At 29.7% G+C, this 72,089-nt stretch overlaps 1 protein-coding gene across 1 annotated transcript; it reads right to left on the bottom strand.

The window, feature by feature from the left end:
• Nucleotides 1-5,587: 5,587 nt before the first annotated feature.
• HGTX (HGTX homeodomain transcription factor) lies at nt 5,588-57,067 on the bottom strand. Its single transcript, XM_065505147.1, has 4 exons — nt 55,661-57,067; nt 47,381-47,566; nt 23,037-23,233; nt 5,588-5,791 (listed from the first exon to the last, which is right to left on the bottom strand). Exons 1-4 carry the CDS (start codon nt 56,607-56,609, stop codon nt 5,588-5,590), a joined length of 1,536 nt encoding a protein of 511 aa, XP_065361219.1. The 5' UTR covers nt 56,610-57,067.
• Nucleotides 57,068-72,089: the final 15,022 nt, after the last annotated feature.

The raw sequence follows: 72,089 nt of genomic DNA on the forward strand, positions 1-72,089 counted from the left end.
TTTAATCAGCAGGGAGGCTTTCATTCAACCAAATTGTGCAGAACACTTCCTAACCAACTCCAGCATTGAACAGCGCAGCCGTTAGACCGTCCGCAACTGCTGCCCTATTATTTGTAGTAGTCTAGACTTCGGTTATACTGGATAAGTTTTCTACACCGTCATCTCAGATTGGTAGTCTTATTTAATAGTGTATTCAGGCTGCAAAGGAGTTCTCGCCATATTCTTAGTACACTTGCCGTATTCTTTACAGTTTGATGTTTGACTTTTTGGTATACATTTTGGGCAGTATTTCTACTCCTGCACATCCTTTTTCTTTTGTCGGAATATTCTCTTTCCATGAACAATTTTATGGTGAATATGTAATAACCATTCAGATATAGATATATACCATCGAAAATAAGAATTATTTTCCCATAAGTACCCCTTTAATTAACTTCCTTCCCTGATGAAGCAAATATATTATTTGTTTTACAACCACCGATATCTTCTAATCCATCTTAAAATTACAAACACATCCGGGCAATAATATATACATTATAGTCACAATCAGTTGTATGGAAAAAAAATTGTTGTTCGAATTTCGAAGTGTGCCGGGTGGAATATTGTGACACTAGATGTAAATGTTAAGTGCTGAAAATTTGAGTCAAATCGGACAACGATTTCCGTGTCTCAGGCCACTTGAACAAGAAATTTAGGAAAAAAATTAACATATTTCGAGAAAAATTAAAATAAAAGCACATTTTTACTTAAAATAAATCCATATTTACTTGTATATGAGTTTTTGTCTTCGTAGAATACCGTTAAACTATTCGATGGTATGACCAACAAAATTTTTTTATTAAAATCGGCCAAAAAATATATAACATTTCGCTATCTTTCCATGAGAAATTCCAAATATTGGAAAATTTTACCTTGGGTCTTCACGATTTAAGCAAAACTTTCAGACTATATTTAAAATTACCTGGACTATAATATTCTGAGTAGATTTTACTTAAAATTCATAACAGTAAGGAAATTTGTATCATTCCACACTGGTCGATCCCATAGGCCAAAAATAAAAAAAACAAAGTGAAAAGTTTGTCACCAAATGTGTCATCACTATTTCTTATAAAAACAAGGTTTTAAAATTTATAGTTGTCTTTGTTTTATTCCAACTATACTCTTCAGGAATAGCTTCAAAAGTGAGAGCATGTTGACAGTTGGTTTTTGCAGAGTGAAAAAGTGGAAAATTAAGCGCAACTTTAAATTAATTAAAACCATATAAAAAAATGTTATTTTTTGAAATAAATCAAAATGAATATTGAATTGAAAGGTATTAACTTAATTTTAAGATAATTACAATGTGTTTAGCTTCTTGTGTATTTTTTATAAAATTAATATTTGCCCAGTGTCATTTTTAGTGTTCGTTCGACCATATATTTCAATTTCAACTAGAGTTTTAGTTATGTTTCCCCCTGATGTCTCCAATGGGATTTTTTCTGGTTTATTAGTTAATATTCCAAGATTCTAAAATTTGAAATTTCAGCTGCATCCTTTTGCATCTCTTTGATTTATGTCCCATACACCAAAGCGGCCTCGTTGTTTTCGATGTCCAACTTTGAATTTTTGTGAGGTGTTTTGTTAGTTTATGTTCGCGTTGCTTTGTTATTGTTATGCATGTAAAGAATTGTGTTTGTTTTTTTCTTTTCCACGGACTTTTAATATTTTTACTTTATAAATTTGGTCCTTATTATAAATTGTTTTTGCAGTAGTCACATCTTCTAATTGCAAACTTTCGCGCTCACATATTTTTGATATTTGGTGCTTAAAATGCTGAAAAAGCTCGAAAAGTGAAGGATGTCGTGAAAAACTATATTAAAAATGGGGGCTACACATTGGAAGAAAGTAATTTAGAAACACGCTCAAATTATAATTGCAAAAAAATTTCAAAATTTTGGCAAAAATGCAATCGTATAAAAACAAAAGTTCAAAATACATATTCTGATTGGCTTGCCTAAAAGGAGTCGATTTTATTAAACTCACATGAGCGGGCGGACCACACCCAGATTTAGTTGGCAATTTTTTTAGTAAGAATTCTTATTGATTTTTAATTTTTTATCAATTTTAAAAAGTTTATAGTTTCACTTATATGGGGAGTGGGTGTGGCAGTTGCACAATTACGCCCATTTTTGAAAAAAATGTGTGTAATATCCTTATTATTTATTGTACCAAAAATTATAAATGTACTATTATTTATTACCGAGATATGGAATTTTGATTAACTAGAATGTCATAACCTCACACTGATCGTTGTGGTGAATTTGGATGCTAAGGTATGGTAGGGGGTGGGTATGAGTCATCAAACACTCCCATTTTATCATTAAACAGTTCTGACATATTTATAAAGTCGTGACCAAAATTACAAGTTGATACCTACACTGGAAGTATTTTTGGCCGCCGACTCCATACAGCACCGACCACTGTGCATTCGTCAGAATATAGCCAAAAAATTAGTTGTTCCCGAAAATCGCAAAATTTAAATAGCAGGTAGGGAAAAACTGTAGAAAGTATTGTAATACTTTTTTCACATTTACATATATTCCCTATTATGTTCTCAATAAATCCCAATGTGATGATCAAAAAGGTTTGAAATTTGTTAAACAAAATTTTTAAAAATTTGAAATTGGAGTTTTGAAACTGCCATTAAAAAAATTTAATTTTGTTTATCATACCATCGAATAGGTTAGCGATCCGTAAATACGGATATATTTTATGTAAAAATTACCTTTTATTTTAATATTTCTCAAAATATGTTAATTTTTTTCCTAAATTTCTTGTTCAAGTGGCCTGAGACACGTCTGTTGAATTTTAAAATTTTTTAACCAATTTTTGTCATTTATATCTCATTACATTGCTTTCAATTAGAAAATTAATTATTTAGTAGCAAAATTTTTATAAAAACTGAAAAATGTACATTTTTTTCCCCAAATTTAGCGATAATACAGTTTGTGGGTCATTTTGACCCAATAAAGATTTTTCTACTGTAACTTTCATTAATATAAGTAAATCTGCATATTTCTGTAAAATAATGCAGAAAGTTAATGAGTTTCATAAATTTATTTCATATATATATTAAAATATTGCATATATCTGACCTTTGACCTCAATGCAAGTCCCGAAATCTTTGTCCGATTTTTTTTTAATTTAACGCCGCCATTAAAAGCATTTAAAGTAACATTAAAACCACAAATGACATTTCCCAATACAAGATCTGAAGTTTTCAAAACCATCGGAAATTTTACTTGAAACACACTACATTCACCAGGAAGTCTATGTCATCTAGCGGAACTCAATTTGTAAAAGCTGAGCTAATCAATAACTGTGACCGGCGGATCTGCCTTATATCTTTAAATATTTACTTGACGTTATCGTTCTAATCTAAGCTATTTTTATACCCTTCACCTTCGTGAGAATGGTATATATAAGTTTGTCATTCCGTTTGTAATTTCTACATTTTTCATTTCCGACCCTATAAAGTATATATATTCTGGATCCTTATAGATATCTGATATCTGAAGACCCCTGATATCTTCGGGATCCAAATCTTCAATAATTCTATCAGACATGCTTTCGAGAAGTTTGCTATTTAAAATCAGCAAAATCGGTCCATAAATAACGGAGATATGAGCAAAAAACCGGGACAACCTCGATTTTTTACCTATTTTTGATCTATATCTACAATGGGTCAAAATCGGGAAAAATATTTTTTAACCCGAATTTTTTTTTCTACAAAAAATGTTTTTTGTCATAAATTTAAAAAAAAAAAAAAAAAATAATTTAAAAAATTTTGAAAAAAAATTTTAAAAAAATTGGAAAAACAAAAAAAAGGTAAAACAATTAAAAAAAATTTAAATTTTGTTTACCTAAAAATATTTAAACAAATTTATTTTAAAGTATAATTTGGTGAAGGGTATATAAGATTCGGCACAGCCTAATATAGCTCTCTTAATTGTTTTATGTAATCTTTGATCATTTTCGAACATCATCTGGATTGCCTGTGATTTGCTAATCCCTTGTCCGATATTCCTGCATTCCTCATCTAAACTAAGAGCTCTTTTCAGGTTTCTAATAGTGATGAAGAGTATCAGCTTTGCATCTAAGTCGTTCAATATCTGAATTAGAATTATGAATATTCGAGTCTAACTGATTTGAACTTTTGTCTAGATCCTGTGATTTTCGTGCGAGCTAATAATGGCGGTATAAAATGATATTTGTCTTATTGCGCATAAATTACAAAGATTGGAGAAAGTGACATCGAGAGCAGGACTAAAACTAAACCCAGAAAAACATATACCGTATGAACACCGATAACAACCAAACCCATCAGATACCTTCAGTAGGATGCTCAAAGACGTTATCTAGGCATTATCATCAATCACAGAGAGGTATCAAGAGCAGATATTAAAAACCGATTGTATTGTCTACTTTTTGAAATGGTACTATATGTTCTGAATGAAAGAAAGTCAATCGAATTTTAATTCTTAAATTAAGATAATTTTATTTCTTTTTAATTTTCTTTTTTATTTTTTTATTTAAATAATTTCAAATTACATTATCATCGCTTTTATTATTTCAATGTCTTTTTAAAATTCAAGACAATTTGAGTACATTTTACTTTTCTTTTGAATTATTAAATTAATTTACTTTAAGTATGAAGTTTTTTTTATTTTACTTAGAATAATGAAAAATATAATTAAACAATAATATACTAAACTATTAAACTAATTTAGTTAAACTGAGACTTAATTATAATTTAAATGTAAAAGGAAAGTAAGAAATTAATGGATAAAAATTCGTTAAGTTGTAAAAATTTGTGTTTTTCTAGGCAAGAAATTAAAAGCTTTGTTTTTTAAATGGAATGTAATAAAATTTAAACTTAAAATTATTATTAATTTTTATAATTAAATTTAAGGTTACTTTACTATTATTATTAATAATATAATACAATAATTTATGGTTTAAATAAGCTAGAGGAATTGTTATTTCTTTTATTTTAAATTTATTATATTTAGGGGTCTTTTAATATGTTTTTGGGGTTTTAGTAGAATTTTATACAATTGCAAAATAGGTTTTCGATTAATATTTACAATTTTTGTGGGATATTTATAAAACAAGATCAGGGAAAATAATTTCAAATATTGAAATTTTTAAAGAAAAACAATATTGTCTTCAAAAGACTTTTTAAAGTAGAAGAAATTAAAATTATTTCAATTTTTTTAATATTACAAAATCTTTTGTTTTTTTAGGAGTAAGTAAACATTTAAAATGTTTGTTTTATTAAGAAAATTTGGAAAAAAAAAATAAAATTAACAAAATTTTAAATATAAATGCTGTTTTAAGAGTCAATTTTTTAAAAAACAAATTTTACTTTAGTTTTGTATTAGAAAAAACTGACTTTTAAAAACCATAGCTCTTTACAAAGTTTCTTAACATTTAATTAAACAATTTTATAGCTTTTTATAATATTTAATTTAAATTAAATTCGTGTGACTGTTTTGTATTGTAAATTTAATGTTGTGTTTTTAGTTTTCTTGTGTTTTTAACTTAATTAATGTCTATAATTATCATCCATGCGATTACGTTTTCTTTGCACCGGATTCTCACCAATATCTAAGCTTTCATTATCACTGTCCATGGGTTCGCTGCAGTCATCGCCATTGTCACCACCCATGTCATCCTGTTTACGTTTGGCGGTGGCCATTTCAGCAGCATGACGTTTGCGCCATTTGGTGCGACGATTTTGAAACCAAACCTGTAATTAAACCCAAAAAAGGAAAAAATTAATTATTAAAACGTATTAAATTTAATTGTTTGAGAAAGTAATTAAGAAATTTCAAAATAAAACCTTAAAAGTAAAAAGTCATTAGATTAGAGAAAATCTAAAATCACACATGTTTCTTTTAGCTGGGGGTATGGGGGAGAGTATGGTCAACCAAATGTGACACCATTCAAAACTATACAGCCTGTGAAAATTAGCTGAAACCTCATCAACGCCGGTTAACCCTCAATTAAGAGAATATAAACGATTTTCAGCTACTAAATTCTTGTAGTATATTGTTTTTCTTCTATAGTTTCCCCTTCAATTTCTTTTGGTCTGCTTTTGGCCATGACTAATATGGTTTGCTGCGCTTTAGTTATTCCTTTTTCTTTATTTTACTTGCTAGCCTTTTTTGCTTCTAGCTAAATTTTGTTAAAAAAGGAGGCTTTTTTTTGTGGTAACACATGTTGCCACCACTAACAAGCTGTTTTTCTGTGTTGAATACAAAAAGTTCAGCACGTTTTTTGTTGGGCTTCAATTCTTGTGTTTTTTTTGTTATTTTTTGCCTGTTGTTAGTATTAAATCACAACAACAAATGAAAGCTTATAGGCTTTATATATGAACCATTATTCCAAACCAAGCAACAAACCCATCCATAAGAATCTTTACAAAATCTTTCTTTCTACAGTCTCATGAGTCATGTGAAATGTACGTTGAATTCTTTCATCCATACTCAACATCATCAATTTGTTGGGGATTTATATGTGTTGTTGTTGTTGTTTTTGTTGATTTTGGTCATTAACACACTTTTCCTCACAAATGATGACTACAATGATGATGATTATTGTATTCAAGTTTATAGTATATCTTTTTTTTTTGAGGAAAGTAATTTTTAAATTAAAAATAAATTTAAAGAAATGTTCATAAAAGATTTAATTGAAATTAAAGGTTTATTAGAGGTTTCAGTAAACTAAGTTTAACTAAAGTCATAGATATTAATATCATCTGTTGAAATTCAGCTTACAAATTAAACTAAAATAACATTTTGAATATTGGAATAATGATAAAGTACTATTTAGGTTTCTTAATAATCCATTTGTGTTTTTACTTCCATTATTATAAACTTAGTCAAAAAGTACCGTTACAAGAAAAAAAGTACCAAGTCCCCCTTTGTGTGTTCCCACTTCATTCACTATTATCTAGGCTCATTATTACATAGATTTTAAAAGTAAAAGTACCATAAAATCGAACATTGTGGATTCACGATCACTCAGTAATCTTTAAACATAGATTCCATGTTAATTTTTATTAAAAAAGTTTATTATTAGAACAAAAATAAAGTACCATTAAATCTCCATTTGGGAATTGTCACTTGTTCAGGATCATTATTAGTTTAATGTTTCTAGATTTATTACTATAGAAAATTCAAAAAATCCATTAAGAGAAAACGTTTCATTAGATCTCCTTTTTTAGTACCATTACAGGAAATAGTATCATTAAGGCCCCTTTCCTTGTTAATTACTTCACTAAAAAGCCTGGTAACTTTTACGTGTTTAAGTTCTTTAATCTATATATGTATATAAAAATGAAATGGTCCATGTATGTAATTGCATCACGTGAGAACGGCTGGATCGATTTGGCTGATTTTTTTATTTAAATCGAAATTTTCAGAATTTTTTTTTTTTAGTCCAGTCAACTGTAATAAAATAGCTCCCTAAAGTATGCAGTACAAATTTAGATATTTTATTTGCAAATAAATAAGAACAGACAGGTGTATGTGAGTTGGAGAAACTTGAAGAACTAGTTTAAAATATAAGAAAAGTACCATTAGAAGACAAAAGTAGCAATTTCCCGTTTTCACCCCTTTCAAGCTTTAGTTTTTAAATATTTGTGTGATACAGATGAAAATCTGAGTTCATTTGCAGATAAAAATTTTGTTTTAAAAAAGTACCAAAATTTTTACCCAAATTTGACACTATCTACTCCTTTGCACTAGGGTTCCAAATAACACACTTTTAGACCATCTAATGTCATTTTAGTTCGACTGAAGAAACCAGTGTTTAACAGTTTATCAAAATTGGCTCAATAATTTGAGTTAATGTAAAAACATTTCATGGAAAAAGTACCTTAAACAGACAAATTTTTTATGCCTTATAAGAGGAATTTCCCAAAATTCAAGTACCAAAAAACGCTAAATTCACGCAATATTTGAATTTGCAGTCATTTGTGCATTAAAGTGTTGCCAAACAAAAAACTGTTTGACAGTTGACATGTAATTTAAAATGGAGCTTTATTTCTTTTACCAATATTTCAAAAATAATGAACGTTTGCAGAAAATCATCCTTAACAAAAAATCTAAATTGCCGCATTTGGGATTCGGAGAACCCACATGTGATTGTCGGGTGCCCTGATAGACTAGACGATATTGTACTGGACTATCAATGCAAGGGTTGCGGGTTCGATTCCTGCCAGAGACTCTGGGTGTTTCTGCAGACAAGCAAAACGCTTCGCAGTTTGTGTTTGTTTAAAAAAAAAAAAACAAATGCATTCACAACTTCTGTAATTGTTTACAGCGAATTTTTGGCTGTAGGCATTAATGGACCACACTGAGAATAGTCAAGCAGAGTTTTATATTCTGGATCGTTATAGGTAGCGAAGTCGATATAGTCATGTACGTCTGCCCGTCTGTATGTTGAAATCAACTTATCGTACATATGTACATGATTCATATTAGGAATTCTTCCGGCTCGCTTGCTATTTAACATCGAGACAATCGGCCCACAAATGGCTGAGATATAAGGATAACCTAAATTTTTTTATCTATTTTTGATATATATTTGGATTATATAGTCATTAAAATAGACAATATGGATATCCAATAATTTATATTTCAAAGATCTTTGCAACGGAGTATATAAGGCCAATGTAAGTCGGACCTACAATTTTTCAAAATCGGAAAAAATATTTTTCCCCCAAAAAAAAAAATTCACAAATAAATTAATTTTTTTTTTAAATTTTCCCACAACATTTTTTTTCGCTAATAAATTGAAAATAAAAAATTAAATTTTGTTTATCTAAATATTTTTATTTTAAAGTATTATTTGGTGAAGGGTATATAAGATTCCGCATAGCCGAATATAGCTTAGTTAATTATTTTTGCCTCAATTGGATGCTATTGAATTGGAGTCCATATTGTGGACTACATGTGGTTTTAACAAGAAGGTGCCATAAACCAAACAGTCCGTACAACAATTTAGACATAAAATATTTCTTGGTTATTTACTGTTTCTGCCCGGTAATCAGAATTGGTCGAAGAAACAAATATTCTTAACTAAATGAGAATTATATTAATTTTTTATACAAAAACCTAGGAAATAAATCATTATCAGAGAACTTCTATGTAATGCTGAGGATATGTAAGTAATTCCATGTCATTACAAGTATTATTGCTTGGATTTTTTTATGTCCAAAATATTTAAATAAAATTCGAATCAAGGTTAAAGTTGTAGAGCTTGTTTCTGTATTTTTTTTACTTTTCTAAATTAATATCAAGGTTGGCAACCAATTCAAACTGTTAAAAGGTAACGGTAATGTTAATTTGGATTATTTCGGTAACGGTATTTTGTTTATATTCGATATTCAAGCGATTACGGTATTTCCTGTTATTTCAGTAACGGTAACGGTATTTAAACGGTAAATTATTAATAAAACTTACAAAAATTAAACATAAATTGATCAACATGGTTTTTATTATAGTTCAAAAACTGTGGATGTCAATAAACTTTATTATGGAAAACGAAAATATTATCACCTTAATATAGATAGGCCCTAACTCGTGTAAGTCCAGATTTTCCTTTATTTCGATGGTCCGCTCGAATATCATATTCAACCAAAATATCGCGAGTTAGGACCTTTCTATATTAAGGTGACGATATTTTCGTTTTCCTTAATAAAGTTTATTGAAATCCACAGAATTTGAACTATAATAAAAACCAAGTTGATCAATTTATATTTTCATAATTTAAATGTGCTTTAGAATAACGGTAATTGTAGTTATTTCTGTAACGGTATTTTAGAGATAACGGTAGTCGAGCTGGAAGGATATATAAGGGCTAACGTTGGCTTAGCGGTAACGGTAGCTAACTTAGCTAAATATTTGTTTTATTCTGTAAAATAAAATCAAAATAATTTAAACATTTTGTGTGTATTAAATATTAAGAAAATTCTAGTAATCTTAAACCCTAAATGAAAATGCATTTGAAAATTTTTCATAATAAAATACTATCACACACATATAAACCAAATGAACTAAGTGGGTGTTAAGCTTTTTTTCCCCTACAACAATACACTCTCACTTATGAAACAAATTATACGAGAGTACATACGTTTTTTTTTTGTATAATATGCCTGCAACATTATTAGGTTTCATTGTTGGCCTTGTTTGGCACAAATGCTGTCTCATAATGTTGTTACTGTTTTGGTTTTTTTGTTTGCCTTTTTGATACACCCCAACCAAAACTGTAGACAAAAGTTAGACACAGCTGTTGCCTTAAAATAATGACCATGAAAAGCATCCTTAATGATGCCAAGTAATGGTCTTTATAATGAATCTCTTTTGCCACTTTATATATTTCTGCAAAAAGATAACGACGACGACGATGTTGTAGAAATTTTTGTATGAGTCTTTTGTTTTTGCATACAGTAAATGTGTTTGGTAAATATTTAAACAGACTCAAAATGTTGTAAATGATGTTTAGTGAAGAGGTAGAGCGTAAGATGGAAGAGGTTAACAATTTGTGGAACAGTTTATTGTAGAGTGCTGATTTTACTTGGGTGTTTTTGTTGTTTTCCCAACTAGAATTGGTCAAAAACTATATGAACATGAGTTTAACTGGGAAAACAATCTGTTTTACAAGTAAAGGCAACATTAAAACACGATTTAATTGTATTTTTATGAGACATTATGTTTGTATGTTGTGTGTTTTATAAACAAATACTGGGACACTCAGTCTCTTATAAAGATGGACACAGATACTTAGGACAAAGGAACGTGATAAAATAATGTATCTACCAAAAAGGGAGTCCCTTGAAATAACCTTTTCTCTTTAATACTTTGTTTTAAACATTTCTACGTAAATAATAAAAATATTAATTACAATTCATAACAAACGTTTGTTAAAATGATCAAAATTCTATTAGATGAAACTTCTTTAACAAAATTAATTTTATAAGACCTGTTAATTTTAAATATAGTTTACAAATAATGCAAATAATAATAATTGGAAATCCTCCTAAAAATATTTCTTTTACAGAACACCCTACTATGTAACTATTATTTATCACATAAAATAATTACACAAATGTGCAAATGAAGTTGTAAATTATGCTTAATTTTCATATCGTAATTAGGAACAAACAAATAACACTGTACAATACCAACAAAAATTACGAGGTCCGACCAATAAATTTTGATAGAAGAGACAAAAAAAAAGACACATGTATCGGCGTTTTGAAAGTTTACATCTGAATTTCATTTGAGGCGGGGTTAAAGTTTCCCTACTCTGGCACATTCTTATTGTTATTCGGTATAAGAAACCATGTGATCCTTACATTTTAGGTATAAAATGTGTTCAGCAAATTTATGTAAATTGTTAAGGAGAACATTTCTTTAGAATATGTTAACCCTCTAAATCCTCAAGGCATGGGTCTTTTATGTCCTTCTTTTAAGTATTAGCAAAAAACACTATTAAAACAGGGATTTAAGGGGTTAAAATGTTCCGCAAAAATATTATCCGTAAAATTTTACTATAAGTCTCTGAATACACCAATACGGAAAATTCAACCTGAAAGTCAGAAATAAGACATAACAAAAGAGAGCTTAGTGTTAATTTCGCATTTATTAAGAATTTTATTTTATCAGCAAATTTATGCAAAATGTTAAAGGGGGGTCAGACTGCATGTATTGCTTGTGTTTTGTGCCATGTATTGGGACATTTTTCCATATGTAAACATATACATGCAGTGTGATCCATATGAAACTTTGTGTATGTAAAATACATGTGTATTACTCGTGACATTTTTGGCAATTAGAGCATGTTCTATTTTCGTGTGTATAACAGAGTTGTATTTTGAAATACAACACTGTGTGAGTGCAAAATAAAAAAAAACAAAAAAGAGTAAAGAAAAATCATAACAAAATAAATTTCATTGCATTAAATATATATATTGTGATTTAAAAATGTTTTAAATAAATATATTGTTAAAAACAACAAACATATAAACTAATAGAGGTTATGTCACATGCAATTACATATGTACGTTTGAACGTGGAAATTATGAATCACATGTATAACGTGAATTTTGACATACACATGGAATTCCATATGTATCGAATACATGTCCCAATACACAAGCAATACATGCCGTCTGACCCCCCTATTACGGAGAACATTTTTGTAGAATATGTTAACCCTCTAAATCTCATGGCATGGGTCTTTTTTCTCCTTCTTTAAAAAAAAGAGCAACAAACTCCATTAAAACAGGGAATACAATTTTCTGCAAAAATATTATCCGAGAAATTTAGCTATAAGTCCCTGAATACACCAATACGGAAAATTCAACCAAAAAGTCAGAAATAAGACACAACAAACTTAGGGTTAATTTCAAATTTATTAAGGTGAAAAAATAAATTTAAAATACTCATTTAAGGGTAGAATACTTGCTTTGAATTTTAACAAAATCAAAGCACAGACAAATTAAAAACTATATTTTTGGCTGCATATATTTGGGAATACCCATAATATCATATAGTTTTAAAACATTGTTGAAATCCCTAATTCTAGGAACAATTACTTAAAAATATTTATAAACATTCTTAAGCAAGTATAACTAAAAAGTTATAGTTTAAAATTTCAAGCAAACAAACAATTATTTCAATATTTAATACCCACAAATAAGTTGATTTCAATACACCACAAAAATATTTGTTAGACAGACACATTTCAACATAAAAGACTCATAAATCATGTTCAAAATATAGTAAAAAAGAAATAAGCATGAAGAAAAAAAAGAACTTTTAACTGTTTAAATACCAAAAAAAAAAAAAAACGAGAATACAAACCGATAAGAAACCATCAAATAATGCTATAAATTTAATTTATGGTTTGAAATTTAACACACAAATACTCTCACAAACTCAAACAAAGCCACTAATACTTGCATATCAAATATTTAAAAAGTAAATCTAATACTTAGAAACAGCCTCATCTTCATTATTATTATTTGTAGTTATTAAACAGTGGGGCAATTTGTCTATTAAAACTGTTTAAATAGGGTGGTCTGCTGCGGGTATTGAGGTTTTATTTTTATGCCCAGTAGGAAATTTCAAGTTTATGCAGTCCATTCATTTGACATTTGGTGGAATAGTTATCATTAGGACAAAACACAAACGGATCCAGAGGGGGTGAAATAGGAATTTTCCCCACACAACCGAAAAGTTTTCATATAAAAAAGTAAAAAAAAGAAATATGTAGAACAAATTTTATTTTTTTGACCCCCAAAATGATTGACGTGGATCAGCGCCTGATAAGGAAGTTGTTCGTATTGAAACTTTCCTCACGACAGTCTAAAATTACTGGATTGGAGGTCCACCTAGTAGAATTGCATCCACAGAATGTCATAGTTTGGTATGAATTGTAGGACCACGATCCACGGTACTCAGTACTTCTTCGAAAACTATGATACTATCACTAACGGAGAGCGCTACCGATCAATACTAACAAATTTCTGGTGGCCAAAAATTCGATGATATGGATGTGAATTTCGGGACGTCTCTATTGTCAAACTGCTAACGTCACATAGATATGCTGCACGATCGATTTGAGATATGGTTATCTTAAGCATTGGCGACGCACAGTGGCGCCATTTAAGTTTTTTCGTTGCATAAATCATAACTTTTGAACCAAATGAGATAATCAAAAAATGTAATAGATAGATTTAATAGATAATTGATCAACCTATGAAATGAGTGTTTGAAAAGGGTTTTACTCCTTTCAGATGTCTACTTATGGTTGAAATTTGTGGAAAAATCAATTTTATGGAAAGTAAAATAATATATTTTTTAAAATTTTTGATTTTTTATGTTTCTTTTTAAAGGCTTTTATAATTTACAATTAATTATTCCCGAAAAGATTTTTTTTTAAAAAAAAATTTTTTGTTTGTTTTTCGCGGTTATAGTATGTCATTTTTGGAACCATATCATTTTTCAAAATTGTATCTGGAAATTTTTGCATTAGGTAAAGGAATAATCAAAGAACTTATTTTGAAAATATGGCAAATATAGAAAGTGATAGTTTTTTTTTATTTTCCTTCAAAGTTGAGAAATATTGAAAAAATGGATAGTTGGTAAATATCGATTTGCCTGGACAAATATAAAGCAAACAGTACAATCCGTTGCATAGTTTTCGATATATTGTATCTGAAAGCGGACCAAATTACCTAAATTTTTTTTTTTTTGATTTTTGCAACCTCACTTGTTCTACGGGCGCCACTGTGCAACGTGTCCGAGATTCGTTCTTTCTATCCTTTAAATCTCTGACATAATGACAACAGGCTAAATCAAGCCAAAATAATGATTCTGTAAGATCTTAGAAATAGTAACAGAAACTTTTTAGAATTTTTTTATATCATCGGTTAAGGCCATTGATTTCGTTCCGGAATTTTTCCGAAAAGTAGATAGACTGAAATATGGTGTCACTCTATCAACATAGTTTTTTGAGAGGATATATCAATCTTTTTTTCTCATTCGATGGCAGATGCAATCATGTTAAGATCATGTTTAAATTGTCTTGTAAAAATTGAATTAATTTGGTTTTCCTCCCAAATTGTTTAATTAACTTAAGGAACTTTTTACGAATTTTTAGAGCAAAGAATATTTTTTTCTGGTAACTCATGGAAGTCATTTAGATTCTATTCTTTTCGATTTATAGCTAAATAATCTTCCGTCCGTTGCAAAATATTTGAGAATATTAATTGTGGTTTATTCCTGAATGATATCAGTCTACTTTTTAACTTGAAGATGCGTAAGAAGATTAAACCTTTCATAAATTATAAAAAAATCGTTAGCGAAAAAGAATATTTTTGGAAAACTTTTTGTAAACTAATGTTGCCTTCTAAATTATTTTTAACTGATCACAAAAGGGTTTAAATATATCCTTCAACGGTTTCTAAATCCTTTCGACATTTTTAAATACTGTCACTGTTATAAACTAACAATGAATTTGTTGAAAATTTTAAATATCGTTAGCTTATTGAGCAAAAGTGGTAAAGTCTACTTTTTATCAAAATTTAGATTTTAATACAAACTTTAAAACATACTTAAAAAAAGTTTACAATTATTTCGTTGCTAGACTGTGTAAAAGTGCTATGTTCATTATTGTCAAAATTTAAAATTATTATCTCAGTTAAAAGTTTATTTACAGTTTTCATAAATTGTTTAAGAAAATATTGGATCATCTCGACTACTGATATCAAAAACCTTGATCCATTGCTTTTTAGGAGCAATTTTAGTGTCTTTAAATCAAACAACATAATTAAAACGATAAAAATAATGAAAATAGGGTATAAGGAAATGTGCTAAGTTCACTAAGAAATAAGAAATAAGTAAAATCAAATTAACTTAGTAACACATAAGTACTTATAAGCACACGCACTTCTTCTAAGTAATAAAAAAAATATGCAACAGATTAAAGAAAGTAAAATTTGTGAAAAGGGACTTATTACATTTGCACTCTAAGCTAACAACATTTTACATAACAAATTTTTAATAAACTATTCTTAGACAGTTTCAATTTCTTACATTATTCTATATTTAAACCAAAACCTACTGTATCTTCATCTACTCCCTCTTAGCCAAACACAAACCAATATAAATAATAAATGTTATATATTCTATAGAAAAACAAGTAAGAGAGATGTATTCGGCTGTGCCGAATCTTATATACCCTTCACCAATTTATACTTCAAAATACAAATTTTAAATATTTTTAGGTAAACAAAATAATTTTTTTTTTCCAAAGTTGTTTTTTAATTTTTTGGAAAAAAAAATTTTGGAATTGTTATTTTAAATTTTAAAAAAATTTGTTGGGTTTTTTAAATTTTTTTTGTGAAAAAAAAAATTCGGGTTAAAAAATATTGTTTCCGATTTTGACCCATTGTAGGTCCAACTTACTATGGTCTTATATACGTCGTTGCAAAGGTCTATCATTAGATATCCATATTGTCTACATTAATGACTTTGTAATCCAGATATAGGTCAAAAATTGTTCTAAAATCGAGGTTATCCTGTTTTTTTCCTCATATCTCAGCCATTTGTGGACCGATTTTGCCGATTTTAAATATGAAACTTCTCCAAATCATGTCTGACAGAATTATTGAAGATTACCGAAGATATCAGGGGTCTTCAGAAAATTAATTTCAACAGACAGATTTGAAATTGTTCCAAAATCGAGGTTATCCTGTTTTTTTCCTCATATCTCAGCCATTTGTGGATCGATTTTGCCGATTTTAAATATGAAACTTCTCCAAATCATGTCTGACTGAATTATTGAAGATTACCGAAGATATCAGGGGTCTTCAGAAAATTAATTTCAACCGACAGACAGATAGATAGACAGACGGACATGGCTTAATCGACTCCGCTATCTATAAGGGTCCAGAATATATATATACTTTATAGGGTCGGAAAATTATGTTGTGGAAATTACAAATAGAATGACAAACTTATATATACCTTTCTCACGAAGGTGAAGGGTATAATAATGAACTTTATAAGAAGAAAAAAAAAGTAAAATGATTTAAAAGTGGTAAAAATTCAGTTTTATAATCCTTTTTGAGTGTTGGGTACCTTTTGTTAACTGTGGAGAAAACAAATATAGCTAAATGTTCAATACTCTTCACAGCATCAACTCCTAAAAGTGGTGGTGGTGCTGGCACCAGAAAAGGCGCTGCTAACATGTAGTCCATTGGTGTGTTTGAATACACATAAATCTGCATAAAATTCTCAATAAAATAAAATTTACATGCGCATTTGACGTATACGACTGCTGCTGACTCGTTTCTTCTTCTTTTAATTCTTCTCTGGATTTATAAGGGAATTTCCCTTTAAAGTATCCTATATTTGGACCACATTCATGTAGTTGTTGGTTTTGTTTGTTTGTTTTTGTTGTTATTGTTATCTGTCTTGTAAAACCATATATATAAATATAAAAATGTTCATTTTAGTTTTTTGGTGTTGGGTCTCTGCCATACCACCTGACGTTTTTGTTGGCGTCCCAACAAAAAAAATACAAAAATAAAAAGGAAAGGGAACAAGAGATTCAAACATGGAATTCGTTACGGCCATGTTGTAATGACAGGACTGTATTGAAGTATTATTTATGTGTGTGTGGCTGTGTGAGAGTACATGTGGTGGCAATAAATGTGTGTAAAACTGTATGTTTGTGTTGCATGTAGTATGTAAATATAACACTTGATTGCAGATTTTAATTTAAACTTCTTTTCTCTATTTTTATTTCATTTTATTTCCCAAAAAATAAAAGGCCTCATGTAGTGAATTATATAGTTTTTCATTATACTCCTTTATACCGGCCATATATTTTGGCCAGCCATCATTTTGTTGTCGTTTCTCAGGTGACTGACTGTCAGTGAGTGTTATATTGGGGATTTTTCTTTTATTTTTTTTTTTTTGGTATCTGAAAAGTCTGCTGTTGTGTCATGTGTGTGGTTTTTCGTTTTCATGAGGGTCTCCTATCATAAATTTCAGTTTTCAAAGCGCTTCTTTTTTCGTTGCAGTGTAGAATTGATGGGAGGTTTCCAATCTTTGTTGGTTTGATTGACTTTGACATATTGATGTCATAAATTCATTGGAGTTTTCTTTGTATAATTTACTGTTTCAGTTAAGGTAGATTTGTGTTTTATAATTTCTTTTTTTTTTATCGTTAGCTTAGAGAGCACATGAGATAAGTCGCTTTTCACGAATTTTAAGGGATACACAAAATACTAGAACTAGAAATCATTTGTTTTAAATATCTTTGATAGATGTTAATAAAGGTTTATTTGAAATTTGGTATGATTTATAATGATTTATAATCACAGTTTAGAAAAGTGTCTTGGGGACTTATAGGTCCCCTTTTTTGGGATTTTTTAATGGACTTTGCTGTTTATTACTTATAATATTTGACTATTTCTAATCCTATATTCTTTTGCAGAGGACAACAACATTTGTCATTCATATTCATTCAGTTATATGGTCTAAACACATTTTTCAAGTGTCGAATGAAACGTTAAAGTGTCTCGGATTTCAGAAACTTCACTCCATCTAAACTCCTCACTATTTACACCACCTATATCCGACCTAAAATGAAATACAACTCTCATGTGTGGGCCGGTGCTTTAAAGTCTATTTTGGAGCTTCTCGACCTCGTACAGTAGAGGGCGAATGTGGTTATTGGTGACAGTAGGGTATCCAACTCTATTGATTCGCTGGATCACCGAAGTAATGTGGGCTGCGTTTCACTGTTCTATCGGTACTACAATGGAATGTGTTCTGATGAAATCAGGGAACAAAATAAATACAAAACTGAATGAAGAAAAATATATTTGAATTGAATTTGTATTAGATTTGAACTAACAAATATTTAAACATTCAAAGGATGAATGAATTAATTCCATTGAATTCTATTTAAATAAAAGCTTGAATGAATTAAAATTGGATTTTGGCTTTATGGAATCTGAAATTAATTTTCTGAATTAAGAAAGAAAAAATAAATTTTTTATTCAGAGTTAATTTCAAATTCAAATAATTAATTCGAAGCTCTGTCAGTAGTCGAGATATTAATAAATTTCAAAATGTTCCTATATTTCTCAATAAAATGTATGATTTACATTTTTTAAATAAAATAATTAAAACAAGTTTGGAGCTACTTATAAATACTAAGCTCCATTTGATTAAGATAAAAATTTTGCTAACAATTGACTTAGCATGTTTGCATACCTTAGTAAAATAACGAGAAAATCAAAATAGCTGTAAATGTTTTTTAATCAAGCAGTGTATTTTAATTTATTCTAACATTTGGTATTAAAATCCAAATTTTCATAAAAAGTGAACTTAGCTCACTAACCTAACAATATGTAGATCTTGTTTAATGAAAATATGGGAATATAAATTAAAATAATATAAAAGAGCTTGGAATATTTGAAACAGTTCAATACTAATTTAAGATATTGAAGGCTAAACTTTCCAATTTTTGATATTTTTTTAATTGGCTACTTTATACATCCCAGGTAATCTAGAGTGGAGTCAATTGTCTCTTTAGTATCTCTAAGTAATCTATGAAAAAGTCACTTAAAACCATTGTGGGGAGGGTATAATGCGTTTGTGCAGATGTTTGTAACGCCCAAAAATATTAAAGTATACCTATGGACTTAGAAACACTTTCTGAGTCGATTAAACTATGTCCGTCCGTCCGTCTGGCTGGTTGGCTGGCTGGCTGGCTGTCCATGTAAAGCTTGTGCGCAGAGTATAGGTCGCAATTTTGAAGATATTTCGATCAAATTTGGTACATATTATTTTTTCGGACCAAGGACCAAGCCTATTGAAACTGGCTGAAATCGGTCCATTATTTCACCTAGCCCCATACAAATGTCCTCTCGAAATTGGACTTTATCGGTCATAAATGTTTAATTTATATATGTATCTACACAAATTTCGCTCCAAATAAGTTGTATACATACAAAATTCATATCACCAAATTTTTTTACGATCGGTCCATAATTAGTCATAGCTCCCATATAGACCCGCTTCCGAAAATCACTTTAACGTGCTTAAATCACTTAAAAATGTTGGCATATACACAAAATTCAACATAAATAACTTTCATATAGATATAAATCACACGACATAATTTCATGGTGATCGGTCCATAATTTGTCATAGCTCCCATATAATGCCCACTTCCGAAAATCACTCACGAATATAAATTATTCATATTTTAAAAGAAAAATATTTTTACTCATTTACTTGGTGTAAGGTATGACCGACCATACTTTCTTACTTGTTTTTCTATAAATTATTAATATTTTGTTGATTTTTATTTATTATATTGAGTTTAGCTTTAGTTTGATTTAGAATTTCTTTAACTGAAACTTTTCGTACTCCATTTGATTCTTCTGAGTTATAATCTGAATTAGTATCAAGGTCTAAAATTAATTGGAACTGGAATGTAGACAATTGACAACAATATGCAATAAAGGGTTAATTGTTACTTAGTGTACCTTCGAATCTCAAGTATACTTGATTTACTCTCCCATGTGAGACCAATCTATGTATCTATTTCAAAAGTCTAATAATACTTATATTTAAGGACTAGATACTTTACTAACCGCAAATATTATCTGATAAAGTCAATTATTGGACCGTCACTTTGTAGCTGGTATCAGATTGTGTTGAGTACTTGGAGATGTCATTTAGACTGACTATTTTGGGGTTTTTTGCTTCCACTTAGAACTCTTACATGTTATATAGCTAATCAAATAGCCAGTTAGATAGTTTACAAGGTAACTGGTTCTATGTAGCCGGTATGTGAAGCCAATTCGTTGACTACTTGTGTCCAGCTATCAGACAGTCTCTTTGTAAACTAAGTCTCTTTGTAAACATGGTAAAATAACTAGTCCCGTAGCTAATTATGTAACCAGAGGTGATCCTAAATGATAGGTAAAATCGCCAGTTCGGTATAGTTCTTAAATCAATCACATAAAGCTATTTACTCTCATTTTAATGTAAATGTATGTGAAAAAGTAAAGGAATATATAAATAAAATTTACATATTGTCAGATATCTTCTATAAAATACTGGCCATTTGAATACGATTGTAATTTGTAATGTCATAAGTGACATACAAACTAAAACCAATCTAAAATTTACATACTATCACAGGCAACTCTTCTACACTAAAACAGACATATTCAAAATACTATATAGTTAGTATAAATTTAACATTTATCAGGAGTGAGAGCCCAAAAAATAAAAAATATTATGATGTAAAACCTAATGTGTCTACGACTAATTGAATATGTATGAAGATGAAAAAGATTTGGAAGAAAAAAAAAAAAACAAATGATAGAAAAATAAAGAAAAACCTAAAATGTATAAACTTAACAAACAAAAAAATACGGCAATACAAACATACACTAGACAGCTTTAGCAGCAAGTAATACACAGTATGTTACAATATTATTCAGCATTAGAAATTCCAATCCAAACTTGTTTAACTACTGCTCCTAAGTATTTGTCGACTATTCATCTTTTACTGTGATTTCATTTGGTTTTACACACAAAATACACATGTATAAGTAATTTACATACTTTACGCACACCAACTCAAATACACACACACATTGTGGTCTACATCCTGATTTTATAAACAACAACAACAATACAAATTTGTGTTGCTCATTCTTTGGTAATTAATCATTTTCCCCACGAGTCTATGTGTGTGTATAATTTATGTGAGTAAGAGAGAAAGAGAGAGAGATTGTGTCTTGCTCATCATAAACGTAAATTATATTGCATAAAAACAACATTAAATAAGTACATGCCAACATTATTTTACACACTGTAGTTTGTAAATGAATGAATTATATAGACAACAGACCTAATGGACAGACAAAAATGCACAGATTTTCGAAAAATAGACAAACACTTGTCGCTCACAACAGCAGGAGCAGCAACATTTACAGTTGTTGTTTTTGTTCATTCATCCATCCATCCATCTATCTATTCGTACACTCATTTAGTCATTCATTCATCTACTAAATTTGAACTTATGGAAATCAGTCTGGCCAAGTGTGAGTTCATGTTGTTTCTTTTTTTTTGTTGTTGTTGTTGGTTGAGTGTATCAGTGTATTTGTGTAATTTGTATTACATAAAGTGTAGCATAGCATTTAGGCGTCAATTTGTAATTTGTATTGTTTTGTCTGTGTCGTTTTTCATCATTTGCTTGCTGTGTTTATTAAATTCATCAAACTGATATGATTAAATATGCTTTTGTTAAATGAAACATTTTTAAAAATGGGGGAGAATGAAAAGTGTCATTAGCAATTTCTTTTTTCTTTCAAAAATGAGTTAGTAACATTTGGTTCAAGTACATATTTTTGGAAATTAAAGAACGGCTGTTATATACAAAATATATTTCTGAAATACACACTTCTTAGAATGTGCCCACTGAAGAATTAAGACTTATATATATGAGGAAGATATTTAGAAACTATATCCAATCTCCATCTCGAGTTCTACAAATTCGTTATAATTACTATTATCTATGTAGTTTATTTCTCATTTTTACGGTTTTGAATTGAAGGGATGACAAAATCAAAACATATTTATGAATACGTAACGCATTACCCTAGATGACAGTTTGCTGAGGCTTGTCGGTTCAATTCCCGCCAAAGAATCTGGGTGTTTCAGCAGACATAATAAAAGTCATTCCTAAGATTGTGTTTGTGTTAACAAAAATTAATTTATTTCCTTTATCTCTCTTCTATTTCTGGTCAATTTTCTGAGAAAAGCTAAATTCTCAAATCTAATTTATTCAAATTGTCCTTTAAAAGTATATTGTAGTACTAACATTCTACTTATAACAGCTAATGAAAGGATTACAACTAATTTAAATGAGGGTTTAGGCCACAAGCCCCATTCCCTTGAAGTATTACAAACGCAACCACACGCTAAGGTAAAAGATAAAAACAACTAAATCCTCCCCCACATGAGACACTGAGTTTTGGGTTTAATACAGCGTGGATTTTATTTAACACCGCAGTAGCACGTGCATGCGTGATGATTACAATGATGCTGCTGGATTTATAACAAATTTCAATGACTTTTGTATAGAGGGTGTTTCAAAATCAAAAAAAAAGGATCTATTACCCAGTACAAATTTGATGACAAAAGGATTTGTGTTTACAGGCTTACTTATTTGTTTTTGTTGTTTTGCTTAAACGATAACAATTTAAAATATTGAACAATTTTTTTTTTGGTTTAATTTTGAAATTTAAAATAGGTATTTTAGGTATTTTAAAAATGTAAACACTGGTAATCCCTGGCACACTTTTATTTACAGAACTCATAAAAATGTTAATTTTTTTTTCTAGATTTTTAAAAAAGAGATAAGTGTGCTAGGCTTACCTTAACTTGTGATTCAGTCATTCCTAAGGCATACGCTAGTTTAGCTCTTTCTGGTCCAGCCAGATATTTGGTTTGTTCGAACGTTTTTTCCAAGGCAAATATTTGTTGTCCACTAAATGTTGGGCGGGTGTGTTTCTTTTTGCCATCCTTATCGTTGGCTGAATGATGCTGGTGTGATTGTGATAAATTGGCGGTCACTGGAAAGAAATTGAAATAAAAAAAAATAAATAAAATTTTAAAATTTAAGATTGAAAATTAATTATGTTCAAAATTTTCATTTATTTTCCAAAAAGTTGAAAATTGTAATAGATTTTTGTTATAGATTTTGGTGAATAAGATCAAAGTCAAATTATGCTAATATATAATACAAAAATTTTCATGACTATATCTGATACTAGCTAGTAGCTACTCAACTAACATACGAAAGGATCCAGAATGTATATTCTCTAAATTACAGTAGAAATTACAAAAGGAATGGCAAATACTCATGGCGAAGAGTATAAAAAGATGATTTGAGGAGTTGTCGATTATCTCTCAAATTTGCATAATATTAGTAGACTCACATAAATGGTAAAAAATTTAATAATTTTCCAAAGATGAAACTGTTATACAGACAATTTTCTATAGAACAAAATTTGTTACAGAAAAACTGTTATATTAACATTTATGAGAGAAAAAACTGTGTTACGGGAAATTTTCCACAGAAGAAACTGTTATACATATAATTTTCTATACTGTTATACGTAAAATTTGTGATAAAAAAACTGTTATACACCAAACTTTTTGTAGAAAAGTCTGTTATATAGACAATTTTTCAGAGAGAAACTGTTATACAAGCAATTTTCCATAAAAAACTGTTATACAGACACTTTTGTAAATAAAGGTTTTCCTGAAATCCAATTATCCCTGTTCACCTAACAGTAAGAGCCGTTATTTTTATATAAGATAATTGTTCTATTACAGAACACAGAAAAAACTGTGTTACAGGAAATTTTCCACAGAAGAAACTGTTATACAGACAATTTTCTATAGAACAACCAAACATTTTATAGGAAAAACTGTGATATTAACAATTTTTGAGATAAAAAACTGTGTTACAGTAAATTTTTCATAGAAGAAACTGTTATAAAGAAAAGTTTATATTGAAATACGCAAAATTTGTGATGAAAAAATTGTTATACACAAAAGATTTTGTAAAAAAATCTGTTATATAGGGACTTTTTCAGAGAGAAACAGTTTACAGGCAATTTTCCATAAAAAACTGTTATACAGAAAATTTTCTAACGAAAAGTTTAGGTTTTCCTGAAATCAGTCCCTGTTCACCTAACAGTATGAGTCGCCATTTTTATATGCAATAAATGCTCTATTACAGAACACAGAAAAAACTGTGTTACAGGCTATTTTCCACAGAATAAACTGTTATACTGAAAAGTTTCTATAGAAATAACTGTTATACGAAAAATTTGTGATAAAAAAAAACTGTTATACACAAAACTTTTTGTAGAAAAATCTATTATATAGACAATTTTTCAGAAAGAAACTGATATACAGGCAATTTTCCATAAAAAAAACTGTTATACCGTCACTTTTCTAAAGAAATGTTTAAGTTGTCCTGAAATCCAATTATCCTTGTTCACTTAACAGTAAGAGCCGCCATTTTTATATTCGATAATTGCTCTATTACAGTAGTTGTTTTGCAGTTTATTATTATTTTGAGATTTTATGAAAACTGACTGATTATTTATAAATTAAAATCTCTCTCCTTGTCAGTTCCTGTAAATCAGCGAGAGACACAAGCAGAACATGCTACATTAGTATATACATTGTATTGATGTATAAAACTAATATTCTGATTGTGTTTTTGATATACAATCTACAATTTGATTCCCTTTTGATAATTTTAATGAGTTTCGATCATTCAAGTTCTGTGCAACTGAATGATGGTTTGCGTTCTCCCCTGCTGGTTATAATTACCAACTTCTGCCTTTTATATGTATTTCAGTGCAAAAAAATTATAATTTTTAATTGCAGCTCAAATAAAATTTTAATGACTTTTCAACTTAAAAATACATATGTACATAAGTTAATTTGCATAAACAACAATAAAAATTAAACCAAATAAATATTGACACATACGAGTCACAAAGAGCGGGAGTGTGAAAACTGCAAAAATTTACCATAAATTTCAAACAAATGGACACAAATGCCATGTTTTAACTATAAAAATAACAAATAATTAAAATGGCATAATTAAATAACAAATAAAATTGAGCCTTAATTGCTGAAACTGTAACAGCAAATAATAAAATATACATATGTATAATAAACACAAACATACAGAAAATACTGGCATAAATTTATGGTCCATATTATGTGTTATTATTATTATTTGGGGACAAATTAAAATAATAATATGAAATTAAACCAAAACTAATTGACCACAAATTAATTTATGTAAAAATCTCCAAAGCATTCAAAGTAACTAATTAAATTCCTTTGCTTATTTGGTTGGAGAGAACAAAGGATGCCTAAAGTCACAATAACTGTAATGACCTGTAACGTTAAAACGTAAAAGGAAACCCCTGCAAATCAATTAAAATACACCAAGTGTTAGTGAAATTATGATAAAACCTTTACAACATTTAGCAGGCCATTTAATTATTCACTCCACTGTTTGGCATTGTACCCAACACTTAAGAGTCCGTATTAAGCCAATAAAAGACCATTTGAACAAACAAAACGCCCCCCTAGGAAATGATGCTTAACAACACACACTCAAATTTATACAGGAAACACAATTTCCTCTTCTTCTCTCTCTCTCTTTCTCACCATAATAACACTGTTCCTCAAGCCCTTTACATGGATATTTATTAGTAACGGTTATTTAAACCAACAACAACAAACTTGAGCAGCCAGAGCTGTGTTTGTGCAAGGTTGTTGGCAGCGTGAGTTGTTTTACCACAATTTTAACGACGAGTGAGCAATTAATGTCACCCCATTATTAAATGAAGGACCCTTAATTATACAGTTTTATAAAATCAAGCTTAATATCATTTCGTAGCTAGCTGCTCATTCTATATTTTATACATAAATGTAGATTTAAGGAAAAAGGTAATTTCCAATTGTGTCCTCAACTATGTCGTCAACAGTTTTCAAGGCATTATAAAGTCACAAAAAAAAAAATAAAATGTGTTTACGGCCATTTAACCATCCTGTATTTTATGTTTTTGTGAATTTTTGTTGTTTTCTTGTAGCTCCAGTTGGTGGTGGTGGTATGAATTATTAAGGGTTGTTTTAATTTTGCTGCTGTTACGTTATTTTTTTCTTTATTTCGTCTATTTTTTATGGTGGCTTGAAATTTTGGGCCACAATTTTGTATTTTGTTGGAATCCCTTAATGACTCTTTGGTTGATAGGATTTGAAGGTTGTTTTTTTTTTTTATTCAGGTTGTTTAAAAATAAAAATTGTAAAATATTAATTTAAACTTGTTGTTGTATGTAAAAATAATAGGTTTATTTTATCAAACTTTTTTTGGTGTTTTATTAAGTGGGTTAGTGGATCATATACATATTTATGTATTAAAATATGTAGTTTAAAGAATTTATTTTTAAATTTATATTAAAAAGTCTACCAATATATCTGAGGCCGTATGGAAAAACTAGGTAACTCCACTTTTTAAGAAAATTGAGATAACACCAAAAATAGAAAGTGGGTTTCGTTTACTATCACTCTGTCAGATCAAAATTTTGATATAGTTTCCCATTTAAAAGTTATTTTTATGTAAAAACTAGCTAACTCCATGTATTTTTTGAAAAAATAAAGTTTCTTAAAAAACAGAATAATTAGAAGTTTAAAACTACGTTGTTTCGAAAACTAAGAGAGAAAGAGCGAAATAGAACAAATTCGAGTCACAAGCTCTTTGGCTCCAAATTCTGAACCCAAAAAAATAAAAAACAACTCGGCTTATTTTTGATATGTATACAAGAATAAAAGGAAAAAATATTTTTTGGAAAAACTGTGTAACTCCATTTTTCGTAAAAACGTGCTGACTCAAATATGTAACGTTTTTCTACAAATGGGTACTAAAGTTGACTTAATTCCGTAAAATATAAAAATAAATTAAAAAAAGTCTTTTGGAAAAACTAGGTAACTCAATTTATCGAAAAATCATGGTAACTGACATCGATTTTCGGTTTAATGCCCAAAATTGAGTTCAATGGAACCAGAAATCTGTAACATTCTTTAAAATTATGTTTTGTTTAATGCGCATGCATAATAATATAAATTAATATTAAATAATTAGTGAAATATATTTAAAACTTTAAGTGTGTTTTTCTAGTGTTTTCAAAAAGTGAAGCTACCTAGTTTTTCCATACCACCACAGATATATTGAGTAAATATGTTAAAAATTTAAACAGACAGACAGATCTTCGAATTGATTAATTCAATTTAAGCTTAATTCACTAAAATCTTAACTCAGAATTAAACATTTCAGCAACTCCTTTCATAATAGCGTTCGCAACATTACAAATTCTTTAAGTGCATTTAAAGGATTTTATTTGAATATAATTCATTCATTTTTGAATTAATTCATAATAAAATTCAATAAAAGCTTTGAGTTGATCATTGTAGAAATAAAACTTTCATGGAGCTACTGGAAGGAAGATGGCGAGGTTGCAGTCGGTTGTTAGTTGATCATAGGCTCTGTTAGAATAAATATCAACTGCAATCTTGTAGATTATAAAGTGTGTGTATTAAAATAGAGTGATCGTTTAACCCTCCGTTAGTCGCATTTTCAATTAAGACTAGTCGCAATGTATTAAATTAATATCAATAAAGATAAGCCCAGTTTGAAAAAATATCTTCTATTTTTATTTCGTAAACATAAAAACCATATTAAATTTAGAGTATTTAAAAGAGCAATACAAACAAAATTGCAGTAAAAATATAGTTTTATCAAAAAATATATTAAAATTTTGGTGACTTAAAAAAAATTACAATAAAAAATTTTTGCTTGCGACTAACGGTAACTTGTATAAATTTAAATAAATAAAGAATTGTTAAAAATTTTAAACTATATTAATAATTTCTTCCGACAATTTCTTGACGATAGTTAATACTTTAATTAGAAAGTATTTAAGTACTTTCCCTTTTCCTCTTCTAAAATTATTATTAAATTCTCTCCTTAATTACTATATTATCTCCAGATAATGTCTATAGGATATAGCTATATTTTTATGGTGGGAACATGTTCTAGTTTTGAATTTGTCATTGTTGTAATAATACCGGATTTCAAATCGTTCGTGAACGAACTAGGCTATGTTAAGTTGATATGACAGGTGACCAAAGCTCCAGGGTTTGGTCATTTCGTGATTTCGAGAAAATGAAGATGTGGGTAATTTATAAATCACCAGTAGAAAGGCTGGAGCATTGGTTGAACAGTGACAGAGAAGAAGTCTCCGCTTCGGTTTCAATGCAAGATGTTACTCCCATCATTTGTTTGAGCATTTCTAAATTCAATCTAATGTAGAAGTGCTCTTACGATGGCGGTTTGTTCTAATAAATTTGTTCTACATTTTTCCTTTTTTCTTCTTTTTTATATAAAAACTTTTCGGTTTGTTGGGGGGAATTCCTATTTATTCCCCTCTGGATGCGCTACTGTCTATTGTCATACCAGTCAGAAATTATGACTGTTCAAAATATAACTCTTTCAAATATTTATTACATATCACTGCAATGTTGTAAAACAAAAGTTATATTGTGACAATATTGAAAACAAGATTCGGATGAACTCAAACTCGGCATTTTCTGTTCGTCGTAGTAACGATGTTGTTATGCTTCGACTAACTTTGGAACGATGTAGTGTTTATTGTCGTTCTCTCTATGGAATATTTCTAAATAGAAGGTATCAACAATGATTAAAATTGAAATCAGCATTTCCGCGATAGTTAAATCGTTATTTCGGAAAGATACGAGTCTCACTCGGCCAACAACGGTTAACTCCTCGATAGCTGCATAACCCTAAATCGTATTATTACGTTTTAAATCAGTGGCCGGCATAAAGAGAATATGGATTAAAATATCATTTAATGCACTTTATTTCTCAGTTGTAATCTCCATTGATTGTGATTTGGGTTTCTTATTTTTATGAACATCGTTGAGATACTTTTTGTTTACCCAATAAACTATAGTAGGGAACTCCCTAATCCGGTCTCAAAACTAATCCAATTCCCTAAGAATGTGCGTGTGTGTTATTGTAGTTATAACCGTGATTATATGCTTAAAAGTCCATGAAAATGTACAAAAAACACACCATAAAAATGTACTTATTCAACTAGGGCTTGACAAGACAGAAAAAAACAACACACAACAATAATAATAAGCAACAGTTCACTGACTATAAACAGCAACAAAAAAGCACAAAATTAAAACAAGACATAAGATGACCAACAACCAGACCACAAAACAAAAAAAAATATTTTTAATAGGGACAACGACTAAAAACACTAAATGCTGCTTGAATTTTAATTAATGGTCAACATTTGAAACTTTAAATACAGACAGCCTCATAATAAGAGTAACATTGGAAGACACACACGTAAAGACAGGACGTGCCTCTTTCATTAACCAAACCCTTCGGAACTGAAGACAATAAGTTTGGCTGACTTTTTTTTTGTTTTGTTTGGGATTGGTTGTGTTTGTGGTTGGTTTTTGTTTCCTATGATGCTGTTAAATGCTTTAAGCCTCATCTACTGATTAGTACGAGTAGAGTAGTTTGTTTTAGTACTTGTAGAGCCATATTAAAACACACAAACAAATGTTTCGGGGACTGTGTAAAAACCAGAATGCCTGACTGTCCTTTCCAGCAATAATTCTGTTGTTATTTTCAGTTTTGTTGCTTTTGCTGCTGATAATGCTTGTCTTCATTAAGTTTAATGATGGTGTCAAATGTTGTTTCTTTTTTTCTCCACTTGTGTTTGGGGGGTTTGTCTTTGCCTGGAGCTTTCACTAAATAGATTTGTTCTGGGTATTTAATTTTCTGGGGGGGAAAATGCGAAAAGTAATTAAAGCATGTCCTTGTTTTAAGATGTTGTCAATTGAAATGAGCACGGGAAATTAAAATGAAATTGTTTAATTGGGTTGAAATTAAGAGACATAAAAATTATATATTTTTGCTATAAAATTAATGAAATTAAATGGGGTGGGGAGTGATGTACAATAGTTGGAGGTGGTTTTAGAAAATATTTTAAACTTAACAAAACTCTTATAATTAAAATTGAAACCGTAAATAATAATTGTATTATGATGATGATGATAAAAAAAAGTTCAAAAAATCGTCTTTTCGACTTTTTTATATTCCACTTTTTTAAATGTTTGAATAGTCGCCTATTTAACTTATTATCATATTTTAATGTAATAACCGGTTTCTAGATTTATTGATGAGAAAAATAAATTTTTACAACTAAAATTAAAAATAAAAAATCGACTTTTTTGGAATATCGATTTTTTAAAAAGTCGATTCTTTTTTATTTTTGTTATTTATGAAGAAACGACTGTTCGACTCTCTATCCTATTTTAATGTAAAAATTTTGTGATTTATTGATAAGAAAAACACATTTTTTTAAAATGTTTACGAACAAAAATAGAAAAAATCGACTATTCGACTTTTAAGCAAAAAGTCAATTGTCCGAATAATCAACTTATAGAACCCTAATCCAAGGATGGTTACCGATTTGAAACGGTTAAAAGGTAACAAAAAATCGACTTTTTTAAATGTTTGTATAGTCTACTATTTAACTTTTTATCGTATTTTAATGTAAAAACTATATTGCTGCTAGATTTATTAATGAGAAAAATAAATTTTTACAAAAAAAAATTTAAAATAAAAATTTTTAAAAAGTCGATATTTTAACCTTCTATTTTTTATTGTTATTTATAAAAAACGACTGTTCGACTCTTTATCCTATTTTAATGTAAAAATTTTATGATTTATTGACAAAAAAACGCATTTTTTTTTAAATTTGTACTAACGAAAATAGAAAAAATCGACTATTCGACTTTTTTTTCGAAAAAAGTAGATTTCGAATTTCACATTTTTTCAGAAAAAAGTCCATTGTTCGAATAATCGTTTTATAGAACGGTTACCGATTCGAAACGGTTAAAAGGTAACGATTAGATGCTGTCATATGTGGTAAATATTACCCAGCTATAGGTTAGGTTAGGTTACGTGGGTTGCTCGCAATTTAGCGAGTTCACTCGGAGGCCGTGTGGCCCATTGTGGTACCCTTAGAAATACTATACCCTTATGCTGAAATTGTAAGTGAAGCTATAACTTCACTTACAATTTTAAATCTAACTACTTTCTAAATGCATTATTTTGTAAGCTATAATCAAGTCAAATATAAATCTAAATATGATATTTTTTGTCAATATAAAATATCTTAAGTTATCATAAAAGACATGAAAGAAGTGCTTCTAGTAAGCAATGAATGTTGCAATTTCTAAGATGCATGAACGGAGCGCTTACTCAAAGCTGGTATATCATACCTGAATATTGGGAGTGAAGACGCGCTTCTTTTTTCAAAAAGTAATGCTTCCAAGTGGGAAATCGGCATATAAAAATCATGCCTTCTGTAAGCAGGTTTGTAAAGGGTAATATAAGCTCCAATTTTCGCTGGGATATTAATGAATGCCAAAGTCATTATGCTGAAGAAATCGTTTGGCATCATTAGCTTAAGTTAGAAAATGTTTGTCAGTTACGAGGTGTCAACATGTGTTTAACGATATGCTTTTATCTAATTCTAAAAAATCATGTGTATTTACAAATCTTTTCTATCATTTCAAATTTTAAATGACAGCCACATTAAATCTGCTTTAAGCCATTTACGTCATTCTCACCTACACAACAATCCCTGAGATTAACCACAAATATTTATCAAATCAATAAAAACATATAAAAAATTTGTTTCCACTAATAGTGACACAACAAATCCGCCTCTAAAACGCCTTATTTGCACCCTCTTTTTTCACAAAAAATTAAAAAAAAAAATTGTTAAAAATTTGAAAAATGTCTATGACAATGAGCTGTGTTAAGTCATTATTAACACAAAGTTTCATCAATACTCCAATGCAGCAAGCAAGCGGCATAAAAATATTGCCAACATTTAATAATCCTACAAAAAAAATAAAAGAAAAAACGTACGAAATGGACCCTTAGGACTGACTGAATCTTTTTTTATTTGTATTTTTAGGCTGAGTAGTTGAAAAAAATAAGAAAAATTGCTTTTTATTATGCAGCTGAGGTCTATAGCAAATATTTTTTAACTTAAACATTTTGGCACAGGCACACAAACAGACCAAAAAAGGTAATAATGACACTGACAACTCATAATACCCAGCAAACAACTGAGAATATGTGTATTTATTTTATTAAAGGTTTTTTTCCTGTCTCTTTCTCCACAATTGTTGTAATAAAGCCTATGTAATAATGCGTATAAATAATGTGTACTTATTTGCCTGTTTCCATTGTTTTTTAGGAATTTCATTTATAAAGCAAATACTATATAATAGAAATTTGCTTGCAACAGCAGTAGCATCATACAGTAGCAGCAGTTGTCTCTAATCGCTTAAGTCACCCTGTTTATTAGTGTATAAATACATATTGCCTTCATATAATTGCCATAAAATAAAATTCAAGTCAAGTCATAATTTTGTTTGTGTTGCTGCTTTATCCCTGTCACTGTTATTTGCTATTTTTATGCTGTCATTACTGCATAAAATATCCTGACAATTGAATACGTGTTATTTTTATTTAAGGGATTGATTATTTATATTTTCCTTTTAATTTATACTTTTTACTATATAAACATCTCTAGCATATGATATTGATTTGAATGAAAAAATAATAATGAAAATTTGTCATGCTTTTAATTTAATACCCCTGTCAAAATATATGCACATTTAATAGTATTTTATTCTTTTTTGGGGAAATTTAATCAGGGTTATTAATAATAAATCAATACAAATGAGACGAATATTCAACACATTGATCTTAACAGAATAAAAGAAACAAATCTTCTAAGACTTACCTAAACATTATTGGAATTAAAAATCGCTCAGAGCATTTTGAATTTATTTATTTATTTTTTTGGTCGAAATAATTGTTGCTCCAAAAGTGAAATTTCAATAATAAAGTTTAATTTTCGGTGACATGAATTTTGTATATATAAAACTTATTTGGAGCGATATTTGTGTAGATACATATGGGGGATTTCATGTCAAGTGAACCAACTTTTGAAATCGATGTCTTCCGATCGGGATGAAATTTGCACCAAGGTTAGCTCTATTGGATAGTAACTCAGACACAATTTTTCAACAACATCGGTCGAGAACTCTCTGAGTTATAGGGGGTAAAATTTTGACAATTTGGTCAAACAGGGGTTTTTTCTTATCCATGTAACTTATTACCTATTGTTCTTAGCAAAATGTGTTCCAAATAGTATAGATAGCTATTTCTTCGATCTTTCGAAAAAAAATATTTAAAAAAAAAAATAAAAAATTTTTAATATTTTTTTTCCGAAATCAAAAACTTTTTTGACTTTTTTTTAAAATACGCTATTTTTTTTTATTTTTTTTTTATTCTTAAAATAAAGTTTAGATATTTTCCTTGAACACCTACTTGGTCGCTTAGTGGGATGCGAGTGGGATATCTATCAAAATAAATATTTTGTAACTCAAAACATCAAATTTTTGACTTTTTTTGCAAAATCAAAAACTTTGTTGACTTTTTTTTTTCAAAATGGACCCTTTTTTAATTTTTTTTTTTAGGTCAAACAAAAGCTTAGATATTATCCTTGAAGACCCTTTTGGTCGCTTAGTGGGATGCGAGTGGGATATCTATCAAAATAAATATTTTTTAACTCAAGACTTAAAATTTTTGACTTTTTTTTTTGCAAATACGATTTTTTTTCCAAATGGGCCCTTTTTTTAAAATTTTTTTTGTAGTCAAAAGAAAGCTTAGGTCCATTCCTTTAAGATATTTTTAGTCCCTTAGTGGGATGCGAGTGGGATATCTATCAAAATAAATATTTTGTAACGCAAGACATACAATTTTTTAATTTTTTTTTGCAAAATCAAAATTTTTTTCCAATATGGGCCCTTTTTTAATTTTTTTTTGCTCAAAAGAAAGCCTAGGTCCATTCCTTTAAGATATTTTTAGTCCCTTAGTGGGATGCGAGTGGGATATCTATCAAAATAAATGTTTTAACACAAAAATTGTATGTCTTGAGTTACAAAACATTTATTTTGATATATATCCCACTCGCATCCCACTAAGCGATCAAAACCATCTTAAAGGAATAGGCCTAAGCTTTCTTTATAGCAAAAAAAAAATTACAAAAAGGGCCCATTTTAAAAAAAAGTCAAAAAAGTTTTTGATTTTGCCAAAAAATCAAAAATTGTATATCTTGAGTTACAAAATATTTATTTTGATAGATATCCCACTCGTATCCCACTAAGGGACCTAAAATATCTTAAAGGAATGGACCTAAGCTTTCTTTTGACTAAAAAAAAATTTTTAAAAAAGGGCCCATTTTGAAAAAAAATTCGAATTTGCAAAAAAAAAGTCAATAATTGAATGTCTTGAGTTACAACATTTTTATTTTAATAGATATCCTACTCACATCTTCCTAAGTGACAAAATAGGTCTTAAAGGAAAAGACCTAAGCTTTCTTTTGAGCAAAAAAAATTTTTTAAAAAAAGTCCCATATTGGAAAAAAATTTCGATTTTGCAAAAAAAAATTAAAAAATTGTATGTCTTGCGTTACAAAATATTTATTTTGATAGATATCCCACTCGCATCCCACTAAGGGACTAAAAATATCTTAAAGGAATGGACCTAGGCTTTCTTTTGAGCAAAAAAAAAAAATTAAAAAAGGGCCCATATTGGAAAAAAATTTTGATTTTGCAAAAAAAAATTAAAAAATTGTATGTCTTGCGTTACAAAATATTTATTTTGATAGATATCCTACTCGCATCCCACTAAGGGACTAAAAATATCTTAAAGGAATGGACCTAAGCTTTCTTTTGACTACAAAAAAAATTTTAAAAAAGGGCCCATTTGAAAAAAAAATCGTATTTGCAAAAAAAAAGTCAAAAATTGTAAGTCTTGAGTTAAAAAATATTTATTTTGATAGATATCCCACTCGCATCCCACTAAGCGACCAAAAGGGTCTTCAAGGATAATATCTAAGCTTTTGTTTGACCTAAAAAAAAAGATTAAAAAAGGGTCCATTTTGAAAAAAAAAAGTCAACAAAGTTTTTGATTTTGCAAAAAAAGTCAAAAATTTTATGTTGTGAGTTACAAAATATTTATTTTGATAGATATCCCACTCGCATCCCACTAAGCGACCAAGTAGGTGTTCAAGGAAAATATCTAAACTTTATTTTAAGAAGAAAAAAAAAATAAAAAAAAATAGCGTATTTTAAAAAAAAGTCAAAAAAGTTTTTGATTTCGGAAAAAAAATATTAAAAATTTTTTATTTTTTTTTTTAAATATTTTTTTTCGAAAGATCGAAGAAATAGCTATCTATACTATTTGGAACACATTTTGCTAAGAACAATAGGTAATAAGTTACATGGATAAGAAAAAACCCCTGTTTGACCAAATTGTCAAAATTTTACCCCCTATAACTCAGAGAGTTCTCGACCGATGTTGTTGAAAAATTGTGTCTGAGTTACTATCCAATAGAGCTAACCTTGGTGCAAATTTCATCCCGATCGGAAGACATCGATTTCAAAAGTTGGTTCACTTGACATGAAATCCCCCATATATAAATTAAAGATTTATGACCGATAAAGTTCAATTTCGAGAGGACATTTGTATGGGGGCTAGGTGAAATAATGGACCGATTTCAACCAGTTTCAATAGGCTTCGTCCTTGGGCCGAAAAAATTATATGTATCAAATTTTATCGAAATATCTTCAAAATTGCGACCTGTACTCTGCGCACAAGCTTTACATGGACAGCCAGCCAGCCAGACGGACATCGTTTAATCGACTCAGAAAGTGATTCTAAGTCGATCGGTATACTTTAAGGTGGGTGTTAGACCAATATTTTTGGGAGTTACACACATCTGCACAAACGCATAATACCCTCCCCACTATGGTGGTGTAGGGTATAAATATGATCTCTTTCATGATATGAAGTGTTTAAAAAATGAGTCACTGGCGAATCTAGTCAAATTTGTCAGACGTAATGGTTGGTTCTCAAGCAAACTACATGGTTTAGGGAGCATGATATCTATTAATTAAGTGTTCACGAATATTTTGTAAAAAATCAATGAAAATCTGACGTCAATTATTCAAAACGTTATTAAATATCAAACGGTTGTCCACCGATTCGAAGCGGATTGCTATTGTACTGTTTACTCTATTTTATATTATTTAGGACATTCAGTTTTCATTTACCCCCACCAGCTCCTCAGTCTAATTTAAATTTCTTCTCTAAAATTAATTTTTTCCCTTTTCCCTTTATTGTCCCCTTCCTTTTAACACTTTCCATTTTAACTTGTTACAATTAATTTCCCCATATGACCCTTTTAAGTGTGTCACAACACAATTTGTAGATTATTATCAAAATTAATTATTATTATTATTATGATTATAAAGTTTTCGTTGCTGTTTAAAAAATAAAAACCCTTTTCTCCAACAAACAGATATGTACTAATAACATATTTTGCTCAAGAAAAAACCATAAAATTTTAAAATTATACCTTTGAGGATTTAGCAGAAACTTAATCAAAGTATGTATAAGAAAAGTACTCGTATGTACTAAGTATTTAAATTGTAGGCAAAAGCAATATTAGTGAAAATGTGAATTTAAGTTATACTTATTTGTTTTAAGTCCTCCAAAATTCTAAAGAAAATACCGAATCCTTTTGGTGTAATCAATTCTAAAGTGCAACAATTTCTTTACAAATTACTTATTAACCATTATTTCCTTAAAGTAAAGGTCTCAATACAAATTTAAATTTTATTTCAAAACATGAAAACTTTATTTTTTATCATCTTGTTTACAATTATAAGCGTTATCAAAAGTTTTCCTTTTAAAAAATATTTTAAATAATTTAATTATCATATAATAGCTTCTTCACAGCCATAAAACAAACACTGTAAACGGGACATCAGAATAAACCCACCACTAAATCATGCTAATGACAATGATGCATATGTCCCCAAAAAAAGAAAAATATTTGACATTTATTAATTGTTTATGAATTAATGCCAGCCAGACACAAAATTCGTTTTACAGCTGTTGAAACTTTTTGAAAAATTAATAAATACATCTACTTGTATACATTTAAAGTTCCACTACAGAAAGTGGGGTTGGAGGTTTTGATGGGGGAAATTTTTAAATTTACCGTGAAATGTTGTGAAACGATCAAGGCAACAGTTTGTTGTTGTTTGGATAATTTCAATACTAAACCCTATTAACAATAATAACTTAACATTAAGTTAGCACTAACCATATACTTATATGCAATAGATATCTATTATGAAACCAAACATTTTTAACATTTTTTATCCAAAAAATTCAAATATTTCTAATTTTATAAATAAAATGTTCACATATTCCTAAGCTTTTATATATTATTGAATATGTCTTTAAAATGTCTTTAATTTAGTTTCAAATTTATCTCCAATAGATATAGATATACCAAAAAAATAAGATTTTGTAAAAAAGGGGGCAGAAAAAAGGCAAGATTTTCTCTCAGATAATTCAAATATTTATAAATCAAATAAAATATTGTCGTATTCTAAAAATGTTTATATATGATTGGACAGTGCTTTTAAATACCTTTAATTTGGTATCAAATTTATCTGCAATAGTTTTTGTATTATAGATTTTGTAAAGGAAAGGACAGAGCAAAATTTTTTTCGAAAAAAAAAATCGATTTTGTAAAAGAGGGCAGAAAAAATGCAACATTTTTTTTCAAAAAAAAAAAAAGTATTAGTATTATTTATGAAGATACATATTAAACATTTGAGCAACTTTGAATTTTTTTATTGCTGGCATCAAAGTTAAAATATTGAGATAAAAGGTTCAAAGCGGTAAGAGGTAGGAGGAACGCTAATTTGGATTATTTCGGTCTGTCTTTCAAAGAAAGATAACTTTAGTGAAAGAAAGAGAAATTGATCTTTATTCCCCATAATCACATAGAGCACTACAAAGTCTTACAGTTTTAGAATGAATTATTTGAATGATCGATTAATTTTTAAAATTTTCTCGATTATTCGAACGAATAACGTGTACAAATTATTATTCGAATAATTTAATAGAATATATTTAAAAACCGAAATAATTTATTTTTCAAAAACAAATTAAATTATATCACATTTTCTTAAATATTTATTAAAAAGATTATTTATTAAACGTTTTCAATTCGAACGTTTTAATATTAAGATTCAATAGTTAGAGAATATGTAATGTAATAATGGGGAGGGTATTATGCGTTTGTGCAGATGTTTGTAACGCCCAAAAATATTGGTCTAACACCACCTTAAAGTATACCGATCGACCTGGAATCACTTTCTGAGTCGATTAAACTATTTCCGTCCGTCCGTCCGTCTGGTTGGCTGGCTGGCTGGCTGTCCATGTAAACCTTGTGCGCAGAGTACAGGTCGCAATTTTGAAGATATTTCAATCAAATTTGGTACATATTATTTTTTCGTCCCAGGGACCAAGCCTGTTGAAACTGGCTGAAATCGGTCCATTATTTCACCTAGCCCCCATACAAATGTCCTTCCGAAATTGGATTTTATCGGTCATAAATGTTTAATTTATAAATGTCCACAAATTGCGCTCCAAATAAGTTTCATATATACAAAATTCATGTCACCAAATTTTGTTACGATCGGTCCATAATTAGTCATAGCTCCCATATAGACCCGCTTCCGAAAATCACTTTAACGTGCACAAATCGCTTAAAAATGTTGGTATACTCACAAAATTCAACATAGTAAACTTTCATAGAGACATAAATCACACGACCTAATTTCATTGTGATCGGTCCATAATTTGTCATAGCCTCCATATAAGGCCCACATCCGAAAATCACTCAAAAATATAAATTATTGAAATTTTAAAAGAAAAATGTTTTTGCTCTTTTACTTAGTGTAGGGTATTATATGGTCGGGCTTGACCGACCATACTTTCTTACTTGTTTTAATTACATTTAAATTATTTATCATCATTCATTGGGATATACTTTATCCTTTCCTATGTCGTTATTAGACAGACGGTTTTCGCGTTTTATATAAGTTGGATAAAATTGGGATTTTAATCCAAAATCTATTGAAAAAATAAATTTCTAGTAAAATTTCCACTGAAGAACAATTATGAATTAATGGCTTCGCTTCTTCGGAATCACTTCCGAAACTCACTTAATCAAATAATAAAATGATTTTTTGAAATTTAAATTTGAAAATCTCTACACTGCCAAAATATTATTTATTTGAAACTTTTTTTTTTTGGGAAGTTCATAATAAAATTATAAAAAAAAACTTGCTAATTTTTATAAAATTAACAACTAATATAAAAAAATTTAACAACATAAACATTTATGAATGATAATTGGGAATATAAACTAAACTAAAACTGAAATTAAGTTGTATGTTTTTGTGATTAAAATATTTTTGTTAATTAATAAAAATAAATTATGCAAATAACATAATTATTATTATTTTTATTAATTTTGCAAACTTTATTATCTTATCATTAATAAATAAATAAATAAAACATGACTATATTTTTTAAACAAACTAAAAGGGGAAAGAGTTTTGAAATAAAATGCATATTAAATAACATTCAAAAAAATAATAATTGAACACAATTATTATCCAAACAATACACCGGTGTGCATATATCAGGTGTCAATAAAAATTGATTTAATTGTCAATGAAACACTTTATACACTGTCTCCTGTCGCTGCAGAATAATTGCAATTGCATTGCTACCACTATGATAATAAATGCAATTTTTATTAAACAATTTCCCAGCACGTGTGTTATAATATAAAAAAAGGGTTGTTTGGTTTGGTTATTAAATGTTGCTTAACTATTTTTTTTTGCAAAAAAAAATGAGACAGATAAATATAAATATTAAATAAATGCCTGAATAAATACAAATAATGGCAATTTATTGCAAATAATGAACCAATATTTAATGAGACACAAACATAATTAAATTTAATTAAATTTTATTATCACACAGTTTAATCGAATCTGCAGCAAATGACTGGCTGGCTATAATAATAAACCATCAACTGTGTTTAGTAGGGATGCCCTTATTTTGTTGGCAATTTTCGATGCTATTGAATTGAAGTTTCAAGTTTTGGGTCAAAGTAGCAATATTTTCCAAAAAAAATACATATTAAAAAAATTCTATTAATAAATGAAACCATCAGCGCAAAAGTGGTGTAACACAATTTTTTGGGTTGTTGTTTTGGTGTTACTTACAGTTCTTACATTACCAATATCAATACAAAAATGGGGTAAGCTACCTTTTGGTATTCAAAAGCAGATGGAGCTGAAAAAAATGTTTTTGCACAGAGATAATATAACAAAGTAATGTAGCAAAAGTGCTGTAAGTTGAATGTACCACGAAATAAATCAGCCTTATCATGTAAGGCGTAGTCGTTTTACGACAGTTTCGTAATAGATTAAAGAAATTATTCAACCTGTTTCATTAATCTAGTACGAAACTGTCGTTGTCATAACATGATAAGGCTGATTATTTTGGGGTTACACCACTTTTGCTCTGATAGTCTCAAATAGCTTTATTAAACGAAATATCAAACAAATTAAAATGTTTTTGGCCTATAATGAACGTTAAATGGAGATTAAAAACGTAAACAGTTGTATATATTAAAGTTTAGTGCGGGAACCGATTTATTTTCAATTCCTAGATTATATTAACCCTTTTATATTTGGCGTCAAAAATGTCGAAAATTTTAAACCTTGAAGTATTGAAAATCCCAAAAGTTCAAAATAAGCGCCATCCTATTGTTTATAGTTGTTATTATTTTTGGTGTTATTGTTGTTTTTGGATTTTAATTTTCATAAATACGAAATTATTTATTTATATTTTATTTCATTTATGATTTATTAAAAAGGACTTGCAGACTTTTTTTTCAATTTATAACCATGATAAATGAATGAATAAATAAGATATGAATATGATGTAGAGATAAAAGCAGTGGGAAATTGAAAAATAGCAGGTTCATGTGGCAAAACTTAAAGATACGGTTAAAAAATAACATTTTCCTGGCTGCATAAAAAATGTTCCATAGAAAAATTACGGAATCTAAATAAATATGAAAGATTTTTTTTGCAATTTCTTCTTTGTTTTTGTCGCTTTTTATTATTGGGTGTATGACTTAAAAATGCGGGATTTACAATATATGGAGTATCTTTTGAAAGCGGTTTTTGTTTCTAATAACTAGTATGTTATTTTGAAAGGTACATATCTGCCATTTATTCTCACTTCGCTATTGAACATTATAGTGTAAACAACAAATTTTTTTTTGCTTCGAAAATGTAGAATTATGTGCCAACAAAGCATTATATCCGGGAAGTTTTGCTTTACTTCTTTAATTTGAAAAAAGTAGCGCCGAAGCACACCAAAGCTGACCAAAGCTTCCATCGGTTTCTTCGTGTGAAAGATGGTTTGATACGGAAGACAGATATCGCTCAGGACAGCCAAAAAAAAGTGTGAAGACCAACAATACTCCATGAAGATTGTTGTAATAAGAGCAATAAGAGCTTGCAAAATCATTGGGAGCTACTCAAACAGCAATTTCAATCGTTTGCGAGCAGCAGGATTCATTCAAAAACAGGGAAACTGGGAGTTGAAGCCGAGAGACATTGAAAGACGAGTCTGCATGTCCGAAATGAAGCTTGAACGCTATAAAAGAAAATCATTTTTGCATCGAATTATTACTTACGATGAAAAATGGATACATTATGATAACCTGAAGCGTTGTAAAGCTCGTCCAACCTACCGAATCGATACTAAAATCAAATATCCATGGCGCTAAGGTAATGCTCTGTATTTGGTGGGAGCAAAAGGGGCCAGACCATTACAAGGAACCCGTACCGAACGCAACTGATTAGTTTGAAGAGAGCATTTTCCAATAAACGCCTAGAATATGCGGCCAGAACCGTAATATTCCAATCCATAATATTCCATCATGACCACATTTTGTGGCTTTATAAAAACAATTTAGAATGAATTAGTTGGGAAGTTTCGCCTAACAAGCCTTGTATAGATCTTGCCCGATCCGAATACTATTTGTTTCAATCGTTACAGAGTGATCTCTCTGTGATTCGATTCACTTTGGAACAGAGTATCCGATTTCGGCTTGATTCGTTTTTGGCCTCAAAAGATGAAAAGTTCTTTTGGCTCGAAATCCATATGTTGCCAGAAAGATTGGAAAAGATCATAGCTAACAATGGCCAATACTTTGAATAAATTTTCAAAATAAAAGAAAAAAATTTGTAAAACTCTCATTTTTAATTCATACACCCAATATTTTTTTAATAATTTTTCATTAGGGTGATTTTACGTTTTTGTACGATTTTGTACTTTGAATATTAAAAATTCACGGACAAATTTTGGCGCGATATTTTGAGAATGTCTTTTTTAGTTTCCTTCTTAAAGTTACGGCATTAATTCTGCACAGATAAAACATATTCGTTTTGATCTGTTGCCAATCCATAGATTTTTGTATTGGAAACCAGCAAAATCTGTTTAATAGGAGCAAAAATTAGGGATCAAAAAATGGGCTAATAAAAATTAATCTGATTTACCCCAATTAACGACAGTATAAATATTAGTTAACATATAACCAGGCTTCGTGTTTATGGGGGTATGTTCAGTATCATAATCCATTTTATTTTCTGGAAAAAAAATTAAAATTGTATCTTTTTAGAAAAGAATTCTTTATTAGATCCTGGCTATTTCTAGTGCTATTTTTTCAAACCTTACTGTTTGGAAAACAAAACAAAATAAATCTTAAATGTTAAAATAAATTTCGAAATGACAAGAATATAAACACACAAAATTTCATATGTAAATAAACAGATTGCAAAAAATACACAAAATAATAAAAATTTATCAAAAAAAAAAAACAAGAATCCTTAAACAAAGCATACGCCATTTTAAGCAAATGAAACAAATACTCAAACCAAAATATACAAATACACAGACAGATGAAAAGCTTTATAATAGAAACCAAAATAATGAAAACAAAAGCTTTCTTTCTTATTTAATAATAAAAATGGTTTAAAAACAAACAAACAAACAAACGAACGTATTCATTTCAACCCCCAAAAAATAAAACTCCATTTTACACACTTAAACACATGTACTTGTCTGCCTAAATGTGTATTTCGTACTCATTCCTTTTAAAATCTATCAGATTTCCTGTTTATGTTGGTGTTAGTATTGTTGTTAACATGACAAGACTACAACAAAACAACAACAGCAGCAACAACATTTTAATAATCATGAACATTTATAAACAAAATGAACCATGTGAAAAAGTACAAGATAAATATCATGCTCCATTTAAGAATTTATTCGAAGCTCTAACCCCTCTCCAAAAAACACAACATCCTTTTTGGTTCATTGTTTCCTTCCGTTTCTTCTCCAGGGTCTGGTGTTCAAGTGTGTGTGCGTGCGTGTTTTATAAAAGAGAAGAGAGAGAGGTAGAAGAGAATATTGTTGCTGTTGTACACATAATAATGTGGCAACATATTTTTTCATTTTCTTGTTGTTACCAAGATGTAAAAATTCATTTTTTTTCTACAGAATTTTCTTAAAATGTTGTTCAAAACATTGTTGTTGTCTATCACTACAAGTTAGTTTATTTAGTTTTGCTTTTTAGCCAGACATATTTATATAAATGTTTTTTTTTATATTTAAACAACATTTGGTGGCTTTATATATCCATATCTACATATATGTATTTCAAACTTGTCCTGAAGAAATTGTTATGGCAAAATCATATGAATGAAACTTTAACTGTTAAAGATGGGGTGTCTAGGTGTATTTTACAAAGGACTCATATCATTATTTATGTTCAAACACACACATTTTTATATTTTATTTTAATATAAATATGTTCACTTCTTGGAAATATACCACATATGCCAGCTTCTTGAGTCTTCTGGAAATTATGTGAAAATCATGATAATCATCCTATAAAAAATATGTAAAATTTTATTTTTGTTTACAGAAATTTAAATTCGTTTTATAACTTTATGATTTGATAAAATCATACAAAATACGTCATAATTTTACTATATATTGTGGTAATAAATATAAAGCAATAATAGTTATAATAAACCGAAAACAAACAAGGGTCTCATTTGTCGTTTTATTTGTTTTAGTTCGATTTTAAATCAGCCACCTTAAAATTGTTATTTAATTTTTATAGCTGTTTTTTTATATAAAAATTTAACATATTTCTTTAATTAAATAGTGAAAAGGAAATTAAAGAAGTTTTTTTAAAGACAGGGCAATTAAAACTGATCACAGATAACTAAATGAACGGGGCGCCATTTTTAACTATTTTCATTAAAAAAAGCAGCATAAGGTTTAAACAAAAAAAAAACAAATTGAAAATGGTTTTTATGCCTAAAAACATCAATAAATTCAACAAAAAATATGGTGTTTTCTAAAAATATTCAAAATTAAGACCATTTTTAAAAATAATTACAAAAGGGCTAACAATTTTTATTCATATCTGTGTCTGTAAAATACTCTCACTTCGAAAATACACAATGAAAATTGTTGAGATTCACTCGTAAATGTTTATCATTGTCCTAATCAGTTTGGTATTGAAAATTAGCAAGATCGATTCAGAATACGGCTAAAAAACGAATTTTCTCTGTAGTGTGTTGTGCGATCCACTGACCAATCGACAACGAATGGGTGAGCCCCCGCTGATGAACGCGTATTTCGTAAGAAACTTATTATATTATTGAGTCGTTCAATTCTGAATTAGTGTCTAAGCCATAAAGGAAGTTGCTCGAATCATTAAATGCTTTTTCGGAAGTAAACACAACCGACATCAAATTTTCGGAGTCTTTAGACCTTGATATTTCCTATCCTGTTTCCGAACATCTGCAATATTATTTCATCAACTCAACCATTTATAAATCAGTATCTAAAATATCTGAACAATTGCTTGAACAGTTAATCAATTCTATTGAAAAAAGCATGATCGGGCATCTTAAATTTTAAGCGCCTCCAAATGCCGCTACAATTATAAAATTTAATGATAAATTTGCTTACAAAGTTCAAAAATTATGGTTTTCATAAATCTAACCATAAATTTTAAACACATTTCATCAACCAAATGGCTATTTAAGGTATTTTTAGATCATTCCGTAAAGCTGTTACACGAATATTTACATAAATATTTCTGTGGTTCACCTTAATCGATCATCTTGAAAATTCTTTCCTATTTTCTAATACCTAAAAACCAGCAATTTAATTTCATCAATTCAAAAATTTTTAAATCATTATTTTAAAGAGAACAGCTCAATTGAGAGACTCCAAATTATAATTTTCTACTGCCGAAATTGTCTTGGAAATACAGCTGTATTGATAAGTACTTTAATAATTTATTTTATTTTCGATCCAAAAAATATGAGATAAAATTCAGTTACTGGTTATTTATTGCTATTAACGATAATAGAAACAACCTTATTTTAATTACCTTATCCCCGAAATATTTTAAAATATACCCAATAAAATCCCCAGTCCCCAAAAGCCTTTCAAAATCCCATTCTTTAGGCTCAAATCCCCAAGAGTGTCAAGTCTGATTAAAGGTTAGATCCTAAAGGTTGCCATTAACTACTGAACTTAAAATTCCAAAAACTTTATCAAAGATATTTTTATTTAATAAATAAATAGAACCCAGAAACACTCCAATTAATTTTATTACTTAAAAATCATACACATAAATAAACAAATAATTTGAAAAAGAAAAACATGATCACAAGTGATTATTTAATGAGCCTTAAAAAAATACACACCACAACCAACAACTCCAGAATTCCAAGCAATATTTTAAAATAAATCAAAACACCATATCCAGTGACTGGGCATAATTTCCTACACCAGAGAGGATGGACAGAAGACAAAAATTTAATGAACTAAACATGACACTGCCTCATTGACAATAAACTACTTCACTTCACATTGCGATCAATAACAAGAAGATCAGTTCTACAAACGCAACAATAATGAAGTAAATTAATTTTTCATATTTTTGTTTTTTTTTGTACAACATACACATGCATTCAGATCCATTCATTCACACAATGCACATGCAATGTGTCTGTAATTCAAAGTGTGTTTGTGGGTATTATTTTTTTTAAAGATATTAAACACTTGATGAAGAAACCACCAGATGAGGAATAACTTTCATTTCTTTTATCAAAATTTAATGAGTTTAACATTGATCGGAAGAGGGAAATTTTACACTAATCACATCAGTAACAGCTCATCAGCTTATGGCAAAAAAAATTAAATTCATTCATAAGATCGTTCAGACACAGATCATTTATTCGGCATCAGAATAGGCAGAGGTGCCTAAATGGAAATTTAATAGGAGCTTACGAAAATTAAAGTTCTCATATACTTATACAAGATTTTTACTGAAATATTTTTAAAATTTTTAAAAGTTCGACTTAAACTTCACAGAGTTAAATGTTTGCCTAACACCACGTTAAAAGTTACATATAACGTGGTGTTAGGCAAACATTTAACTCTGTGAAGTTTAAGAACCCCTGCTTTTAATACACTTCTTACTTAAATAAGTCAGATCAATAATCGCTTGATCATGATCATTAGCAAATCAAAGAAACAGCGAAATCATCACTTTCATGTGGTTACAAAGAAAAAAAAAATATCTCAGTAGGCTTCCTACAATGTGTTTTCTTTACATTATTTCTTCCCATATTTTTTTTGAATTCATTTAATTCTCTTTAAAAATGTTGACTTCCTCTACCAGCTACAAGGTGTGTCTGGCCAATATAATAAAGATTATTTATCTGTTGATTTCTTTTCTGACAAATCATCTTTATGTCATCAAGTTGAAATAAATACGGGGAGGAATTGATTAATTTGGTTTTATTTTGTTCATTGTGTTTTCTTATTAAACTTAAATTTAATATAAATTTCAACCTTAATTAATGAGCTGGAACTAATTTTAAAGTCAATAAAATATAAAATGTGGTGAGGTCTTTTAATGATTTTCATTATTACTTACTTGTATTTGATAATCGTTCTCGCCACGCCATTGGATTGGCAACGAGACCTTGTAGACCCGGCCAATACAGATGTGTTCTATCGACCATATGACCGGCATGCGTTTTCAATGGGGTACCTTGATTTTGTGACAGGTATTGGGCCATGCCGGCTGCAGCCGCCGCTATGGAAAATCGTGGTAGGCCACCTGAAAAATTGAATAGAAGAAAAATAACAATGAATAATTTAGACAAATAATATTTACATTTTAAAAATTTGATCTAAAATCTAGGTTTAAGTATGCAGTACAGATCATCATTTTTCTTTTTTTATAACCACGTACAGCTTATCAGGAGGACATATTCAGATTTCTATTACGCCCTTGGTATGCATTTATTAGCCGAGCTGAACTATAAATTAAAGTACCACGATCAATGACATTTCTAGTTTAAAACAAATAAAAAATGGAGTTAAAAACTATTTTTTACGATTTTGACCGATTGTTGGTCCAACTTACTATGGACTTATATATGTCGTTGCAAAGGTCTTTGAAATATCTATCATTAAATATCCATATTGTGTATATTAATGTCTTAGTAATCCAGTTATAGGTCAAAAATCGAGGTTGTCCTGGGTTTTTCCTCATATCTCAGAAGTTTCCAATTTTAAATAGGAAACTTGTCGAAAGCATGTCTGACAGAATGGAATGACAAACCTTCTCACGAAGGTGAAGGGTATAAAAATAAAAACATATGCCAATTTTATTTGATATCTATCATAGATTTGTTTAAATATGAAATCTAATTACGAGATTCGTTATTTTTTACACTTTTCTGACAAAAATTATTAAGAACTAGTTGATCGCCCCGGCTTCGCCCGGTAGCATTTACTAATATTAGTTCTTCAAGTTTCTCCAACATACGCAGACCAGCCTGTTCTTATTTATTTGCAAATAAAATATCTAAATTTGTACTGCATACTTTATTACAGTTGACAAAAAAAAAGAATTTCCGAGTATTACCCGGGATTTTTTAATGTTTTTTCTTTACAAAACATCTCCTGAAAATTTCGAATCGAATAAAAAAAAATCAGCCAAATCGCTCCAGCCGTTCTCACTTGATGACATTACATACATGGACCATTTCATTTTTATATATGGGGCATTTCATGTCAAGTGAACCAACTTTTGAAATCGATGTCTTCCGATCGGGATGAAATTTGCACCAAGGTTAGCTCTATTGGATAGTAACTCAGACACAATTTTTCAACAGCATCGGTCGAGAACTCTCTGAGTTATAGGGGGTAAAATTTTGACAATTTGGTCAAACAGGGGTTTGTTCTTATCCATGTAACTTATTACCTATTGTTCTTAGCAAAATGTGTCCCAAATAGTATAGATAGCTATTTCTTCGATCTTTCGAAAAAAAATATTTAAAAAAAAAAAAATTTTTAATATTTTTTTTCCGAAATCAAAAACTTTTTTGACTTTTTTTTAAAATACGCCCTTTTTTTTTTTTTTTTTTTTTTTTTTTTTCTTAAAATAAAGTTTAGATATTTTCCTTGAACACATACTTGGTCGCTTAGTGGGATGCGAGTGGGATATCTATCAAAATAAATATTTTGTAACTCAAAACATAAAATTTTTGACTTTTTTTGCAAAATCAAAAACTTTGTTGACTTTTTTTTTTTTTCAAAATGGACCCTTTTTTAATCTTTTTTTTTAGGTCAAACAAAAGCTTAGATATTATCCTTGAAGACCCTTTTGGTCGCTTAGTGGGATGCGAGTGGGATATCTATCAAAATAAATACTTACAATTTTTGACTTTTTTTTTGCAAATACGATTTTTTTTCCAAATGGGCCCTTTTTTTAAAATTTTTTTTGTAGTCAAAAGAAAGCTTAGGTCCATTCCTTTAAGATATTTTTAGTCCCTTAGTGGGATGCGAGTAGGATATCTATCAAAATAAATATTTTGTAACGCAAGACATACAATTTTTTAATTTTTTTTTGCAAAATCAAAATTTTTTTCCAATATGGGCCCTTTTTTAATTTTTTTTTTTTGCTCAAAAGAAAGCCTAGGTCCATTCCTTTAAGATATTTTTAGTCCCTTAGTGGGATGCGAGTGGGATATCTATCAAAATAAATGTTTTAACACAAAAATTGTATGTCTTGAGTTACAAAACATTTATTTTGATATATATCCCACTCGCATCCCACTAAGCGATCAAAACCATCTTAAAGGAATAGGCCTAAGCTTTCTTTATAGCAAAAAAAAAATTACAAAAAGGGCCCATTTTAAAAAAAAGTCAAAAAAGTTTTTGATTTTGCCAAAAAATCAAAAATTGTATATCTTGAGTTACAAAATATTTATTTTGATAGATATCCCACTCGTATCCCACTAAGGGACCTAAAATATCTTAAAGGAATGGACCTAAGCTTTCTTTTGACTAAAAAAAAATTTTTAAAAAAGGGCCCATTTTGAAAAAAAATTCGAATTTGCAAAAAAAAAGTCAATAATTGAATGTCTTGAGTTACAACATTTTTATTTTAATAGATATCCTACTCACATCTTCCTAAGTGACAAAATAGGTCTTAAAGGAAAAGACCTAAGCTTTCTTTTGAGCAAAAAAAAAATTTTAAAAAAAAGTCCCATATTGGAAAAAAATTTCGATTTTGCAAAAAAAAATTAAAAAATTGTTACAAAATATTTATTTTGATAGATATCCCACTCGCATCCCACTAAGGGACTAAAAATATCTTAAAGGAATGGACCTAGGCTTTCTTTTGAGCAAAAAAAAAAAATTAAAAAAGGGCCCATATTGGAAAAAAAATTTGATTTTGCAAAAAAAAATTAAAAAATTGTATGTCTTGCGTTACAAAATATTTATTTGGATAGATATCCTACTCGCATCCCACTAAGGGACTAAAAATATCTTAAAGGAATGGACCTAAGCTTTCTTTTGACTACAAAAAAAATTTTAAAAAAAGGGCCCATTTGGAAAAAAAATCGTATTTGCAAAAAAAAAAGTCAAAAATTGTAAGTCTTGAGTTAAAAAATATTTATTTTGATAGATATCCCACTCGCATCCCACTAAGCGACCAAAAGGGTCTTCAAGGATAATATCTAAGCTTTTGTTTGACCTAAAAAAAAAGATTAAAAAAGGGTCCATTTTGAAAAAAAAAAGTCAACAAAGTTTTTGATTTTGCAAAAAAAGTCAAAAATTTTATGTTTTGAGTTACAAAATATTTATTTTGATAGATATCCCACTCGCATCCCACTAAGCGACCAAGTAGGTGTTCAAGGAAAATATCTAAACTTTATTTTAAGAAAAAAAAGGGCGTATTTTAAAAAAAAGTCAAAAAAGTTTTTGATTTCGGAAAAAAAATATTAAAAATTTTTTATTTTTTTTTTTAAATATTTTTTTTCGAAAGATCGAAGAAATAGCTATCTATACTATTTGGGACACATTTTGCTAAGAACAATAGGTAATAAGTTACATGGATAAGAAAAAACCCCTGTTTGACCAAATTGTCAAAATTTTACCCCCTATAACTCAGAGAGTTCTCGACCGATGTTGTTGAAAAATTGTGTCTGAGTTACTATCCAATAGAGCTAACCTTGGTGCAAATTTCATCCCGATCGGAAGACATCGATTTCAAAAGTTGGTTCACTTGACATGAAATCCCCCATATATAGATAGATAATGATCCTATCAAAATCACCAGTTTCTGTTCACTTAAAGACCTTGCCAGTTCGGAAAATATACATCTGCAGATTTCTCTTTAAAATTTCTACCACGTATTAACATTCTCAAGATATTAACAGATTTTTAACTACAACAGCTTTTCAAACACTTTTAATCTTACAAAATCATTAGTAAAAAAAATATTTAAAACAAAAACAACGTGTTAGGCTTCATTTCAAAATTTTGAATTCCCCAATCACGCCTAAATTTCTGAAATGATTTTATTGAAATTTGAAACATACATAGATTTGTACTTGAGATCATCAATAGGCAAAGTTTTTGTTTTTATGTTATAAAACAGGGAATAACTCGTAAAATTTATACTTTCTATTTTAAAGCATAATTATCCGTTGTTCTAAAGTGACATAAATTTTGTTTTAGGTTTCTGTAATGGAAAAACTATGTGTTTGAAAATTACCTATTCGTAAGTTAACCTTTAAAGGGAAAAATACTAATAAAAAGGGGAATTTTGCATTTATTATACCCTTCAGCTTCGTGAGAAGGGTATATATAAGTTTGTCATTCCGTTTGTAATTTCTACATTTTTCATTTCCGACCCTATAAAGTATATATATTCTGGATCCTTATAGATAGCGGAGTCGATTAAGCCATGTCCGTCTGTCTGTCTGTCTGTCTGTCTGTCTGTCTGTCTGTCTGTCTGTCTGTCTGTCTGTCTGTCTGTCTGTCTGTCTGTCTGTCTGTCTGTCTGTCTGTCTGTCTGTCTGTCTGTCTGTCTGTCTGTCTGTCTGTCTGTCTGTCTGTCTGTCTGTCTGTCTGTCTGTCTGTCTGTCTGTCTGTCTGTCTGTCTGTCTGTCTGTCTGTCTGTCTGTCTGTCTGTCTGTCTGTCTGTCTGTCTGTCTGTCTGTCTGTCTGTCTGTCTGTCTGTCTGTCTGTCTGTCTGTCTGTCTGTCTGTCTGTCTGTCTGTCTGTCTGTCTGTCTGTCTGTCTGTCTGTCTGTCTGTCTGTCTGTCTGTCTGTCTGTCTGTCCGTCTGTCTGTCTGTCTGTCTGTTGAAATCAGTTTTCTGAAGACCCCAGATATCTTCGGGATCCAAATCTTCAATAATTCTGTCAGACATGCTTTCGAGAATTTTGCTATTTAAAATCAGCAAAATCGGTCCACAAATGGCTGAGATATGAGGAAAAAACCAAGACAACCTCGATTTTTGACCTATTTTTTACCTATATCTGGATTACTAAGACATTAATATATACAATATGGATATCTAATGATAGATATTTCAAAGACATTTGCAACTACGTATATAAGACCATATTAAGTTGGACCTACAATGGGTCAAAATCGGGAAAAAAATTTTAACCCGAATTTAAAAAAAAAAAAAAATTGAAAAAACAAAAAATATTTTTTTTAAAATTTAAAAAAAAATTTTAAAAAAACAATTTTTTTAAATTTAAAAAAAAATTTGAAAAAAAATTTTTTTTTTAAATTTAAAAAAAAAAAATTTTAAATTTAAAAAAAAAAAAATTAAAATAACAATCGAAAAAAATTTTTTTCCAAAAAATTAAAAAAATGGAAAAAAAATTTAAATTTTGTTTACCTAAAAATATTTAAAAGTTTGAAGTATAATTTGGTGAAGGGTATATAAGATTCGGCACAGCCGAATATAGCACTCTTACTTGTTTTTAATAAATATTGGGATTCTAGGTACTTTTTTTGGTACCTTTTGTATCTGATGATAATTCAACGAAAAAAGGCAAATATTTATTTTCAAGAGACGTAAAATTTTCAATGCCTGTATTTTAAATACAAATATTCTTGGTATTAATTTGGTACCTTTAGTATCTGTTGATATAAGTCTGCCCTTAACGGCCTTCAAAAGTCTTCAAATTGTTAATATAGTTTTCTTTAATAACATATTAGATTACCAATCCATAATAACAATACCAGAAAGCGTAAATTACATTATTAGTAATTTCATACGTTTGTAGCTTTGAGCACGTATTTTTTTCATAAGTACTTTCTTTCGTTTATTTATACCCTACACCTCCATAGTGGGGAGGGTATAATGCGTTTGTGCAGATGTTTGTAACGCCCAAAAATATTAGTCTAACACCCACCTTTAAGTATTCCGATCGACTTAGAATCACTTTGAGTCGATTAAACGATGTCCGTCCGTCCGTCTGGCTGGCTGGCTGTCCATGTAAATCTTGTGCGCAAAGTACAGGTCGTAATTTTGAAGATATTTAGATATAATTTGGTACATATAATTGCTTTGGCCTAAGGACGGAGCCTATTGAAACTGGCAGAAATCGGTCTATTATTTCACCTAGCCCCCATACAAATGTCCTCCCGAAATTGGACTTGATCGGTCATAAATATTTAATTTATATAGGTATCTACACAAATTTTGCTCCAAATAAGTTTTATATATACGAAATTCATGTCACCATATTTTATTATGATCGGTTCATAATTAGTCATAGCTCCCATATAAGACCCGCATCCGAAAATCACTTTAACGTGCATAAATCACCTAAAAATGATGGTATACACATAGAATTCAACATAAATAACTTCAATATAGACACGAATCACACGACCTAATTTCATGGTGATCGGTCCATAATTGGTCATAGCTCCCATATAAGGCCCACTTCCGAAAATATCTTTAACGGGTATAAATCTCTTAAAAGTGTTGGTATATACATAAAATTCAACACAAATAACTTTCATATAGACATAAATAACATGATATAATTTCATGGCGATCGGTCCATAAGTAGTCATAGCTCCCATCATAGCACTCTTCCGAAATTCATTCACGAAAATAAATTATTGAAATTTTAAAAGAAAAATGATTTTGCTCATTTACTTATTATATGGTTGGGCTTGACCGACCATACTCTCTTACTTTTTTTTTTGTATATTTTGATCTAAAAAGTATGCAAATTATATCTTTGTGTATTTCAAAAGTACTTTTTTCATAAAAGAATACTTATGAGTACTAGTGGTTTTTCTTTTAAATTAAAAACCTTTAGAATTACAATTTTAAATATAGATTTTTTATAGAAATTTTCACAAAAAAATTTACATTTGGAAAATCAGTTTTATGAAGGCGAAAGGTTAAAAATTATTATTTTAGAACTTTTTTAGGTTCTTCTATTGTTGAGCAATCACAAAAATATTTATTACTTTCCAAAAGTTGAAATGGGGAATTCTGTGCTTCTTTTTTATGAATTATATACATACATACTTAAAGGGCTCAAAAGTTGATCTAAGCATACGAAATTTTTATATTGTTTTGACAAGTGATTGAGCAAAACTATACTTCCCGATTTTTTTTACGCGGAATTATAACACTGGAATATAAAAACTTCCAAACCATTAAAGACTTAGAATTATCAAAATCCACTTTATTTTTCAAATTATGCAATATTTTACAATTTTTCAAAAACCAAAATTTCATTTGACATAAATTCAATTATATCAATATTTATGTATTTTATAATTATTTGATACAATTACAAATTATTAACAATAATATTGACATTTAACGCTCAATACAATTAAAATGATTTAAGCATTATTATTATTATTGACATTTAAATGTTTATACGAAATACTATTTTAGACATTCATGTCTGCGTACAGCTTTTAAAAACCCAGACAATGCGTTAACGTTTCTTTAATGTTTGTCTCTTGCTCTCTCTTTCTCTACTTTTCTCAAACATTTGACATTTAACGCTTAATTTTAACGCTATATTTTATATTTAATGACAATTAGTTCTGGTCTTTAATTGATTTGGCAGCTAAATACAAATAATAATTACATTTTATGACACATGATTGACAGATTTGTAGTTTGTATTTAATTGTTGTATTTATTTAAAGGTAAAATGAGACAATATGATGACTGTCACAAATTGAGAAAAATAAAAAAATATATGATTATTTTATAGACCTTCAATTAATTGTTATGAGTTACATATTTGTATTACATATTGTTTGGCTGTATTAAATAACATAATTGTATTTAATTAATAACAATAATAAGAGGTTTTCAAAGGTCAGATAATTTGAAATTATTTAGCGATATTTTCAAAATTGAATAAACAGTAACACCGACGGAATATTATTATAAACATTTGGATGAAAATCATTCAGTTTTTAAATATTTTAGAAATCATTTTCCGTACTTGTTCTGTTAGTTATTTTAAAGAATTAATTTTTCTTTACTCAAATGTTTCTGAAATTGAAAATCATTTAAACAAGAATTTTGGAATCTTAAACCATTTTAAAATATCTTTCTAAAACTTTTCTAAAATTGTTAAATCAAATATAAATTTTGATAAAAAGGACTGCCATTGTTTTAATATATTTCTACAATTGTTAATAATCCAAAATTCAGACACGATTTTATATAATTTCAGAACTCCTAGGATCAAAACAATAACTTTACATTACATTTATCAATGTAATACACCTAAAATTATTCCTAAAAATATCTAAGACTCTAGCTGATTGCTATTTGAAACATTTCACCTATTATTCCCTTTACAACATCTAGTAATACGAAAAGAATTCTTCATTAAACTTACCTCCCGTTAAAGCACTTAATCCCGCCGATGTAACTGGTGGTGGTTTCGATAAGATCGTATCAATGCCGTGTGGATTTGCGACGCCCTGTGTCTGTGTATTGGTTGTGCCCGCATTCGAACCCGATGAATTCGAACGATTTTCACCAATCATATGCACATTTTGTTGCCCGCCATAGGGGCCACCATTTAGAGCTGCATTACCCGCCACATTACCAGTTTTCATTTCGGTCATGGAATGTAAGGCGGCCAAGGGAGGACCCAAAAAACTCAAAGGCAATTTATGTTCCAAACCAATATTATTATTGTTGTGTATGCCCAAGGGATGGCCCGTATTGGAAGAAGTAAATTTACGACTTGAAAGATTTTCGGGACTATAGTCTGAGGGCGGAGGACTTGATTCACTGTTGTTGCCAGCCTCTTCACTAGAACGCTGGCTAACGGAAAATGATTTTGAACTATCTACACCGGGACTAGAGTTGTTGTCATAACGTGATCTTTGATTCAAAGCACTGTGACAGTTGTCGGGCGATTCAGACTGTAGGCGGGATGATGTTTGTGAAATATTTGTATTGTTATTCTCGTTACTGGAGAGTAAAGGTGGCGGTGTGGAGGAGTCGTCGACAGATCTAGGGGATTTGCACATTGAGGTCATTTTATCCATATTATTGTTGTTATTATTATTATTGTTATTCTTTAAGAGCATTAAGGGTCCCGTTAAATGATTGTTATTGTTGGCGGCATAGGCTGCAGCCGCAGCAGCACTATGATAATCCAATAATTGATTTTGATAATCGATTTGTGAGGGATCTGGAAACCCATTACCTATATGATTTTGATGATGATGCAAAGGCGGACTGCGATTTAGCAAATTAACTGCTGGCGAGTTATTTTGTTGGGCAGCTGCGGCCGCAAATGAATGATGTCTCATGTAGGGATTTATCAAATCCATGTTGTCGTTATCGTTAGCGGTATTGTTGGTATTAGTGGTGGAACTATAATCCGAACTCTCTTCACAGCGATCGTGGAAACGGGAATATAAACTGAGAGGTGATTGTACCGGCGGCGTTTGTAAAGGCGAAGAGAAACCGTTAATACCGGCGGCTACGGCAGCTTGAAAAGCGTTAAACGTTGTGGTAGAACGTAAAGCTAAATTGAATGCCGAATTTTGTGATAAATGAAAAGGTTTTGTATTAATAGAGGCTGGAGTTGCTGTTGAAGAGGCAGAAGATAAAGGTGAAGCAATTTGAGGCGTTAAAGCGATATCGTTAGGTAAAGCAAGCGGGCTTTCCGAGCCCGTGGGCGTATGATTTATATATGGACTACCCAGGTTGAATTTTTTTTAACAAATTATATAAAATTTTCTTTTATTTTTAATATTTCACTGTATTTTTCTGCACTTGTTTCATCCAATTTTTTAGTAAAAATATTGTATTTTGTTTTGCTTTAAATTAAAACACTTTTTGATTGATCTTTAACAATTTTTAATTTCATTAATTTTCGTATATATTCTTTAATCCACTTTAATTGAATTATTTTGTATTTATTTTTCTTAATAATTTCACTTTTGAGAATATGAAGATTTTTTTGTTTTTATTTCGTTTTTTTCTTTTTTGGTTTGTTTGTTATATAAATCCGTTTAACCGTCCGTTTGTTTAGGCCTATAACTACAGAATGATTTCGAAATTGTAATTGAATTGTATGCGAACGAGTTTTCACTGAGTGAATGAGTGTAGTAGCCGGACCATCAACAACAATGTGGCAAATGAAGCCAAAACAAAATTATTTTCAATTCAAGTCTTTCAAAATCGGTTTAAACAAAAACACACACAGAGAAAATAACCACCACCAACCGTTCAAAACTACCAAAACAGAACAGTCAGTGTGAGGAGACATGAGTAGAAAACATGACAGGCGTTTCAATTTGCCATTAAAAAATATGTATAAAATCACTCACTCACACATGCATGCATGAATAGAAGGAAATCCGGTTTAAAAATCATGCTCAATTGATTTCAATTCATTACAAAATGAGTTTAAACTCTTGCTGCTCTCTCGCTCTTTTATGCACACTCTCCGGGCTGCGTCAATTGCCTGTCTGGTTTGTTGTGATGTATCATTGCAAAGGTTAAAACGAGACGTCTAATATTTGGATATTTTTTAACTCTATTATTGCACTTAGTAAATCAAGGTACATACATCCATATAAATAGAAAAGAAGAACACAGTAACTACAAAAAAAGTAACAAAAATAAAAGAGTCTGAAAATAAATTTAATCTGATTGTCTTTATAAAATCTCTGTTATTCTTTTTTCAACAACTACTACAACTTCTCAATACTCATGACACCAGCAGTAATGTCAACATTAAGTTAAAAATCGCAGAAACAGTAATATTTATTTATGTTAAGTGAATTTCTGGATTATAGACAGGTCTTAAATACTTTAATTAGTTCCGGAATATTTGAAGTTTTATTTACAATTAAGAACGATATTCCTAAATAATTGATGAACTTCATAAGCCTACTTGTTAGGTTTTGAAACCAAGAAAAGAAAATATCATTTAACATTTGGTATAATAGTCCAAATTTTAAATTTAGAGTAAAATCTTAACCCATACTCACAGTTGTCAAATTTTAACGATTTTAAGGGTCCATCCCAGAAAAAACTTTACTTAAAAAAACAAGTAAGAAGCTATATTCGCCTGTGCCGAATCTTATATATCCTTCAACAAATTATACTTCAAAATACAAATTTTAAATATTTTTAGGTAAACAAAATTTATTTTGTGTTTAATTTTTAGGGAAAAAAAATTTTGGAATTGTTATTTTAAATTTTTTTTTCTCAAATTTTAAAATTTTTTAAATTTAAAAAAAATAATTTTTTGGTGAAAAAAAAATCGGGTTAAAAAATATTTTTTCAAATTTTGACCCATTGGACCTACTATGGTCTTATATACGTCGTTGCAAAGGTCTTTGAAATATCTATCATTAGATATTCATATTGTCTATATTAATGACTTAGTAATCCAGATATAGGTCAAAAATCGAGGTTGTCCTGTTTTTGTCCTCATATCTCAGCCATTTGTGGACTGATTTTGCTGATTTTAAATAGGAAACTTTTGGAAAGAATGTCTGACAGAATTATTGAAGTTTTGAATCCCGAAGTCTTCAGAACATTTATTTCAACAGACAGACTGATGGACATGGCTTAATGGACTCCGCTATCTATAAGGATCCAGCATATATATACTTTATAGGGTCGGAAAATTATATTGTGGAAATTACAAACGGAATGACAATCTTATATATACCATTCTCACGAAGGTGAAGAGTATAAAAATAAGCTGAAGAATAATGGGAACTTGATGAAAAGACCACTACTATAAAAAGTACATATTTGTCAGTGAAAATAAAGTTCAAAATTTATATAATCTACGGAAAATAGAGTTTTTCTATTTTGACAAAACAAATCAATGATATTTTTTCTAAAAATTTGACGACTTTGGTCCCAAATATTTTGACAACTATGTCTCTGAAGTTTAAAATTTCTGTAATAAGGACAAAAATTTATTCTTTTTCAGTTCTTTCACAATAGTTGAAGATTATCTTTGCAAACACATATTAATGTCAGTTAAAAATATTTTGAGTTATTAAAAACTCCAATACATCCTAGGATCTTTTTGAATATTTTATAATGCAAGACTATTTTCAACATTCCATGATCCTTAAAAGCTCTGGTAGGAATCTTTGAATAACTAGAATAACATTTACCTATTTCCATCAAATAATCCATAGGAAACCAGTTTCAAATGTCGATTATTTTAATATTTGAAATTTTTATATAAAATTAAACGAATTGTTTTGAAATTATCAGCATACAAGAATATTCCATGAGATTTGAAGATTTAATTTTATACGAAATTAACCCTTTGATATACTTGGGTCAAAATAAGCCCAATTGTCTTATTGAAATATTTTTCAACGAACTTAAAAATAGTTTATTATGGATTTTTAAAGATGATAAATGTGTAAATAACCTTTTTATGTACTTGGGCTTAAAATATGCCAAAATGTTGTTGTGCCATTTTTGTTCCCAGGACATAGAGGGTTAAATACCATAAAATATAATTCAAAAAATTCATCAGAATTCCCCAATAAATACATAACGTTTTCCTGTAATTTAATGAAAAATTCCAAACATTAAAAACTTTAAATTTGACCAAGTTTTTGTGAATTTTTTCTTTTACGATTACAGTAAACTCTTCAGCATCTATGTTTTTTCTAACTGTTCAGATATACTATTCTGAATTTGTTTTATTAAAACTGCGAAACAATAAAAAAATATTTTTTTTTGGGAATGTATTGGAGTTCAAGTACAGAAAAATAATAAGAGTAGTTCTTAAAATTGAAAGTTTGAAATTGGAATTATTAATATGATATACAACGAAACTACTTTCTTTGGCAGGAAATGGGAATGAATAAACGTTATCCTAGTTAGAAGTTTTAATCTTTTAAAATATGAAATGAGTCGTTAATTTCAACCGCGTTTCCATAACAAATGTGAATGATCATACAATTTCCATTGGGTATTAAAGGATCCTCTTAAAAAAATTACACATTATAGTCCAAAATATCATTATATTTCAGATATTCATAAATGTGATAAAAAACGGATCTATTTGATATCAAATTTATTTCCGATGCAACCATAAAAACATATTGGATTCCTTTATTTCCCAGCAAAAAAGTTGGGTTGTAAAACGATAAACTTTTTTCCAAATTTAACAACATTTCTACACTGAGGGAAAAACGACGTTGCAAAATCGACAACGGTGGGTGTCATTTTGACACCATACGGTGTCACTTTTTTTCGACACCGTACGTTTACAATTTGTAAACAAACGGGTACAAATCGACAACGCAATGTAGTTAAATTATTCGCGACTCATTTCAACGTGAGTTTCTTTTTATAAGTGTGTTTTAATTTTATTTACATTCAAAAATTTAAAATATTTTAATAAATAATAAATAGGGATGCAAATAAATGGTTTAAAAACCAAAATATAAAAGAAAGTGTAATTGTGTTTGATTGCTAATTTGTGTTGATGCAGATGAAGATCCAGGCAGTAAAGTGAGTGAAGATCCAGGCAGAGAAGACCACCGAATCCAGTGACGACATACAACTCCAAATGGAAACTTATAGTTTTTATATTTATTTTATAAGTATAAGTATTGTATAAAAAAATTTAAAAAATAAAGAAATTGTTATTTAGGCCCTAATTTTGTAAATCACGTCACCAAAGTGTTTTATATACAAAATTTTCAAATTATGAAAGGCAAATCAACGTTTGAATTTTGGTGCGTTTGTTCTGTTAAGAATTTGTATATAAAACAAAAACTAATTTTTAAAATTTTGTTTTTGCTTTCCATATAAATATCACTTTGTGAAGTGATTTACAAAATTAGGGCCTTATATTAATTACCAAAAAAATAGAAAGGAAAAATTATCAGGTGTCAAATCGTACACGAACGGTATCAAGTCGACAACTTATGGTGTCAAATTGACAACGGTTTGGTGTCAAATCGTACACAAACGGTGACAAATTGTCAACGGTCTGTTATAAAAACGTACACGAACGTTGTCATTTTTTCGTTGTGAAATTGACACCGTTCGTGTACAATTTGTACACATACGGGGTTGATACACTATTGACACCGAATGGATTTCAATGAAAGTACTGAGCAAGTGTCCATTTTAAAATTTTGCAGAAATATAGACGGCAGTTGTTGTCATTATATTGTTAGTTTAGTGCGGAAAAGTGTGGTAAATCCTTTTTTTTATAATTTTTTAGTTTCTTAGGTAAATTAAGTCCGAAAAATTCATAAAATTGTTTTGTTTTATTAAACTATTAATATCGAAGTCCTAAGGTTTTCCCCAATACCAACTACTTATATAAAAAGCATATATTTAATCTTCAGAAGCTCCACAAACATTGCCCCCTATCAAAAATTTTAACGTTTTTTCATACATTCTTTTTATATGCTTCCATCTTTGGATGCGTGTAACTTTTTATGGGGACGAGATAACTTTTAACAAATTGTTTTTATTTTATACAGAATTTTATCACAAATAAAGCTGATATTTTAAAAAAATCGATCCTCCGTTGCCCGTCATATAAAAAAAAAAAAATCGAGCAAAATAAATAAAGAAACCTAAATATCACTTAAAATAAAAGAGATAACTTACATATGTACTTATGTTTTGTAGATCTTCTCAAAGACTATTTTTATTTTAAATTTCAGATCATTCAGATTATAAATGGATTTTTGGCGATTTTTTTTAAAAAAATGTGAAAAAAAAAAAATTTCCTAATTAAGCGTAAATTGCTTTATTTACAACTTTGGTATCTTTGGTGACCCCCTATGAAATTTTCCCGCAAAAATTTTCGTAGAATATTTCAATCCTTATATGTCCTTTTTGAAAGGACTTTTATTGATTTTCTCGAAAAAAAGGGTCAAATTTACTCCTAAAAAGAGCAGCTAGTGGGTTAAGATCATCCACAAAAATGATCCCCATAACATTCCACAATACATCTCTGACAATAAGAATTCTCTCAGACATTAACATACAATTTTTTTTTCATTTATTATAAAGCTCTCTTCGATCAAAAAGTTAAAACTTTAATCCACTGCAGTCTTTCTTTTCTATAAGTTCATTCTACAAAAATTATCTACTCAACATGTCCTTTCAGAATTATACAATTATTTGGTAATTAGCACGTTTGCCTACCACAAAATGAACTTAGCACTTTCGCATATCACAGTACAACAACGAGAAAATGCGAAATAATTGTAAAATTTGTTTAAAGAAAATAGTGTAAAACACTAAATTGACATCATTGTTGGCAACAACTAACTGAAGTTAAGTATTCTATATAATAGACCCATCTGTGATATTGGAATTTTATGGAATTGGTACGAACAACAATGCAATAAAAACAAAAACAAAAAAATTAAAAAAAAGACTAGAAAAAACAACGAATGTGATTTTTATTATGTACGTCATTAAAATGCACTAATGTACGGTTATAATACCCACTCATGTTTTAATACAGAACTAAGAGGAGATACAGACAGACTCTCATCTCACTCTACAGGACAACAACAAACGGAAAGAGGTAAAGTTGACTTTGTTAACTGTGTATGTGTAATTGTATAGATGTATGCGGGTAAAAAAAGGAGGTGTTTGAAGATTTTTTTCTGGTTTTGTGTTTATTTTTGTTTTTATTTTTTTAACTTTACTCTTTCTCATCTTCTACGTTTTGTGTTTATTTGTTTAAAATGTAATAAATATTGAGTGGCAGTCAATGTTTTTTTTTTTTGTTCTTCTTTGTCTCGTATGTAGTATAATTTTGTTGTTGTTGGATATGTGTTTGAATGTATTTATTAATATTTGTGTGTGTGTTTGTGTATATACAACAACATTTATATACAAAAGTTGCTTTTTAATGAAGTACTTTATTATATTTATATACAATATACAGCATTTTTTTTTCGAAAATAATCATACAATTCTCGTAAAAAACAAACTAAACATGTTTATAATTGATTTATTTTATTATAATTGTCTTTTGGTTTATTAAAATGTATGAATATTATATGTACGAACAATAAAATAAATTTCATTTTTAATCTATTAATATTTGTTTGAATGTATTTATGCCTGTATTGATATTTAATTGAATGTGCACAATTTGAATGAAGTTGTAAAAGCCGTCGGCAATCTAATTTTGATAATAGATATACAAATTTGATATTTCTATATTTTAAAATGTTTATTAAATTTAGCATTGAGTTATAAATGAAACATTAATACAGAATTATTTATCTTAAAAGATATAAAACTCAAAAATCGGTTGGACAAATTTGGAATTATTAAAATGTTTCCTATAATTATGTCTTCCAGGACACATGTAATGGAAAATTCCAGAAATCTCGTTTGTGATATTTGTTAATGCTATACTATTATCACCTTCCTAAGATTCATGAAAGCTCTGATATGAATTTTTGCCCAATTAGGATAACCTTTATCCATTCCTATCTATGTCCAAAAAATGTTTAAAATTTACAAAACTCCATTTCGGGAAAAACTTAATTTTTGGCCAAAATTACATACTAAACTGCTCACTTTTATAGTAACAAATTCAGTATAATATTATTTAACTATAAGGAATATATACTGAAGATTTTACTGAAATCGGAACCCTTTCAAATTTTACTGTGGTTAAATATTACTTTTGGATCAATATCGCAATTAGATTCAAAAATATGCCACTTTAAAACTCCGTCCTTCAAAAATATTGCACTTTTCATATTTTTTGACCTGTTGTTGAATAAAATATTAAGAAAATTTATAAAAATTTGTTCTGAAAAAGTGCAATATTTTTGAAGAACGGATTTTTAAAGTGGCATTTTTTTGAATATAATTAAGATACACTAATACCCTGGTTTGCGTCGCTAATTGGGCCTGGAGAAATGCGACGCAAACCGAAACGACACAAAACGAAGCACGATTTTCAATACAAACATTTTCCTATTAACGACGCAAACTGAAACAAAAACGATCCAAATCGAAGCACTAACGCAACTTCGATATCACAGAAATTTTAAAAAGATGCAACAAAGAAATTAGTTCAAAATAAATGTGGATCAAATTGTTCATAATATTTGCAATCCTATTAAAATTATGATACAGTAATATGTAATAATATCCTTATTTAATAATAAAACGCAATGAAATTTTCAACGTTTTTTAAATTCGTCATTATAAATAACAAAGTGTTACAAAAAATTTGTCAGAATGTCAAAGAGAATCCCGCAATTCCTAAAAATTTTAGCGAAAATCCCATAAATGGTATTTTTTACAATTTTTTCCATAGGGTCTACATTTCCTTCGGGGTTGGGAAAATACTTTGGGGATAAATAGGGAACACATGAAGGTTTCCAAAGCTGCTTTCCGTTATTTGATCACACCTTTGGGATTTTAGAACATGTGGCCAAATTTGAAATTTTTATACTAAAGAGGTCAAATTCCGAAGGGCGTAGGCGCGATATGTTCGAAAAATCGGACATGTTTTTTATACCAAAATTTTCTCTGTAAAAATATCTTACATAAAAACATAAAATTGTTATATGTTCTTAAAGTTTTTTTTTAATAAAAGACATCCAAAATTTACTATTTTTTTAATTTGAAAATCGTTAATTTTTGGATCCATAATCGATATTGTTCTAACAAAAAAATTCGAGTCCATTCGGTCTATATTTTTCAAAAAGCGGACAAAGTTAAGGCAAAATTTTAAAATTGAAATTTTGAAATGCCTATAACTAGGAAATTATAAGACATAAATAGCATACGCAATAATGGCACGCGTTTAAAAATGTTACATGTCGAAGGACCTTTTCAAAGGACTTTTTTTTATTTTCTCGAAAAATGGGTGAAATTTACCCCTAAAGAGAGGAGCTTGAGGGTTAATATCTTTTACAAAAATTATCTCCATAAAATTCCACAATATAACACTGACAATAAGAATTCTCTCAGACATTAACTTTTTTGCTACCTTCGATCAAAAAATTGAAATTAGTCACACTGTAAAAAAAAACTCAGACCAGCTGGACTATATGTTTATGCCCTTTCAGAATTATAGGGTGACTATTATGTTCCAAAAATGCTGTTGGACAGTGTAATGCTAAACTAAAGAGAATTATTATTAAAAATCCCACAATTCCCAATTCTAAAATGGGATGTTTTATATTTTTTTTAATCAAATTTGATGAAATAATAAAAATTTTATAAATTTTTGAAAAGAAGACACTGAGCGATGAGGGTTAACTCTACTTGATTTAAATAAAATGTTTACAGTTTGATACAGTATCCGATCTGCACTGCTTGAAATGCCTATGCTCAGTTCTGATTAAAATTTTATTGTATTTCCACCGCCTAACTCAAAACTACAATTTATAAATATGTATAGGTAACTAAAATTAATTAAAATCGTATTTAAAACAAAATGTATCAATCCTGACACTGAACAATACAGCCATTAAATTGTCAAAGCCATAAAGAGCACCTCCTTTCACTGTTGTCTTTGTTTATGAGTTCATTATAAACTATAATAATTATTACATTATTTTATGCTGCTGATGCAACTGCTCCATTCAGCCGTTCATTCTACTCCACACCCCTTCCAACAGATGATGCCATTTGTGCTTGTTGGAAAAAACATGACACTACTGCATTTTTATTGTCTGTGTGTAAAAAATGATGCTGGCTGGCTACACAAATACGTATGCATGTATGAATATACCCTGTAGTTCTGGGGAATAGCCATATTACTAATCCCAAGAAGTGAGTATTATCTACCTTGCTAGTAATGTAACTAGTTAGTCCAAGGAATTTTCAATTATCCCCTTAGAAAACCTAAAATTTAATCCTAAGTTGGCAATTTACTTTTAACCAGATAACATGTCTTCAGTTTCGATTACTCTTGTCTAAAGTTTCGCTTAAAAGTGGCTCATTGCCACAGCAAATACTAGCGGTTACTAACTAACGTATCATCATCAACTGTCTTCACTGTTGCTAATGTTGTTATTGTTGCTGCTGCTGCTGTTCAAAATTTGTTGTTTCAGCTTCTGTTGTTCATGTCCTGTGCATGTAGCTCCATTTAATAATAAACTTCTTGCATAAAATTTAATTTACTCCTCTTATACAACTACTACGAACGTACAAAAAGCCAAAAACAAAACAACCAAACAAAAAAAAATATAAAAATGCCAAACACATTCATGTACATTTTAATGTCTATACAACTGAACAAGAACAAAAACAACTACAACAAAACAAGGGAAAAGAAAATAAACAATCTACAAACTACTTGAATATAAACGATTATTAAAATTCTTATTGGATGCGCCATTGTTAATGAAACGGAAACGAAACATTAAGAGTTTATTTGTTAAAAGAACACACCTCTTGAAGAAAATTAATAATGTGTGTAGTATATTTCTCCTTCTCTCTCACTCTCTTGTTTATAACAACTTTTTTGCTCACACACTCACAGCTATAATAACTGTTAAACAGCAAACGCCATTGTTGTCTGTACTATAGTACTCATTTGGTTTCACTCAATCGTCAACCATTACAGTGGTGAGGAGAATAAATAAATTCACCTCTGTGGATGAATGAGTATGTTGAGTATGAAATGAACTGAGATAAATTTGGTAGATGCATAGTAAATGTGCCCTTCATTGTATGGAAAATTTTCCAAAGTACGTTTTTACTGGCATGGATCCAATTTTGTTTTTTTTAGAAACATAGAGAAATATACATAGAACGGAAAGTAGAAAAAAATTTAAACAAAAAATTACGAAAAATAATTACACGGTGCTACGATGTAAAAAGAAAATTTTGAAAACGACCTAGCGTAGGTTATAGGGCTTGCTGAGTACATTAGAAATTGTGTCAAAAAAATTCCAAAACACCCTCAAATTCAGAAGTTATTCTGAAAAAATCCGTTTTCAGTTATGTCCGTGAACTTATCGATCTGTAACTCAGTCAGTCTCTGTCCGACTTTAAATTTTTAAACTTTAAATTTTTAAAAAGAAAACTGATTACGCTTTAAAATGACGTGACGCATTTTTTGATGCATTTGTTAGTTATAAGTAGGGGGCGGATTTATATGCAAATGCATGTTTTTTCTCGAATGTCCAAATACAATGTAGACCAATTATCTATCCGAATCGCATATTTTGCTGCAAAATGGCATCGATTTGTTAGTGCATATTTTTGCATATTTTATTGATAATGCATATTTTGTTATATTTTACTTCAAAATGCATATTTATATGCATATTATGCCAATTTTTAATAAAAATATAATTTTTTGTTATTAATGGGCAGTAGATAACATTTACTACCTAACTTCTTTCGACATCGAGAAACTGGCATTAAGTTCTTCATTGCTTTAACAGTAATTGAAAATTATCATTTCAAAACATGTTTCTTCAAAAAAGTTTAGTTTTTTTAAGTATCAAAAATTCATTAAATGTATCGAAAAACATTCATATTTGTTTTAATTGCAAATTCGATTTATAAGAGATTTCGTTATCGAAAGATTCACATACACAGTTACCGCTCCTGACAGTCATTTCTACGAGACTGTCGTAAACTGGTGATTTTGGAAAACTTAGAGACACTATAGTTTACATAGAGACACTTAAATGATAATTGTCTTTATGCTAGATTCCATGGGATGTATAAAGTAACCAATTGACTTCTCTCTGCATTACAAATAGCACGTCAAATGACCCAAAATATATAAATTGGAGTCAGCCAAGTGATCAGATATTATTTCCCTCTATAAGGGATACATTTACTAATTGCTTAATTGCTTGGTTATTACGAGATAAAAATTAAGGTTGGATGCTACTTTACAGCACGATCAAAATAGAGAAGCTCTAAAGATTATGGCTTTAAACAAGTATTCATACCTAGATATTACAATTAATATATCGTCCATCGTTTTTTCAGAAGAAAAATTATTTGTTGTGTATTTTTTGGACATTTCGAATTCCATACTTAATTATTTTATGTTTCTGCACAAAAATATAAGTGCATATTTTTTAAATTTTTAGGTCATATTTTGATTTTTTTGAAGCATATTTTAGGCGCATATTTTCCAATAATAAATGCATGAAAATCCGCCCCCTAGTTATAAGTATTGTTTTTGTTAAGAATATCTAAAAGAAAAACAAAATTTATCAACTTTTTTGAATTTAATCGCTTTTCATTGCATATTTTGATATGGAAGCTTATAAAAATGTATACCAATGTATTATGGAAATTTAGTTCTTAAGAAACCATCGTTTACCCTTCCCCATGTCAAGCAGCGTCTGTATATCCCTATGGGGCGGCTACTTGACGGTACTGTCAGAAGGTTTTCCTTTTCAATGAGATTGGGGCCTTCTTGACAGTACATGTCCGTTTTTTCTGGACCCTTTGGGTCCTCTGTCCCTTTCCCCTACAGAGTCTGAAATCCACCAGCGTCTGTTCCCATATTGGGCGGCTTGGTGGTCTGTTTGACCTCAGTGGGGCGGCAGTTCTTTTACCTGGCAGCTAGGTATAAAATGCACTTTTTATGTCGGTCCGTCCGATAATGAATGACGACAAACAGAGCCCTATGTATCCGGTCGGGGCGACACCGGGCCGAGCTAATCTGCTAGCTACTGGCGCTCAACAACAAGCAGGAGGAGTTTTAGGGAAACCTAAAGCATCTGAATGCGCAAAGACTGCATCCTCTAAAAAAGGATGCAAGATTAAAAGCAGCGAGGTGCCTCTGAATTTCAACCCAAGCACCACGAAAGCTGCCTTGGCCCGTACCGACAGAGGATCGGTAAAAACCCCTGTTTTGGGAGCTGCTAGCTTGAAAACTCAGGCTGTAGCTAACCCAGTGCCGATTGTGAGCAAGGGTGCTGCGAACAAGTTTTCGGGTTCCCAAGCTGTGCCTCCTGCCCAACAGGGCGACTACAATCCCACAAGGCAAAAATTATCGACCGGTTAGGCAACAAACCTGCCGAGTCACTCTCGTCTGATGATTTATCATCACTCAACTGGGCAAGGAACATCCTAGCTGACCTGCAGAATCCTCCTCATGCGTCTAAGGATGCGCCTAAACGGCAACGTTCCGAGGAGGAGGCGCACAGTGGTTCAGAAACGTATTTGTTTGGCAATAATTCGGTATCTCGGGAACTATTAGAGATATTATTACGAAATTTCACATGATTGGCGCTGAGATGTTTTCGAGTTGATTTGCAGTTGTTCAGCTTCCTAGTGGTAATGGGGGCCAGTACGTGGCCCCTCAAACTTGGTTACCTCTGGTCTTAAATTTTTAAAAAAATCGCCAAAAATCCATTTATGATCCGAATGAGCTGAAATTTAAAATATAAATAGTCCTTGAGAAGATCTACTAAAAATACGGTTACACATGTAGGTTATCTCTATTAGTTGAAGAGATATTTAGGTTTATTTATTTATTTTTTTTAATTTTGCTCGATCTTTTTTTGGTTTTTTAGTTATGGCGGGCCAACGGAGGGTCGAATTTTTTTACAAAATCAGCTATATTGGCGATAAAATTCTAAATGAAATACAAACAACTTGCTAAGAGTCATGACGTCCCTATAAAAACTTACACTGATCCAAATTTGGAACATGTAAAAAGTCCGTATTTTTTACGTTTTTTTTACCAGAAAAGTGCCTATATTTTTTCTTTTGTAGAAAAAAATTTTCTTCGGAACTATATAAAATTTGTACATGATCCGGAAAGAGAACTTAATGGAAAAGCGTGTAAACTAAAATTTGGCTCACTTAAACGGACATACCACTCTGTAGAACTATCCAAACTTGGTCAATTTAAAAAAAAAAATTGTTGGTTTGAGTAAAAAATTTTAAAAAGGCAAAGCATCGATCCTCGAAATAGCCCCCTATTTGTATAGCCCTATATGTTTCTTAAATACTTGCAAAGTTTTTTTTACTATCACACGGTAAATAACGTCACAGTAGGCAGTTTTCTAAAAAAACAGAGTTTTTGGAACACATTTTCCCCGTTTCAGGAATTTCGGTATTTGAAAATAAAAAATGTCAAAAATTATAATGGCATTGATTTAAGGACATTTGAGTCTATATCAGTTCCAAATTTTGTTATGATATCTTTAACCGTTTAAATTTTACATTAATTCAAATTTATATTTTTCTTCATGGAAAATCACCATATTATATTTTTTTTTTAGTTTTTACATTTTCTAACTTTGGATGCATGTAACTTTTTATAGGGATGACATAACTGCCTCCAAGTTGTTTTTATTTTATTTAGAATTTTATCGGCAATATGGCTGATGCTGTTAAAAAAAATTTCGACCCTCCCTTGGCCCGTCATATCTAAAAAACCAAAACAAGATCGAGCAAAATTAAAAAAAATAAATCAATAAACCTAAATATCTCTTCAACTAATATAGATTTTTAGTAGATCTTCTCAAGTATCGGATCATAAATGGATTTTTGGCGATTTTTTTAAAAATTTGAGACCCGAGGTGACCAAATTTGAGGGGCCACGTACTGGCCCCCATTACCCGTAGGAAGTTGAACAACTACGAATCAACTCAAAAACACCTCCAAAAGTTCCCGAGATACCGAATTATTTTTTAAAAAAAAGCTTTTATTGCATGCGCAATAACATGCTTCTGAAGCTAATTTTTCCTAACTTTTTGCTGGTTTTTTGTACCGGAATTGCTTAGGGGCAAAAACGGGCAGCTGAATTTTTAATAAATCGTTAGCTGAGACTTCAGGCTTTAATTCGATATAAGTATCGGGCTAGAGGTCGTTGGAGATCAATAGGTACAATCCATAGAAGTTGGAGAAAATAAATATTTTTGGACAATTTATAGTAGTAAAAAATTTTTTTTTTTTAATATTCAAAATTTGGTTATTTGCATATATATCATTTATAACATCCAATTCTTTAACAAAAATCATTATAGTGTCATTACAAGAATATTTTAACAGCATGAAGCGATAAAAGGTAGCATATATAATACGGTCATTTCAAACGCATTCACTTAGGTCACCTTTGAATGTCTGTGGACAAAAAAAGTAATAAAGATATAATAAGCCTAATATTTTTGGTACATGATAATTAGATTGTTTATTACAAACTGTGAAAAAATCAGGTAGATCAGAAGACATGAAAAAAATTAATTAATGCCGCCCTTGAACCAGTGTGAGGCGCAATCGTAGAGCCAGCAGCCCGTAACGAAACGTCCCAAGTCTCACCGATCGTTTGACAAATCCTTCAGCGAGGTGGCTAAAGGTCATCTTGTTCGGGCTGTCATCGATCGGAGTGACTCTGACTGCTCTATATCCCATGCAAATTGGGATATGGTGCGCAGAAAACTGATGGGAGTGTTCTGGCGAGTTCTCAAAGAGAACCCGGGACCCCCCCCCTCAGTGTGATGATGCCGGTTGGTATCGCGGTCAGGTTAAACTAATGGCTTGTTCAAACGAGCGATCTGCCATGCTTTTTAAGCAGGCTGTCGCTCTGTTGGACGGCCTTTGGGAAGGAGCTAGACTGGATGTGGTCTCTGTTGACGAGATACCACGCCGGCCTAGATCCACAGCCCGGGTTCCCGACGAACCGGCGAAACCGGAGGAAATCCTGGAGCTCCTTCGGATCGGAAATCCTGACATCCCTACACATGATTGGATGGTTGCCAGGGTCTCCGAATCCGAAGGGGGATACAGGAGGATCACGGTCATCATGAACCAGGAGTCCCTAGCGCCTCTTCGGAAAAATCTAGGAAAGGTCTACTACGGTTTCGAGTCGA

Source organism: Calliphora vicina, chromosome 3, assembly GCF_958450345.1.
Source record: "Calliphora vicina chromosome 3, idCalVici1.1, whole genome shotgun sequence".
Lineage (NCBI taxonomy): Eukaryota > Metazoa > Arthropoda > Insecta > Diptera > Calliphoridae > Calliphora > Calliphora vicina.

Coding starts and splice junctions, on each gene's coding strand:
- HGTX (XM_065505147.1), bottom strand. CDS start 56,609: ATGGATTTGATAAATCCCTACATGAGACATCATTCATTTGCGGCCGCA. Junction 47,567..55,660: donor ATTAAGTGCTTTAACGGGAG/GTAAGTTTAATG, acceptor TCAATTTTTCAG/GTGGCCTACCACGATTTTCC. Junction 23,234..47,380: donor AGAACGATTATCAAATACAA/GTAAGTAATAAT, acceptor ATTTCTTTCCAG/TGACCGCCAATTTATCACAA.